At 45.2% G+C, this 72,089-nt stretch overlaps 1 protein-coding gene and 2 non-coding genes across 4 annotated transcripts; all 3 read left to right on the top strand.

The window, feature by feature from the left end:
* The first annotated feature begins 19,607 nt into the window (after positions 1-19,607).
* On the top strand, positions 19,608-34,595 carry SLC25A3 (solute carrier family 25 member 3). Of its 2 annotated transcripts, none has more exons than XM_077472019.1 (8): positions 19,608-19,768; positions 24,140-24,298; positions 26,165-26,289; positions 30,354-30,533; positions 31,791-31,972; positions 32,627-32,799; positions 33,975-34,085; positions 34,233-34,595. In XM_077472019.1, the coding sequence occupies exons 2-8, from the start codon at positions 24,148-24,150 to the stop codon at positions 34,391-34,393; spliced, it is 1,083 nt and encodes a 360-aa protein (XP_077328145.1). In that variant the 5' UTR covers positions 19,608-19,768; positions 24,140-24,147; the 3' UTR covers positions 34,394-34,595. The 2 variants fall into 2 exon arrangements, with proteins under 2 accessions (XP_077328145.1, XP_077328146.1); XM_077472020.1 differs by lacking the exon at positions 26,165-26,289 and adding an exon at positions 25,898-26,022.
* On the top strand, positions 32,090-32,335 carry LOC143965200 (small nucleolar RNA SNORA53). The gene has a single exon (XR_013271583.1). It is a non-coding gene; the product is annotated as a small nucleolar RNA SNORA53 (small nucleolar RNA).
* On the top strand, positions 33,598-33,840 carry LOC143965199 (small nucleolar RNA SNORA53). The gene has a single exon (XR_013271582.1). It is a non-coding gene; the product is annotated as a small nucleolar RNA SNORA53 (small nucleolar RNA).
* Positions 34,596-72,089: the final 37,494 nt, after the last annotated feature.

Here is a 72,089-nt window from a genome sequence, read left to right as displayed (position 1 = left end):
TACCTTGTGACTGGGAACAGGACACAGAGAGTCAAGCCTTTTAAATATTACATTTGACACGTGGTGTTTTTGTAGTTTTCATGGATTTACACCAATGATTATTTAACAATGGACATATTTAGATTGAGGGTGTTTTAGACTGTGCGTTTTATCACAGTTTCTGTTGATGTATATGTATTTACATTATTTCAGTACAGAGATTCCTTTCTATACACGTATTATGATATGGTTGTAATCGTTGCATTTTGGGCTATCTATAACATATTTATTATGTGATACTGCTGTTGATGCATATGTATTAGTATAATTTCAGCATATAGAATTTTTTATACATATCTATTAGGTATGGTTGCAATTTTTTGCTTTTTGGGTTATTTTATTGTGTGACACTGCACCACTTTCAATTTTTCATCCTTTCAATTTTTGTTTCACATGTATAGTCTCCCATATGGGAGGCACACACCCTAAGATTAATTTTTAGGACAGCGCGGTTCTTTTTTGGGTTACGTATATAAACAAATATACATGCATAAACTGTATAGGGAATAGCCCACAATGGTATTAAAATAAAAAGTCCCACACAGTGAATAGTCCAATCAAGTGATCTGTGATTCAATTGCCCAAAGTTGTGGTGATATAACAGAAAATCCCACACAATGAATAGTCCACACACAGATTACTTGATTGGACTACTCACTGTGTGGGACTTTTTATGTTAATATCATCTATTCCTTATACAGTTTATGCATGTATATAAGCATTGCTTGTTATTTACACACTTCATTATTATTTTCTTTGCAGTATTCACCATTTTATCATATCATCACTGTTTGAGTACTTTGATAAATTGTTTGCAGTAATTAGCACTACACTTTGTTTTTGCTCTTGAATTTTTGAACTTTGAGTGTGTGCTGCTTTTTTTCTGATATATTTCTTTGGGTTTTAGCACAGTTTTTTCTATTTTAGTACAACATTGCATGACCAAGCAATTACCAGTTAAAGCGGGAGTCCACCGGGACACCGCGTTTTTTTTTTTTTTTAAAAGCCAGCAGCTACAAATACTGCAGCTGCTGACTTCTAAATAGTGACACTTACCTGTCCAGCGCGCCCGCGATGTCGGCACCCGAAGCCGATCGCTCGCTCGTCTATCGGGTCCTGCCGCCGCCATCTTGGGTATGGGAATCAGGAAATGGAGCCTTTCGGCTTCATTTCCCGGTTCCCTACTGCGCATGCGCGAGCCGCGCGGCGCAATCCGGGCGGTCCCCGCTGCCTCTGGGAGCTGTGTGTTTCCCAGCAGGCAGCGGGGCACTTGCTGAAGGGGGCGGGCGCTTGCGGAAAGGGGCGTAACGTACGCCCCTTTCCGCAGAGAGCTAGCCTGGAAGTGGGTGCAGTTACCTGGATTATCCAGGTAACTGCACCCCCCTCCCCCCTGAAAGGTGCCGATTGTGGCGCCGGAGGGGGGGGATTCCGATGAGCGGAGGTCCATTTTAGGGTGGACCTCCGTTTTAAAGCAGCACAGTGCCAAACTGTAAAAAGTGCTCCGGTGACTGAGCAGCCAAATCCTACGGGGCTGAAGTGGTTAAAGTGGAACAATACTCACCTCAGCTCCAGCGATGTGGCGTCATCAAGAGGTCCCTGCCTGGCCGCTGACATCTTCAGGTGGCTTGCTTCTGGGTCTGGATCGCCAGTCACTGTCATTGGCTGGGCGGGGATAACATCACTCCCGCACATGCGTGGGAGTTCAGTCAAATTCTTGCCGAATTTGTACAGCGAGCTGCATGTACGTGGCTCACTGTACAAGGGACGACAGGCAGATAAGTAGTTTTAATGCAGAAGAGACAAATATGTCTCTTCTGCATTAAAAACCCTACCTATCCAACAATTTTAATTTGTTAGCATAAAGTTCCACTTTAACTGACGATCAAAATAAATAAAATGTATACAATTTTTTCCACACAAATAGAGCTTTCTTTTTGTGGTATTTTATCACCACTGTGTTTTTTTATTCTATAAATTGAAAAAAAAATGAAAATAAAAAAAAAAAAAAGATTTTTACTCTCTGTTATAAAACATATCAAATTTCTTTGTAACTTTAGGCCAAATGTATTCTGCTACATGTCTTTGGTAAAAAAAAAAAAAAGTGTTTTTGGGATACTATACTATTGGGGACACTAGTATAATTCCAAACGTGAGTAGGATACTAATCTAGACAGACACCCTGCTGACAAATTTGAGCTGTATCCAACTACAGCACAAGCGGCAGAGAGCAGGTGCGCCTGTAAAGCTGGGCGGTCCCGTTGGATGTGCAGGTCATCTTGGGGAAAAACAAAGCGACCAGCCAGTAGTAAATGTTAAACTACTGGTCGGTAAGTGGTTAAAGTGCAATGCAGCATGCCAATGCTTGTGTGTTTACTTGTGCTCAACGCACATATTGCAGTGTTATTGGGCCCTTAAGAATAAATGACAGCGCACTTATAGCTGTGGAAAAAAGTTTTGAGAATGACAAAAATTAAATTTTTACAAAGTCTGCTGCTTAAGTGTTTTCAGATGTTTTTGTCAGATATATACTGAATTATACTTACAAGCATTTCATAAGTGTCAAAGGCTTTTATTGACAATCACATTACATTTATGCAAAAAGTCAATATATGCAGTATTGACCACTTTTCAAGACCTCAGCAATTCGCCCTGGCATGCTGTCAATTAATTTCTGGGCCACATCCTGACTGATGGCAGCCCATTCTTGCATAATCAATGCTTGGAGATTGTCAGAATGTGTGTGTTTTTTTTTTTTGTTCACCCGCCTCTTGAGGATTTATCACACGTTCTCAATGGGATTAAGGTCTGGGGAGTTTCCTGGCCATGGACCCAAAATTTTGATGTTTTGTTCCCCAAGCCACTTAGTTACTTTTGCCTTATAGCAAGGTGCTCCATCATACTGGAATCTAGGGCTGCAACTAATGATTATTTTCATAATCGATTAGTTGGCCGATTATTGTTTTTATTAATCAATTAATAACCTTAAAAAAAAGTAATTTTGCTGCATGTTTACATATTTTTTGGCCCAATTTGGTGGGCAGATTAAAAAAAACACAAATTGCCACAAAAACGCATTATTGCATGCTTTTCTGCAGCTTCTCCATTGAAGTATATTGAACCAAAAAAACAAAATAGCACCGTTTTGCGTTAAAAAAAGTCCTTGTCTTTTCCAAATACGCAGCAGATGAAAAAATCATGGATGTGAACGTGCCCCATAGGAAACCATGTAAATGAACTATAGTGCGTTTCTGCAAAAAGCACCAAAAAACAAAGAGGTGTGACCCAGGCCTGAGATGTTTAGTACCATAATGGGGTTAAAAAAAACTAAAATTAGTGCAAAAAGAGCAAATAATCGCTACTGTAAGGGGTTAATTTTTTACTATGGGACAGTGAAAGTAATATTTACAGTAGCGATTTGCTCTTTTTGTACTATAAAGGGCTATTTTTTGTTTTTTATAACCCCATTATGTTAGTGGCCGCATAATCGATTATGAAAATAGTAATCGATTAACCACTTACAGACCGGACCATTTTGCTGGTCAAAGACCAGACCACTTTTTGCGATTCGGCACTGCGTCGTTTTAACTGACAATTGCGCGGTCGAGGGACATGGCTCCCAAACAAAATTGACGTCTTTTTTTCCCACAAATAGAGCTTTCTTTTGGTGGTATTTGATCACCCCTGCGGTTTTTATTTTTTGCGCTATAAACAAAAGTAGAGCGACAATTTTGAAAAAAACGCATTATTTTTTACTTTTTTGTTATAATAAATATCCCCCAAAAATATATAAAACAAAAAATTTTTCCCTCAGTTTAGGCCGATACGTATTCTTCTACATATTTTTGGTAAAAAAATCGCAATAAGCGATTATTGATTGGTTTGCGCAAAAGTTATAGCATTTATAAAACAGGGATAGTTTTATGGCATTTTTATTAATACTTTTTTATAATTTTTTTTTTTTACTAGTAATTAGTGATGGACGAACGTTTCGCCCGGCGGTCGTTTCGCGGCGAATTTCCGACATTCGCGGTCCGCACGTTCGAACGCCTTTTTCCGTCGTTCGCCGCGGCGGACTTACGTGTTTAATGTATACAAGAACTTTAACCTTTGGTGACACGTTTATCATGTGATACAGGACAGCCAATTGAGACATGACAGCACATGGACACTTGTACATTCCCCCTAACCTATAAATACACCCGATCCGGTGGCCATTTTACATTCTTTCTTCTGTTACGATAGGGACAGGTTCCTGTGTGGAGTAGGGAGAGATAAACCACTAGCTATTTGGTACACAAAAGTTCTTTTCAGGACTGGTATAGGTGTTAGGTGTTGATAGGTTTGCTGTGCTGCTGATTCTTGCAGCAGCCTGAGTGTCTTTTGTTAGTTTAGAGAAAGGGAAAGGACGGTGTATGCTACAGGGACAGCCAGATTAGTCTTTCATCATCATCATCATCATCATCATCATTAGCTGTTACTATCAAGGTCCACAAAAGAGCTGTTCCAGTAACCACTAATCGTTCTCTTTTTTTGCCAATTTGTATAGGGACAGGAAGGAAGCAGTGTTGTCAGGCAGTGAGGGTAATTTTAAAGACTTGCTGTTATTATTAGTTCCACAAAGGTTCTTTTCAGGACTGGTATCAGTGGTACAGTAATAGGCTTGTACATGTATAATATTCTTTCTTCCAAATATAGAAAGGATATTATACTTGACTGCTGCCCTTCTGCTGCAGTCTGCTAAACATTCACAACTCACTTGTTCCACAAAAGTTCTTATAAGGACTGGTAACTTGGTATAGGGTGCTACGGTACATAGGCTTGAGTGCGGTACAGTCTGCTGTTCTGTAAGGACCGCTATCGGTCCACAATAGATAGGGTTGACGTGCACCACTGCTGACCGCTGCCCTATACTGCAGCAGTCCTTCAGCGGTATAGGGACTGACGTACAGTCTGCTAATCACTAACACACAACCTGCTTGTTCCACAAAAGTTCTTATAAGGACTGGTAACTTGGTATAGGGTGCTACGGTACATAGGCTTGAGTGCGGTACAGTCTGCTGTTCTGTAAGGACCGCTATCGGTCCACAATAGATAGGGTTGACGTGCACCACTGCTGACCGCTGCCCTATACTGCAGCAGTCCTTCAGCGGTATAGGGACTGACGTACAGTCTGCTAAACACTAATACACAACCTTCTTGGTCCACAAAAGTTCTTATAAGGACTGGTAACTTGGTATAGGGTGCTACGGTACATAGGCTTGAGTGCGGTACAGTCTGCTGTTCTGTAAGGACCGCTATAGGTCCACAATAGATAGGGTTGACGTGCACCACTGCTGACCGCTCACCTATACTGCAGCAGTCCTTCAGCGGTATAGGGACTGACGTACAGTCTGCTAATCACTAACACACAACCTGCTTGTTCCACAAAAGTTCTTATAAGGACTGGTAACTTGGTATAGGGTGCTACGGTACATAGGCTTGAGTGCGGTACAGTCTGCTGTTCTGTAAGGACCGCTATCGGTCCACAATAGATAGGGTTGACGTGCACCACTGCTGACCGCTGCCCTATACTGCAGCAGTCCTTCAGCGGTATAGGGACTGACGTACAGTCTGCTAAACACTAATACACAACCTGCTTGGTCCACAAAAGTTCTTATAAGGACTGGTAACTTGGTATAGGGTGCTACGGTACATAGGCTTGAGTGCGGTACAGTCTGCTGTTCTGTAAGGACCGCTATCGGTCCACAATAGATAGGGTTGACGTGCACCACTGCTGACCGCTCACCTATACTGCAGCAGTCCTTCAGCGGTATAGGGACTGACGTACAGTCTGCTAATCACTAACACACAACCTGCTTGTTCCACAAAAGTTCTTATAAGGACTGGTAACTTGGTATAGGGTGCTACGGTACATAGGCTTGAGTGCGGTACAGTCTGCTGTTCTGTAAGGACCGCTATCGGTCCACAATAGATAGGGTTGACGTGCACCACTGCTGACCGCTGCCCTATACTGCAGCAGTCCTTCAGCGGTATAGGGACTGACGTACAGTCTGCTAAACACTAATACACAACCTGCTTGGTCCACAAAAGTTCTTATAAGGACTGGTAACTTGGTATAGGGTGCTACGGTACATAGGCTTGAGTGCGGTACAGTCTGCTGTTCTGTAAGGACCGCTATCGGTCCACAATAGATAGGGTTGACGTGCACCACTGCTGACCGCTGCCCTATACTGCAGCAGTCCTTCAGCGGTATAGGGACTGACGTACAGTCTGCTAAACACTAATACACAACCTGCTTGGTCCACAAAAGTTCTTATAAGGACTGGTAACTTGGTATAGGGTGCTACGGTACATAGGCTTGAGTGCGGTACAGTCTGCTGTTCTGTAAGGACCGCTATAGGTCCACAATAGATAGGGTTGACGTGCACCACTGCTGACCGCTCACCTATACTGCAGCAGTCCTTCAGCGGTATAGGGACTGACGTACAGTCTGCTAATCACTAACACACAACCTGCTTGTTCCACAAAAGTTCTTATAAGGACTGGTAACTTGGTATAGGGTGCTACGGTACATAGGCTTGAGTGCGGTACAGTCTGCTGTTCTGTAAGGACCGCTATCGGTCCACAATAGATAGGGTTGACGTGCACCACTGCTGACCGCTGCCCTATACTGCAGCAGTCCTTCAGCGGTATAGGGACTGACGTACAGTCTGCTAAACACTAATACACAACCTGCTTGGTCCACAAAAGTTCTTATAAGGACTGGTAACTTGGTATAGGGTGCTACGGTACATAGGCTTGAGTGCGGTACAGTCTGCTGTTCTGTAAGGACCGCTATCGGTCCACAATAGATAGGGTTGACGTGCACCACTGCTGACCGCTGCCCTATACTGCAGCAGTCCTTCAGCGGTATAGGGACTGACGTACAGTCTGCTAAACACTAATACACAACCTGCTTGGTCCACAAAAGTTCTTATAAGGACTGGTAACTTGGTATAGGGTGCTACGGTACATAGGCTTGAGTGCGGTACAGTCTGCTGTTCTGTAAGGACCGCTATCGGTCCACAATAGATAGGGTTGACGTGCACCACTGCTGACCGCTGCCCTATACTGCAGCAGTCCTTCAGCGGTATAGGGACTGACGTACAGTCTGCTAAACACTAATACACAACCTGCTTGGTCCACAAAAGTTCTTATAAGGACTGGTAACTTGGTATAGGGTGCTACGGTACATAGGCTTGAGTGCGGTACAGTCTGCTGTTCTGTAAGGACCGCTATCGGTCCACAATAGATAGGGTTGACGTGCACCACTGCTGACCGCTGCCCTATACTGCAGCAGTCCTTCAGCGGTATAGGGACTGACGTACAGTCTGCTAAACACTAATACACAACCTGCTTGGTCCACAAAAGTTCTTATAAGGACTGGTAACTTGGTATAGGGTGCTACGGTACATAGGCTTGAGTGCGGTACAGTCTGCTGTTCTGTAAGGACCGCTATCGGTCCACAATAGATAGGGTTGACGTGCACCACTGCTGACCGCTGCCCTATACTGCAGCAGTCCTTCATCGGTATAGGGACTAAGAGTTTTGTCACAGGGTCATTTAAAAAATGACAGGCAGAGGAAGAGGCAGGCCCTTCCGCAGGGGTGGTAGGGGTAGGGCAGGAGCAACAGGCTTGAGCCAAAGTGGGAAGTTGCAGAAGGTGCGTTCAATTACTTTAAAGGATGCACCAGACTTGGTTGAGTGGCTCGCTCAGCCTTACTCTTCTGCACCCTCCTCATCCTCTCGATCTGCACCCTCTTCTTCACTCTCTGCTATGTGCACCCCCAAAGACACTACCACCAACAACACGACCACCACCACCACCACCACATACCTTCCGCTTGAGTCACTGGAATTATTTTCCGATCCATATCAAGAGGACATTTCTGATGCGCAGCCACTCTTGGTATTGGATCAGGAAGAGGAGGTAGCAACAAGCGCTACTCAGCAGTCTGACGCCAGTACCCAGATCAGCCCAAGGAGGAGGTTGGTCCCCGGTGTTGCTGCCTACTCCGAGATCTCTACTTATAGCGGTGGGGAAGGTGACGTTGATGATGACGTGTCTAGTGATGTCACGTGGGTGCCCACAAGAGAGGAAGAGGAGGGGAGTTCAGAGGGAGATATGGACCAGCAGATAGGGAGGAGAAGCAGCAATGACTTACATTGCACAGCAGGGACAAAGCAGACTGCAAATGTATCAGGAGCGAGTCATCGACCATGTACGGTCACATCTGGCGCTCCCAGGACACCGGCACATGGCTCCGCAGTGTGGGCTTTTTTTAACGTGTCCGCTGCTGACAATAGCGTTGCCATCTGCAATCTTTGCAGTCAACGCGTTAGTCGCGGTAAGCCCAATACTCACCTAGGGACGACCGCCTTAAGAAGGCACATGAGCAGCCATCACCGAGCCCAGTGGGAGCAACGGAACACACAAAGCCACACTGCAGGCTCTCACCGTCCAGCCTCGTCTTCTACTTCTCCTTCTCCTCTCTCCTCACAATTGTCCTCCACTCCACCTTCCATCACGCCAAGCTCACATTTTTCTGCAAAAAGGCAGGCTTCCGTGGGCCTAATGTTTGAGCGTAAAAAAATGATGACGCCGGATAACCCTCTTGCCCAACGGTTGGCGGCTGGCTTGTCAGAACTCATAGCCCGCCAACTACTGCCATATAAACTGGTGGACTCGGAGGCCTTTCGCAAATTTGTGGCCATTGGAACACCACAATGGAAGGTCCCAGGAAGGAAGTATTTCTCAGAGAAGGGCATCCCAGAGCTATATGGCCATGTTCAGCGGCAAGTGAATGTATCTCTGGCACACAGTGTCGGTGCCAAGATACATCTGACCACAGACACGTGGTCTAGCAAACACGGGCAGGGAAGGTATATCAGTTTTACTGCCCACTGGGTGAACCTTCTGACGGCCGTCAAGCATGTAACCCGTGGCACCCGTGTAGATTTGGTTTTACCGCCACGGATTGCATGCAGGCCTGACTCTTCTTCTCCTCCTCCTACTCCATCCTCCTCCCTCTCCTCCTCAGCTGCCTCCTCCTTTTCCGCTGCTAGCGTCTCTTCCACTGCACCGCCCAAGCTCCCCAGAACCTATTCCACATGCCAGGTGAGACGTTGCCATGCCGTGCTGCGTCTGTTGTGCCTGGAAGCAAAGAGCCACACTGGCCCGGCACTCCTTTCAGCTTTGCGTTCACAGGCAGATGAGTGGCTAACACCGCTCAATTTGACAGTTGGTAAAGTGGTGTGTGACAACGGTGCCAATCTGCTTAGCGCATTGAAACAGGGCAAAATCACGCACGTGCCGTGCATGGCACACGTCTTAAACTTGGTCGTGCAGCGATTCCTTGTCAAATACCCTGGGGTCCAGGACATCTTGCGGCAGGCAAGGAAAATCTCGGCCCATTTCAGAAGATCTTACACGGCCATGGCTCGCCTTGCTGACATTCAGCGGCGACACCATCTGCCGGTCAGACGTCTTATTTGCGATTGCCCGACGCGATGGAACTCAACCTTCTATATGCTTGATAGGCTGCTCCAGCAGAAACGTGCAGTTAACGTCTACCTGTATGAACTCTGCGAAAGAAACGGTTCTGGGGAGCTGGGTTTTTTTTCACCGCGCCAGTGGCTGCTCATGCGCGACACATGCAGACTTCTGCGGCCATTTGAGGAGATCACCAAACTGGTCAGTCGCAGCCATGGCGCCATCAGTGACATGGTACCTTATGCCTTCTTTCTGGAGCGTGCATTGCGTCGTGTCATTGATCAGGCTGTGGAGGAGCAGGAGCGGGAAGATGAGGAAGTCGCAATGCTGGATGAATTCCCAGGGGGGGCTACTCTATCTGAGACAAGTCAACAACAGGAGTCTGATGAGGAGTCAGAGGAGGATGGTGCCGGGGCGGATGAGCAGGAGCAAGAAGAGCATGCTTTAAACCTTTCTGGGATCCCTGTTGTGCGAGGATGGGGAGAGGAGAATGAAGAGGACGACATTATCCTGGATGATGAGCAGGAGCCAGGCCACCACACCGCTTCCACTTTAGTGCAAATGGGGGCCTTCATGCTCCAGTGTTTTAATAGGGACCCCCGTATAAAAAGCATGAGGGTCAAGGACCAGTACTGGGTGGCAACGTACTTAGACCCCCGGTACAAACACAAAATGGCGGAAATGTTACCGCCGTCGCAGAGGGCTGTCAGAATGCAGCACTTCCAGGCCTTGCTTCGAGAAATGCTGCATTCTGCTTTTGCGTGCGCTGGCAGAGGAGCAATTCCCACTCCCAGAGAAGGATTTGCGGGTACCAATCCAACAGCGCCTGCAAGAAGAGGCCGGTTTGAAGATGTGTTGGTGACTTCGGATATGAGGTCATTCTTTCAGCCGACCCATCGACAGGTGTCATCCGGATCCAGCATCAGGGAACGCCTAGACCGTCAGGTGTCCGACTACATTGGGTTAACGGCCGATGTGGACGCTCTGAGGAGTGATGAACCCCTAGACTACTGGGTGGGCAGGCTTGACCTCTGGCCAGAGCTTGCCCAATTTGCAATCGAACTGTTGGCTTGCCCCTCATCCAGTGTCCTGTCCGAAAGGACGTTCAGCGCAGCAGGGGGGATTGTGACCGATAAGCGTACTCGCCTAGCTCACCACAGTGTTAACTACCTCACATTTCTAAAAATGAATGAGGCATGGATCTCGGAGGAATTCAACACATGTGACCAGTAGACCATGTATATGTCTATAAACTATTTTTTTAATCAAGCACACAGACCTTCTTAATTCATTTGGCTCACTTCCTTGACCCAAAAAAGCACACCGTACTATATGCCCCTACCCTCCTCTTTGAAGAGGTTGAGCGGTGTCATATTTCTACTGGGGCTGCTTATGATATCCCTGTGCTGTGCTGACTTCCTCCTGGGGGTTCTTATTATGAAGGGATCACACTATCCCTGTGCTGTGCTGACTTCCTCCTGGGGGTTCTTATTATGAGGGGATCACACCATCCCTGTGCTGTGCTGACTTCCTCCTGGGGCTGCTTACGGTGCTGCTGTCAGTGCTGTATGTCACGGTGCTGCTGTCAGCGCTGTATGTCACGGTGCTGCTGTCAGCGCTGTATGTCACGGTGCTGCTGTCAGCGCTGTATGTCACGGTGCTGCTGTCAGCGCTGTATGTCACGGTGCTGCTGTCAGCGCTGTATGTCACGGTGCTGCTGTCAGCGCTGTATGTCACGGTGCTGCTGTCAGCGCTGTATGTCACGGTGCTGCTGTCAGCGCTGTATGTCACGGTGCTGCTGTCAGCGCTGTATGTCACGGTGCTGCTGTCAGCGCTGTATGTCACGGTGCTGCTGTCAGTGCTCTGTATTACGGTGCTGCTGTCAGATGCCTCTATCACGGTGCATGTGTCATTCCGGTATGTCACGCTGCTGGTGATCATCTCCTGCACCCTCTTCTTTGCCTACCCTGGTCCCTGACCTTCCCTCTCCTCCATTGCCTTCATTAGCTCCATAGTCCTGAATTGTTAGAACAATTTCCCAAATAAAATAAAAATGCTTGTAGTTATCGATCCCAAATTCACCTCATACATGTATTATGTCATTGTCCAGATGGTGGGACTACGTTTTACCCCCTAATAATTACCACGTGGCCGCAAATTCGACATGAAGGTTTGCAAAGTTCGCCTCCCATTGAAGTCAATGGGGCCCGCGGCGAACGTTCGGTTTCGCGAACGTTTGGGTCCGTTCGCATTTCGCTTTCGCGAAACGTCCCGTCGGAAGTTCGTCCATCACTACTAGTAATGGCGGCGATCAGCGATTTTTATTGTGACTGCGACATTGCGGCGGACACATCGGACATTTTTGGGACCATTGTCATTTATACAGTAATCACTGCTATATAAATCAGCAGTGATTCCTGTGTAAATGACACTGGCAGTGAAGGGGTTAACCAGTGGGTGGCAGTGTAGGGGTTAAGTGTTCCTAGGGGTGTGTTACTAACTGTGGGGGGGTTGGGCTTTCATTTAGTGAACACTGATCTCTGCTCCAATCACATGGAGCAGAGATCAGCGTCACTAGTTGCTAGGCAGAATGGGGAAATGCTGTTTACACGGCATTTCCTCCATTCAGTCGTCCCGTGAGACGATCGCGGGTATGCCCGCGGTGATCGAGTCCGCGGGACCCGCGACCGGACTCACGGGGGCCCCGACCAGCACGCGAGCGGCATTGAAGATTGGACGTACCTGTACGCCAATATGCCTGCCCGTGCCATTCTGCCGATGTACATCGGCGTGCGCTGGTCGGGAACCGGTAATTTCATAATCGATTAGTTGACGATTAATCGATTAGTTGTTTCGGCCCTACTGAAATCTGCACTGTTTGTCAACAAACTGTTCCTGGATGATTGGGAAAAGTTGCTCTCTGGGGATGTTTTTGTACTCTTTATTCATGGCTATGCTCTTAGGCAAAATTGTCAGTGAGCCCTCTCCCTTTGCTGACAAGCAACAACACACATGAATGGCCTCAGGATGCTTTGCTGTTGGCATGACACAAGACTGATGGGAGCGCTCACCTTTTAAAAACCTTTCCCCGGACAAGGTTTTTTCGATGCCCCAAACCATCGGAAAGGGGATTCATCAGAGAAAATTACTTTACCCCAGTCCTCAGCAGTCCAATCCCTGTACCTTTTGCAGAATACCAGTCTGTTCCTTAAGAGAAGTGGCTTTTCTGCTGCCCTTCTTGACACCAGGCTATCTTTCAAAAGTCTTCTCTTCACTGTGCATGCAGATGTACTCACACTTGCCTGCTGCTATTCCTGAGCAAGCTCTGCACTGGTGATGCCCCGATCCCTCAGCTGAATCAACTGTAGAAGATAGTCCTGGTGCTTGCTGGGCTTTCTTGGGCGCCCTGAAGCCTTCTTCCCAAATGCAGAGGAAATGTTTTTTATGGGATTAAAGTGTTTGTTACCCCCAAAAAATAAAGATCCTGTTCCATTAAAGTGGTTGTAAACCCTTACAACACACTTTGACCTACAGGTAAGTCTAGATTAAGGCTTACCTGTAGGTCCAAGAAATATCTCCTAAACCTATACGGTTTAGGATATTTGCCCGAAGACAGGCACCGCTATCTACGGCGCATGCACCGTAGACAGCGGCGCACTGAGCGCGGCATTCTCAACGACGGAGCTGCCGCGCGTGTCGGCTCCCGTGCGCATGCGCGGGAGTGACGGCTTCGCCGAATGACAGCGGCGGAGCTGCGAGACCCCACCAAGAAGATGGATGCGCCGAACTACAGGGGACAGCGGTGACTTCGCTGGCTCCTGTGTCAGGTAAGTGACACATAATGGACTACTATGCGATGCATAGTAGTCCATTATGCTTTGCCTTTGCAGGGAATGAAAAAGGAAGTAAACTCATCAGGGTTTACTTCTTCTTTAAAGCATTACATACAGCACAGTGCCTGTGCTGTGTAATTAACCCCCCTCCCCCCGTATCACCTGAAATGTCTGGCTGATCCTGACAGTTTCTGCCCTCCCCTGTGTACTTTGACCACAATATATTAGGGCTGCTGAGCCCTGACACTGTCAGCATATGTGCTTCCGTCAGCAGCAGCCCTGCTCTGTGTAGGGCTGAAACAATTAATTGATTCATCGACAACGAATCGATTATGAAATTATTCGATTACTATTTTCATAATCGATTAATCTGCCAGTGACATAATGGGGTTAAAAAAAAACTAAAATGAGCCCTTTATAGTACAAAAAGAGCAAATAATTGCTACTGTAAATATTACTTTCACAGTTCTACAGTAAAAAAATAAACTCCTTAAAGTAGTGATTATCCGCTTTTTTTTACTATAAAGGGCTCATTTTAGTCTTTTTAACCCCATTATGTTACTAAATGTTTTACGCCTGGTTCACATCTAAATGTTTATTGGTGCTTTTTGCAGAAACGTACTGTAGTTCATTTGCATGATTTCCTATGGGACACATTCATATCTGTACTTTTTTTCAGCCACTGCGTATTTGGAAAGGGTCAGGGACTTTTAAACGCAAAACGGTGCAGCTGCAGAAATGCATGTAATGCGTTTTTGAAGCAATTTGTGTTTTTTTAAGCTGCCCAAAAAAATGCAAAACCGCTAATTGCCGTAAAATCACGTGTGAAGAAATCAAAAACGCAAAGCAAAAAGAACTGCAGAAACAGATCAAAAGTAAACTGCATAAGTGTATACCGAGCCTTATGCTGGCCACACGGCTCAATTTTTAGATGAGAATATTCAGACGAAAATACTTTGTACATTCGCTGAATGAAAGAATTTTGTTTGAAATTTTCACTTGTTTTTAACATTCTGTTTTTAAAATTAATGTCATTTCTGAATGAAAACAATATACCACTGTCTGAAAATTGTTTTGACCAAGAAGTTTTCTATTATTTCCAAATTTTCCCATCACTGTGGTTGAAAATGAACGTCAATTTGACCTACTTTTTTTTTTTAAGGTTATTAACCGATTACAATCGAAACAATAATCGGCCAACTAATCGATTATGAAAATAATCGTTAGTTGCAGCCCTATAAAAAGATTTTAGTTGCAATTTCATATGTCACTATAAATGCAAATTTTCAGGAAAATATATAATAAAATTAGGGCTGAAACGATTAATCGATAATAATCGATAATGAAAATCGTTGTCGACGATTTTCATTATCGATTAGTTGGACCGGCAGGGAGTAAGGTGCGGACCATTAGAATCCTGTGTATCCTCCTGTGTCCTACGCATGCGCCACGTCCGCAAGCACGCAGCTACGCCTGCTCGCATTCTCCACCCAGCTGACGTCCCGCCAGCAACGCGCCTGCACTGCTTTCGGCTCCTCCTCCCCCCTCTGCCCAGCAGCCTTCCGATAGACCCGCCTCAGAGCGCAGGCGTGGCAAGCCCTCGCCGGGCTGCTTTCCAGCGCTGCCGTGACTGGAGGGTGTGCTCTGCACATGCGTGCATCCATCTCCTGGCTTTGGGGTGCCCTTCTCGCCATTCGGAGGAGTCAGCCGAGTCACATGGGGCGGGTCCGGACTGAGACTCCGCCCCGAACCACCCGGCACACCGAGGAGGAGCCGCTGTCACCATGAAGGGGTGAGAGAACCCGAGACACCAGAGGGGGGGGGGAGCACTGAGAGCAGGTGGGGCAGTAATACCATGTGAGAGGGGAGGAATGTGTCATCTATACTGGGGGGGACACCTGTGCGTGTGCATATATATATATATATATATATATATATATATTACTTGTATGAATAAAGCAGGGAGTCTGACATTCACCATACTTTCTTTGCGGGTAATTCTCCCTGACCCATGTGTGTTACATGGAGGAATAGTACCCCATCATTGGTGTTTTATTCTGCAGTTTGAGTGTGACACTCAGTTTTTTCATTATTAATTTTAAATAAATGGAAAAATGGCATATTACTTTTTTTTTTAAAGATTTTATCTGATTAATCGAAAAAAATAATCGGCCAATTAATCGATTATGAAAATAATCGTTAGTTGCAGCCCTAGCTCTGTGTCTCCCTCCCTCCGCTCTCTGACTGTCAGCTCCCTGTCCGCACTGCCCCCTCCCGTCCTGCTGCTCAAATTAGGGTTAATGTTACATTATGCTCTTTTTTGATATATCTAAAGTCTCGCTGTAACTGTGCTTTATTAAAAATGAATGAATGAATGACTTGTATAGCGCTACCTATACAAACTGAATTGCCTCAGGGTGCTTTTCTTGCCACTGGTGTCCATCTGCAGCTATTTATGTGGTCCTTTAACCTGTAGAGTCCTGACACACTTACAACATTGACATACACATACACATATTATGGCCAATTTTTTTGGACAGGGTCTAATTAGCCTACCAGCATGTCTTTTGAGTGTGGGAAGAAGCCAGGGTACCTGGAGGAAGCCCACGCAGTAACAGGGAGAACATGCAAACTCCAGGCAGATGGTGCCATGGTCAGGATTTGAACCAGCAACCCTATTGCTGCGAGGTGAAAGTGCTAACCACTACACCACTGTGCTGCCCAAAAATGCAGCTATATACCTTGTTTACTGAGCGTAGATCGGCAATCACATGACATGCTGCCTTTCTCTTCCTTCGCATTACAGCTGCAGCAGGCCTCCTGAATGATGTCAGGGGGGGATGCTGGGCCCCACCTGCTGCATCTGTCGGGCCAAGAGAAGAGAGAGGCGGTATGTCATGTAAGCGCTGATCTGCAATCAGTAAAAAAAGTATATAGCTGCATTTTTATTAACCGCTTGCCGACCGCCTCACACCGATATACGTTGGCAGAAGGGCTCGAACAGGCAGAATCACTTACCTGTGTGTTGCCCTTTAAGAGTCGGCCAGCGGGTGTGCGCGTGGCAAGCTCCATGAGATGGGTTGCGGGTCCCGCGGACTCGATCGCCACGGGGATACCAGCGATCGTCTCACGGGGAGGAATAACGGGGAGATGCTAAAGTAAACAAGCATCTCCCCGTTATGCCTAGTGACAGTGTCACTGATCTCTGCTCCCTGTGATCGGAGCAGAGATCAGTGACGTGTCACACACAGCCACGCCCCCCAGTTAGAAACACGCCCCTAGGACACGCTTAACCCCCACACTGCCACCTAGTGGTTAACCCCTTCACTGCCAGTGTAATTTACAAGGAATCAGTATATTTGTATAGCACTGATTGCTGTATAAATGACAATGGTCCCAAAAATGTGTCAATAATGTCTGATGTGTCGCCATAATGTCGCAGTCACAATAAAAATAGATGATCACCACCATTTAAAAGAAAAAAATTTAAAATTATTAATAAAAATGTCATAAAACTATCCCCTATTTTGTAAACGCTATAACTTTTGCGCAAACCAATCAATAATCGCTTATTGCGATTTTTTTTAACCAAAATATGTAGAAGAATACGTATCGGCCTAAACTGAGGAAAAAAAAAGTTTTTTCTATTTTTCATTATAGAAAAAAGTAAAAAATAATGTGTTTTTTTCAAAAATGTATGCATTTTTTTGTTTATAGGGCAAAAATTAAAAACACGCAGGGGTGATCAAATACCACCAAAAGAAAGCTATATTTGTGGGGAAAAAAAGGAAGTCAATTTTGTTTGGGAGCCACGTTGCACGACCGCGCAATTGTCAGTTAAAGAGGAAGTAAACTCTCCCACTCTGATGCTTCTTTTCGTTTAGTCCATTATAATAAGTCATTATCAGACTATAGCCACTGTAATCCAGCCCAAATTGCATATTACTTACTGTTTAAAGAAACTTTAGAAAACTTGTTTCCATAGGTTAGGCCATCTTAAGTATTGTTTTTTGAGTCCACAGTGGAGTGTATTTCCGCCCTTAGATTGAGCACTTCCTGTACTGTTAACCAAGCCTCCTTCTCAATCCAACATTTCTATGGCAACCCTGTTCATAGATTACTTGTTTATTTCATAGTATTTACTTGTGCTGATGTCTGTTTCCCTTTGTCAGTCTTATCAGCTTCAGCTGATAAGAATGCAGTAATGGCTACGTTTAGACTGTATGTAATGTCACATGGTCACATGGTGTGTAGGAGGAAGCTCTGAGTGATTAGCAGAGTTCAGTGTTGTGCCGTAGAAAGTCCTGATAACAGATAGATAAGACATAGAGAGTGTGCCTTAAATCAGGGGAGATCTGGGCATGCTCAGTGACTTCATTCTACAGAACAACAAGGATTACAACTATACTAAGCAAGTAAGGAGATATCTACAAGCAGTGGTCATTGGGGTTTTTTATGCAGATTTACTTTGGACAAAGTTGTGGGGGAGGGTTTACAACCACTTTAAAGTGACGCAGTGCCATATCGCAAAAAGTGCTCTGGTCAGGAAGGGGGTAAATTCTTCTGGGGCTGAAGTGGTTAAAGCTTAGTTACAGGAGGACATTAGATGAATCAACAAAGGGGATAATGCAAAGTTAACCCTGTGGGTTAACAAACACGTTAAGTTCATTTTCATAGTAAAGAAGGGCTTTGCAGTTAAATTGCAATTCATTTGATCACTCTTCATAACATTCTGGAGTATATTATTATTCAGGATTTATATAGCGCCAACAGTTTGCGCAGCGCTTTACAATATGAGGGCAGACAGTACACTTACAATACAAATCAATACAGGAGGGATCAGAGGGCCCTGCTCGTTAGAGCTTACAATCTAGAAGAGTATATGCAAATTGTCATCATAAAAACGTAGACAGCAGACTTTGTGAGAATTGATTTGTGTCATACTCAAAACGTTTGGCCAGGGCTGTACAATAAAGACACCCTTTGTTCCCACGTACAAATGTGAACTGCGACTAAGGCAAAGTGCCTTGTCCGTCCAGTGTTATGACTAAAGCCCCATACACACGATCGGACTTTGTACAAATTTCCCTTGGACTTTTGTACAAAGGGCGTTGGCCGTAAGTTTGTATTGCATACACACGATCTGACTTTTTAGGCAACAAACACGAATGTAGTGACGTTTCAAGGTACTGACAACACTTCAAAAGAGGACTTTCAATTACTCCAGCGCCACCTTTGGTCAACTTCTGTATTATTGTCTGATCGTTTGCACTGGTTCTAAGCATGCGGGTTTGTACTTTGTACAAAAGTCCGATGGTTTTGTGTACACACGATTGGACCTTGCTCCATCGGACTTATGTTGTCAAAAAGTCTGTCTGTTCACACAGCCAACAAAAGTCCAATGACAACCGAAAGCATATGATGGAGCATACACACGGTTGGCTGTTGCTCCAAAACAGCTAATTTGCATGTTTGTTGTCAAAAAGTCTATTTGTGTGCACGAGTCTTTAGGGCTTATAAACTGAAACGCGTCAAATGACTTAATCTGCGTTTGTTCACTAAAATTAAGAAATCTTAAGAGCAACAACTGGAGTGTGGATCATTTTTTTCTATGCTTGTGCAGTGTTGCCAACCTCCCACACCATTTTTTACTGACAAAACAAAAAACTTTTTACTGGCGGAGCACATTTTTTTACTGCCAACCTGAAAAATAACATTAAAAACAATGAAAATCACTATGATAAAACAGTATAAAGACAATACGGAAACATCAACAATACCCATAGCAAGCAATTTGACTAGTTTACACTTACAGAAGTCAACACAGCATGACAAAACGATGAGCCCCCGAGATTCACAGACAGTTGTAACAGTCACTGATTTTTTACAAACTGTCTGTAAATTTACTGACGGCTGGCTGGTGTAAACGAGCTCTTAGTCTGGAAATATAAAAAGTATTGCTTTATAAGCTTTATGGAAAGCCTTCCTCAGTGAGCACTTGAAATAGATGGAATAAGGCACTCGCTATAGATAAAGGTCACCTAGCAGAGATGACCTCGCACGGTGACATTGGAGACAACCACAGCTATGTATACACTAAACACCAAGTCAGGGCGATCAGCTGACGCTCACGTAGTGTACGTAAAAGTCGTTCTGCCGTGCGTCACATGGTCAAATCCGCCCTTCTTCTGTAGCAGCCAATGAGGACACCGGACTGTTAGCGGCTCCACATACGAGAGCCAATGATGTCGACGAAGAGGTGGTGTGGGTGTTGCCTGTACGTCACAGAAGGACAAATTCATTAGGTCTGGAGGACGTTCGGTCTCTGTTAGCCGGTGAGGGCCGAGTGAGCGCCATCTTCTAGGTGAGTGAGTAGGCCGAGGAGCGGTGTGGGGGAGTCATGGCGGGAGCTGGGGGATGGGCGGGTTGTGGCACGCTTGTGGAAATAGGTTGTGTAAGGAGGTGCTCATTGTCGGGGTGTCCTTCACGTGTTTAACGGTAACAGGACGAGGCGTGTCACCAGCAGACGAGGCCTGTGTGCCTGGCGGGGGTTCTCATTAGAGCGCGGTGTCCTTGAGAGCGGGGATGGTGCGTGCGCAGGGTGACACGGGAGTTTGGGCATAGAAGGGAGCGCTGAGTGCTCCTCATCGGCTCACATTACCAGAACTGTACCGGGATATAGAGACGGCTACACGGGACACTGCAGTACTCCACCGTCTAGGCAGTGACCTCCAACCTGGAACATCTGATCGGCGCTCTAATGTACTAGATATTAGTCTATTGAAGGCTGATCTGTACCAGGATTGCCACAAGATCAGATCATCACCCCATTCACCTTCATAATTGGGAGGGTCCCGTATATCACCCCCCCCTCCCTCCCCCTTGGAGAGTGTAGAGGGATTAGATCACGTCAGGTCTCTGTTGCTGTGTGTACACCTATTAGGCCTCACTTCACATGGGCTGTCTGATCAGGTCCACCTGTCATTTTTTTAGATGGCCTTGCTCGAATGCTCCGCTCATCTATATGGGGCGCTGGATGTCAGCAGTGACCTGTCCGCTGCTATACGATCTCCACTGCCAAAACTGGACGGATGGAGGGCCTATTTTCCTTCGGTCTGGTGGATGTGATCAGATGAAAACTAACGAGCGTTCTGTTTTCATCTGATCTCCCCATAGAGGAGAGCGGGAACTATGTCCGTCTCCGCTTTGCACAGTGAGCATAGCTGGACCTGTCATCCATCTTATCAGCGGTACTTTACCCCCCCCCCCTACAGAACAGAGGTGTCTGTGTAAAGGGGCCTTAGGGAGATTGACCTTCTCCATTTATACGGTTTACCTTTATCACCCAGAGTGAAAGAGAGCATCGCAAAAGCTGGGTTGTCACCAGAACAGGAATAGAGGGCAAGTCTTCCAGTTGGGACACTAGTTCTGGTGACGGTCAGGGATTCCCTCAATCTGCAGGGATTTCTTCTCCCTTCCTGTTGTGGCTATGGGATAGAAAGTGAAGGGGTTTGTGCCCCCCCACTTCCTAATGGTACCCTGATCCCCAAAAAAGAGGGGATGGATATATATATATATCTCTCCCCCCCCCCCCCCCCCCCAACTAGGGTGCCTTAGCAAAAGGTCTAAAAAATTTATACAGGTTTGTTATTCTGCACCATTACCATCTTCCAGTATCCTAACAACCAATGACATTATTGGTTGTTATGGATATCAGGTGCTTGTACAGCATCCTTGTTTGTCCTTCTCCTGCCCTTCTCCGTAAGCACTGGGGTCACATTATCTGAGTGAAGAACAAAAACTGAGGGAAAAGAGAAACATTGGAATACAGTACCAGTATGCAAAGCTGTATTTGCTTTGGAGGAATAAATCGCCTCTAAACAGTGTCCTACATGTGTGGATGTTTCTGCCTTTATGTAAAACTATTCCTTTAGTTTGTTGCATTTTTTAGTATAAGGTGCCCCGAGATTGTGCCTAATTTTAAAGGGCACCTTGCCTGGGGAAAAAAAAGCTTTAGAAATACTGATCTAAGGAACGGTTCACAGTACAATCTCTGTTCTGGATGTGTTTTGCTGTGTGTGTGTGTGTGTGTTTTTTTTTTTTTTTTTTTTTTGTCAGCACCAGTCCTGGTGAAGAGAAAATCGATTTGCTTACATTTTGAATCGATTTGACCTCAACTCGATTCAAGATTTAAATCTTCTTCTTTTTTTTTTTTTTTTTTTTTTTTTTTGTTCCAGCCCTATGTGTTCCATACAATGGGGGAGATTTACTGAAACCAGTGCCCTCAGAATATGGTGAAGTGGTGCATGGCAGCCAATTGGCGTCTTAACTTCAGCTTATTTAATTTAAGCTTTGGCAATAAAACCTGGAAGCCGATTGGTTTCTATGCAGAGTTGCACTAGCCAGCCTTAGTAAATAACCCCCATAGTTTTACTCTTGATTGCAATGTAACACACTGCACTGGTGTAAACTAGGACCATTGGAAGCCATGTTGAACACTGTCCAGTGCATTTTTATTCTGCAGCAAAAACACATGAACTGCATTTGGTGTCAACCAGCCCTTAAAGGAGAAGTTCACCTTTCATAACATGTTGCACCCATATTTGGGGTGTAACATGTTATAAATGCACTGGTCCTCACGCCTTTTTTTTTTTTTTTTTCCTGTCGGAATGTGTCAGCTTCCTTGTATGAGCTAAGAACAAGCAGATATACTGACGGATCTGCAGGAGAACTGTGCTGGTGCAAAAAAAGTGCTTTTTTTTTGGGGGTGTCAAAAGGTGAGCTTGCCCTTTAACCCTCCCTTACTTCATCCATATGGGGGGGGCGGACTTTGTCATTAGTTCAAATTTAAAGTGTATGTAAAAGGACTTTTCTTTGGTTTGTTAAATAACCAGCACAACCCCCCCCCCCCCCCATGTCAGAGGATCAGCCGATTGTCTCTCCTCTATTCACATCTGATGGACACGAGAGGGGAAAAGCTGATCAACGATCTTCCTGTTTAAACTTTAAAGCTGCCCAAATCACTTTGACCACATAGAAAGGATTAAAGACTTCCTGCCACAATAGTAATTGAGTCCTGCTGTCTGTCAATGGATGCAGCAGCAGGACTTGGGAGCGTGCGCGTCCGGCTGCCCCCATGGAATTCTGCTTTCCGTGGGGGCACTTGCTGAAGAGGAGCCACTGCCAGGGGACCTCAGTAAAGGAGAATTGGGGTGGCTCTGTTCAAAACCCTTGCACAGAGCAGGTAAGTATGACATATATATTTGATGTTTTTTTAAAAAAAACCTTTACAATCACTCGTAGTCCACAATGACACAAAGGTTGGAGGAGGCAATGACACTGTTCTAATCGGTGCAACGCAAATTTTGTGGCGCTGCACCGATTTGCAAAAGTAGTTCCTGCACTACTTTTGCCACTCTTCAGGTGTGGCTTCAATAGACATCTGTGCATGAAGCGACACAGATGTCGATCAAGTAGCACCTGAAATCGTGCTGAACTTGCTACTTTGAAATTGCGCTTTTTCGAGTGATGTAGCGTGATTTCAAAGTGGCATCAATGTGAACCAGGGCTTAAAGCTAGCAGTAAATTTTCAATGTCAGGACCTATTTATATCGGATAAAAACGGCCTCCTATCTCTGAACACCAGATTAAACCTGCATACATAAAGAGGTACTGTAATTAAACCTGCTTCAGAAATTCTGTAGCAACTGCAAATCAACCCAAAAAACAGGGAACTGCTTTAGACCTCTACCACAAAGCACTAAGATAAGTTAATGACTTCAATACAGAGTATGCACAACTTAGACCTCATCTTAATGCGTGCAGTAAGAGCTTGCATTTTTAAGGGATGTCCAACGTATTTTACTTCACTTTGGGGGAAATAAAGAATTCCTTTATGAACAATTGGAAGTGTGTGTGTTTTGGTGAAAGTTCCTGATTGGGCAGCACAGTGGCTTATGCCTTGTACACATGATGAGAATCTTGAATGAATGACCGGCTTCGGTGTGCCAGAACACACTTTGCAGTAGCTGCCGAGGCGCAATGCATTGTGACACATGGGGGGGGGGGTGTGTATATTGAGGTGCATTGGCTGCTCATTCATAATGCAACACAGTGGGGTTGATTTATTAAAGGCAAATCCACTTTGCAATACAAGTACACGTGTAAGTGTAGCCGTTGTAGATTGGAGGGGAAGCTCTGCTGATTTAATCAATCATGTGCACGCAACAATGCCTCTTTTTTTTTTTTTTTTTTCCTTTTTTTTTTTTTCCCCCTCTCCTCCTTGCATGTTCCCAAAGTGGATTTCCCTTTAGTAATTAACCCCCCATGTTATAATACACTAACAATTTTCTACAATTTAGTTACTGTACAATACCCATTTTTGAATTCTTATGAAAATGATAAAATTGGTTTACAGTATGCTAACGCTGGTTATTTCTGACCATTTTACTGATCTGTACCTGGGAAAATACAAGTGCAGATCTAAATTTATCCTGCCTAAACTGGTTATACACAAGTCTTTTCTCATCCTTGGTGACTATTGTTTGAGAACAAAACAGTTGACAGATTAGATGCAGAATGATGCAAAAATAAGACTTATTTTGAAGTAAGAATTTTTTTTTCGTGTATTTTTTTTTGAACCTTTAATTTTGCAGCAGTTCCAAACCTGTAATTGTGTTTGCCCTTCACCTTTGTAGGGTGTTCACTTTTCTTTTTTCTTTTGTCAAACCTTCAGCTGCCGAAATGTACTCCACCGTTGCGCAGCTAGCCCGGGCGAATCCGTTCAGTGCACCACATTTCCAGGTGGGTCAGGAATGCGTGACTTTAAGGAAGAAAAACACTCCAGAGATCCAACCTGTCCGACGCCTTGCTGCTGCAGCTGCTGTTGCTGAAGGTGAGTTTTAGCAATTGGTTGGAATAGGATAAAGTGTGTGGCTGCCCTTGTTAATAGACAGCATTTAATGTTAGTAGGTGTTGCCTTCTGCTATCTGCACATCAATGTGTCTTTGTGGCAAGAACCGGTCTTGCGCTTTAGAGGATCGGCAGATTAGGTAAGTATATCGCCACTCTCTTCACCCCTAGACTGTTAACCCATGCAGTGGGGGCACAAAAAACCTTTTCTTGGAATCCTTTAAGTCTTAAATAATGGTACCTAAAGAACAGAAGTAGTTATGCTTTGATTTATTCAGGATTTATATAGCGCCAGCAATTTACGCAGCGCTTTACAATATAAAAAGGAGAGAATATAGTTACAATACAATAAAATACAAGAGGATTAAGAGTGCCCTGCTCAGAAGAGCTTACAATCTAATAAGGTGGGGCAGGTGGTACAAAAGGTTATAACTGTCAGGAATGAGTTGATGGAAGTGGTAGGAGATTAGTTTGAGACATGATAGGCTTCCCTGAATAGATGAGTTTTCAGGGATCGCCTGAAGGTAGCAAGAGTAGGGGATAGCCGGACCAGTGGAGGTAGCGAGTTCCAGAGGATTGGAGAGGCTCTGTAGAAATCCTGGAGATGAGCATGGGAGGAGGAGATGAGAGAGCTTGAGAGTAGGTCTTGAGAAGAACTGAGGGGACGATTTGGGTGATATTTGGAGACAAGATTGGTAATGTAGCTCGGGGCAGAGTTGTGAATGGCTTTGTATGTTGTGGTTAGTATTTTAAATTTGATTTTGGGTGATTGGGAGCCAGTGTAGGGATTGGAGGAGAGGTTTGGCAGACACTGAGCGGTTGGTAAGGTGGATAAGTTTGACAGCAGCATTCATGATAGACTGAAGAGGGGATAGCCTATGGAGAGGCAGGACAATGAGAAGGGAGTTGCAATAGTCAAGGCGAGATATAACAAGGGAGTGAATGAGGAGCTTGGTGGTTTCATTGGTTTAAAAAGGGGCGATTTACCATTTTAATCAGCTTCCAGCTTTTCATTCAGATGTATTAAACTTTTCAGTATGATATCTTGATGTTTTTTTGGCTCAGAATACAACAAATGGGCAGGAAAATGCATAATTCACAAAAGCAGTATTTGCATCCACATGTTTTTAGCATTTTAAGTGGCAGTGTATGGCCAAGCTTAATTATGGTTGTCGTTGTTGAGGAAAGTTCTGTATCCACACAATGGGTCATAAGTGGGTTGCCTATCTGCAGTACTTCAGTAGGAGTGCTGACAAGGGCATGTTGCCATAAAGTATTCAGTCCCTTTCCCTTTTTATTTCTTTTTTTTCCTCCCTAGATGTGGCCTTGGGAATGTTATTTGTAACTTCTATAAAGATGAAATGTGCATGTTAGCAGGGGACATGACAGGCTGGTTGTACATGATAAATCGACGTATGTACAACCAGCTAGTTCATAAAGAGAAGAGGGTGGCTTAGGTTAGGGGAAGGAGGCAAAAAGGATAAGTAAACTTTAACAGAATATAAATTGTAAAGCATGTTAAATGCAGACTGTTTCACTTATAAAGTCTGAGTAACACATTGTGTCACTTTTAATTAAACAGAGGACTATAGCTGTGCTTATGGATCTGCAAAATTCTTTGCTCTTTGTGGCTTTGGTGGAATCATAAGCTGTGGTACAACACATACTGCAGTGGTCCCATTAGATCTGGTTAAATGCAGAATTCAGGTTTGTCTACATGCACGTTATGAAGTTTGAGTGTAAACTAACTAGTGTTGACTAAATTAACTTGTTTTGGTACTAAATATATTACGCATGCGTGTTTGGATTTTTATTTTTTTTTTTAAAGCATGGTGTTTTGTTCATTTAGGCGACTACAGTTGCGAATATGGCTCAACAAAATTTTATGCTTTTTGTGGCTTTGGTGGCATCCTCAGTTGTGGTATAACTCACACTGCAGTTGTACCTTTGGATTTGGTGAAATGTCGTATTCAGGTGGGTATGCTAACAATGTTTTCATTTAATGTCTGTCAGAAGCACAATTTACTAAGCATGCTAAACATGACCAGCTTTGTTTTATATGCATTATACATGTTTGCATGCTGTTTATATTATTATTTAGTTATCGTTGCATAGTAGGTGAGGTTCAAAAAAAAGACAAGTCCATTAAGTCCAACCTATGTGTGTGGTTGTCGGTATTATCTTGTATATCCCTGTATGTTGCGGTTGTTCAGGTGCTTAACTAATAGTTTTTTGAAACTATCGATGCTCCACACTGAGACCACCACCTGTGAAATGGAGTTCCACATACTTGCCGCTCTTACAATAAAGAACCCTCTACGTAGTTTAAGGTTAAACCCAATTTCTTATTTTAATGAGTAGCCACATGTCTTGTTAAATTCCCTTCTGCTTGTGTTATCCCTTTTGTGGGGTCACCAGTACCGCATTTGTAAATTGATCCCCCCTCTCAAACGTCTCTTCTCCAAAGAGAATAAGTTCAGTGCTCACAACCTTTCCTCATAACTAATATCCTCTAGACCCTTTATTAGCTTTTTTGCCCTTCTTTGTACTCGCATTTACAGTACATCCTTCCTGAGGACTGGTGCCCAGAATTGGACAGCATACTCTAGGTGCGGCTGGACCAGAGTCTTGTAAAGCGTTAGAATTGTGGTTTTATCTCTGGAGTCAATCCCTTTTTTAATACATTCCTATATTGTTTGCTTTGTTAGCAGCAGCTTGGCATTGCACGCCATTGCTGAGCCCATCTACTAGGACCCCCAGGTCCTTTTCCATGCTTTTTTATTTAGTGAAAAGTACAGAGGGGGTAATTTGTTGAAATTGGTATGTGGGTTTCAGGATAAGGCTCAAAATGGGGGTCTAGTGGAAAATATTACTTTTTCCAATTCTAGCAGCATACAGTGCATCTGAAAAGTCTTCACAGCGCTTCACTTTTTGTACACTTTATTGTTGGCCTTATTCTGGAATGGATTAAATGTTTTCCTCAGTTGTACAAACTAGAGGTCGACCGATATGGGTTTTTCTCTGGCCGATGCCGATATTTAGTAATCATGGCGGCCGATAGCCGATATATGATGCCGATTTTTTTTTTTTTTTTTTTTCCCGATATGTTAGGTAGGCCGATTTTATATATTTATTTTTTTCTTTTTTTTCTTTTAATCCCCCTTGATCTAACACACCTTTCCCACTGCGGCGTTTTTCAGGCGCTTTTGGGCTAAAAATAGCGCCTGTAAAGTGCCTGCGAAATGGCTCCCCTGCAGTCTGTGTCAAAGACAGTGCTTTCACACTGAGGCGATGCGCTGGCAGGATCTTAAAAAAAAAAAAGTCCTGCAAGCAGCACGTTTGGAGTGGTGTATACCGCTCCTCCACCACTCCTGCCCATTGATATGAATGGGCACCACTGCCGAAGCGCATGCAATGCGATTTGGCAGCAGTGCTTCATGGGCGCATTTAACCTCTTGCTTGGCCGCTAGCTGGGTTAGATGTGCCCCACTAGCAGCCAAATAGCACTGCTAAAATGATGGTAAAGAGCCGCTAAAACTTGCGTTTTACCATCAATGCCTGCCCGCTCCAGTGTGAAAGCAGTCTTCATAAGTGATACAGAAAATTTCTTACATTTAAACATTTATTAAACAAAACAAACCTCCAATCAGTTTACTTGTATGTATGATTTAGATAAAAAAAAAAACTATATATTAAATAAAAACAGGTAGTCAAAACTTTTGGACGAAAAAAAATGGGCTAACTTTACTGTTTTTTTTATTTTTATTTTTTAAATAGTGTATTTTTTTTCCCCAAAAAATGCATTTGAAAGACCTCTGTGCAAATGCCGTATGACATAAAATATTGCAACAACCGCTATTTTATTCCCTAGGATCTCTGCTAAAAAATATATATAATTTTTGGGGGGTCTAAGTGATTTTCTGGCAGAAAATACAGGATTTTTACTTGTAAGCAACAAGTGTCAGAAAAGATTTAGTCTTTAAAGAGGAAGTAAACCCTGATGGGTTTACTTCCTCTTTTTTCCCTGCAAAGGTAAAGCATAATGGACTACTATGCATCGCATAGTAGCTCATTATGTGTCACTTACCTGACACAGGAGCCAGCGAAGTCGCCGCTGATCCCTGTAGTCCGCCGCATCCATGTTGCTGGTGGCGTCTCGCAGCTCCGCCGCTGCCACTCGGCGAAGCTGCGATGACGTCACTCCCGCGCATGCGCACGGGAGTCGACAAATTTGGCAAATCCATTCATGGATTTGCCGCATTTAGTGCGCCTGCGCGCCGCTGTCTACGGCGCATGCGCCGTAGACAGCGGTGCCCATTTTCGGGCAAATATCTCCTAAACCATATAGGTTTAGGAGATATTGCTTGGACCTACAGGTAAGCCTTAATCTAGGCTTACCTGTAGGTCCAAGTTGTTTGGAAGGGTTTACTTCCTCTTTAAATGGTTAAACTGAGAACTTCTACACACAGAGATGATTTCATTCATTCAAGTGTAAACATTGTATCTTTCTGTTCTTTTCTTGGCAGCCTGCCAAGAGAGGAGGAAGACGTTACTATGGCAACTTACACTGACTTCTATTACAGAAGTCATTTCAAAGTCCCGCTGCAGTTCTATATCGGCTTTTTACCAGCACAATCGGCCGATGCCGATTAATTAAAAAACGGCAAATATCGGCCGATATATCAGTCGACCTCTAGTACAAACCATACTAGAAGTGATTCAGTTCGCATTGTGCGCTATACAAGTATTTAATTCATTCATTCATTCTTCACAGTGACAATGTGAAAAGTTTGTTTTGAAGTCTTCATAAATGTATTAAATGAAGGAAAAATCACATGTACATAAGTAGTCACAGCCTTTGCCATGACACTCAGAATTGAGCTCAGGTCCATCCTGTTTCCACTGATCATCCTTTGAGATGTTTCTACAACTCGACTGGAGTCCACCTGTGGTAAAATCAGTTGATTGTACATGATTTGGAAAGGCGCGCGCGCGCACACACCTATCTATATAATGCCCCACAGTTAACAGTGCATGTCAGATCACAAACCAAGCCATGAAGTCTTTGCCAAAAGACATCTGAATGACTCTGACCACGAGAAACCAAGTTCTCTGGTCTGATGACAGATTGAACTCTTTAGCCTGAATTACAAGCTTCATTTCTGGAGGAAACCAGGCACCCGCTCATCACCTAGCCAATACCATGCCACAGTGAAGCAAGGTTGGTGACAGCTTTATGCTGTGGGGATTTTTTTTATATATATATATATATTTTTTTTTTTTTTTTTAAGGTACGGTCAAACAAAACCTCCTGCACTTGAAAGTATTCAAAACGTCAAGATTGCCATTTTTGAATACTTTTATTTTTGTAAACTGGTGCTTAGGATGACCGTAATCCGGGAGTGATGTCATGACATTGCTTCTGGGTTACTGGATCCAATCTGCTTTGGTTATTACAAGAAAGCCGACCAGCTACTCTAAAGAGCTACTGGGCTGATGTCTGCAGCTGCATGCATTACCCTGGTACAACCCCTTGAAGTAACATTGGTAAGCTTGTTACTGATGCTTCAAAAAAAAGTGGATATCGGCCGACCCCCTAATTACAAGGTGTTTACACTTGTCCTGTTATGAATAACTATAATGAAGTAATAAACTATTTCATGACCATGCCTTTATATTTTTGGTATGTGACACTGCGTTACTTTAACTGACAATTGCATGGTCCTGGAATGTTGTACCCAAATAAAGAGAAAAAAAACAACTTTTTTTTTTTTTTGTGTGTGTGCTAGAAAACAAAGCGTCAATTTGGGGGGGGGGGACCCTATGTTTTACTTTTCTGCTATAAAACTTATCCAATAAAATTTCAAAAATCGAATTTCTTTATAAAGAAAGCTAAGGCAATCTGTATTCCTCTACATATTTTTTTTTTTTTTATTTTTTTTTTAAATCCCTTTAATCGTATATTGATTGTAGACACTATAATTTTATGTACAAACCAAACTATGGTGTAATGTATACAATTTATTTTTCTCTCCTAGGTGGATCCCCAAAAGTACAAGAGCATTTTCAATGGGTTTTCTGTAACTCTTAAGGAAGATGGTGTCCGTGGACTTGCCAAGGGATGGGCCCCAACATTTATTGGGTATTCCATGCAAGGATTGTGTAAATTTGGATTTTATGAAGTCTTCAAGGTCTTGTATTCTAACCTTATAGGAGAGGTAAGCGTTTTTTGTAAGTTTCTGATCTTAAAAGATGTATGGAATTTACTTGGGTGATTGTAAAGTGTTTATGTAAAAAAAAAATATATATATTTATATATTATGCCTTTCTATATGCAGTGGTTTTGCACAGGGCAGCCTGGATCTTTCTCTTTGCTGCTCCTGGCTCCTCCCTTCTGTCTAGTGCCCCCACAGCAAGCAGCTTGCTATGGGGACACTTGTTTCCATTCAAACATGGCGCTGCTGTTGAGTTCCATTCACATCTGGACAATTTGAATCGCAGGCAGAAGCACAGTGAATCTGCCCACGTACTCAAAATAGCGGCAGGACACGTTTGCGGTGCCATTAATGGAATCCCAATGGTAGTGTCATTTTTGCAGCACAATAAATCACAATTGTGGGAAAAAGGTAATGTTGTCCAAAAGAGACTTCTTTTTCGAGCGACACGTTTCTTGATTTGCAATTTTACCACAATTGCAGTGTGATTTATCGTGCCAAAATCGCACCATGATTGGGGTGCCATGAAGATGTAATGGCATCGCACGCAGGTCCTGTGTTTTTCCCCCCCATTTGCTGCAATTCTAACCCCCTGATTCAAATTGCCTAGGTGTGAATGGAGCTTTGAAGGAGCCACCACCCGCTGCTGGTGGGGTCGGCTGCCAACAGGAGATGGAGGAACATCCATTTCCACATCTGAAGTAGCTGGAACCAACAAGAATTTCATCACTTCCGTTTCTGTGCTGTTTCCCTGCCAGTAACAGCCAGGGAAGTAGCTGATCAAACAGATCTCTTAAGTTAAATGAGAAAAATGTAAACTTGTGCACATGGCTCTGTAATGAATATGTAAACCGTGATTACACCACACATTTGAGGTATCGCTGCAAATGTCAGCACAATTTTAGTGCCGGAGCTAATGCTTAAAGTGGAAGTAAACCCATCGATTTAAACAGTTAAAAAAAAAAAGGCATGCCGGGAATGCTAACTGCATATTGGCTGTGCGCTCAGCCAAACTATCAAACCATCCAATGGCTGGTGTCATAACGAATCACATGTGCAGCTCCATAGCAGTTGAAGATTAAACAGAGGCAAAGATGGCAGCTTCCTTGGCTGAAAACAATAGGGGAGTTTACTTCCACCTTTAAAGGATAAGTTAACTTTTCCAAAAAAATGCCCATTGACTTTTCTGGGAACTATACATAATGCATCTGTTCTTAAATACGAGGGTTTTTTATTTTATTTTTTTCTTCTACATCTTAGGAAAATTCCTATTTGTGGCGCACTTCTCTGTACCTGGCTGCATCTGCTAGTGCTGAGTTCTTTGCAGATATTGCACTGGCTCCAATGGAAGCTGCAAAAGTACGTATTCAAACACAGCCGGGATATGCAAATACTTTGCGACAAGCGGCACCCAAGATGTTTGCTGAAGAAGGAATCTGGGCGTAAGTGCTTTTTGTTTGGGTGTTTTTTTTTTGTTTTTTTTTTCCTTTCTGCCTTACATTTTCGTTTTTAAAATGAATCTCAAACTGATCTTAATGTATTTTTGGCTTCCTAAATGTAACATGCTCCCTTAGATCCACCTTTGTGGGTGTTTTAACTTGTTCTGAGTTCAGCTGGATCAATCTAGCAGTTCCAGTTCAGTGTTGCCCAGCAACTTTTTTGGTTGTACAGTCAAAGGTGCTTGAGTCATTGGCATGTAAGAATAATATACCTGCATGTTGGTTATTGATGTTCTGTTGACAGCGGTTGCAACATTAATGCTGTGCTGCTTTTCACCAATGGGACTTGGCTAATATGCGGACAGATAATTGGAGCATAAAGAGACCCTATGCTTAGTATAATACCATCAAGCTTATTTCAGAAGGAAAAGAGCAGCCCATCACCACCAGTAATTGTGTGTGTGTGTGTGTGTGTGTGTGTGTGTGTGTGTTTACTGTTTTAGATATACATTTGCCTGTTCATGTCTTTTTGTTCTTTAAAATTGCTAACTATTGTGCAGATGTATAGCGATAGTGTAACAGGGGGAGGGTCATTCTTTTACTTTTGTATTCTCAAGCTGTACTTTTAGGCATATGTTAAATGTGCTGTATTTGTAGGTTCTACAAAGGAGTTGCTCCTCTCTGGATGAGGCAAATTCCCTACACCATGATGAAGTTTGCTTGCTTTGAACGTACAGTTGAAGCACTGTACAAGCATGTTGTACCCAAGCCACGAAGTGAATGTTCAAAGTCCGAACAGTTGGTTGTGACTTTTGTTGCTGGCTATATTGGTAAGTTCACCAGGTTTACTACTTCAACACTTCTGCATGAAATTTTACTGTTTAGGTGACTCCAGTTTGTTCAGAAAATTCATGAATTTAAGGCGATGTGTATCCACTACATAAAAATAAAAATAATTGGACAAAAAGCTGTTGACCCGTATCGGGTGCAGTCCAGGATTGTGGTCTAAGATATTTTAACATTTTCCAGATTTAAAAAAAAAAATTTGGTTTGCCAACATATTTAGCTTTAGAAAAGGGGATAGTAGGCAAAGTTCTTCAGTTTATCATTTAAGTATAAACTTGCTTCTGAATGAATCTTATTTTAAAGGAAGTTTAGCCTGAGCTCGTTTGACTGGGTTTCTATGGGTCACAGGAATGCAATTCGTTTTTCACTTCTGTGATCCATTTTCAGCAGAGAATGGTATGAAGTCCACTCTGGTGACTTGAGATCAGTCCAGGCATCTGACTATGGGAGTCTGGTTCCACCAGGTACCTGGACTGATGGCCTCTCGGCGAGCTGCTGAGATGGCCACTCTCCGCTCCTCCACAGCTCAGTGCTCCAGTGAGCATGTAGAAGCAGAGCTGCTGATTAACAGGCAGCAGCTCTGTTTAGGGAGCAGTGAAAACCGAGCCATTGGCCACGTTCACTCACTCAGTCACTCAGTTCTCAGTGAAGTGCTGGGATCCGATGCTGCCTCCACCTGGGTAAGTATTAATCTGCAAAATGGATTCCCATACTTCTCCAAGTGTGTTTTTTTTTTTTTTTTTTTCTTTTTTTTTTTTTTTTGTTCTTTGCTTCCTAAATGTAACATGCTCCCTTAGATCCACCTTTGTGGGTGTTTTAACTTGTTCTGAGTTCAGCTGGATCAATCTAGCAGTTCCAGTTCAGTGTCACCCATCAACTTGTTTGGTTGTACAGTCAAAGGTGCTTGAGTCATTGGCATGTAAGAATAATATACCTTCATCCTGGTCATTATGTTCTGTTGGCAGTGGTTTCAGCGTTTGCTGTACCACTTCTCACCAACAGGACTTGGCTAGTATGCGGACAGGTCGTCTTGGACCCATAAAGACTGTATACTCCTATGCTCTTCAGCCTATTCAATAAAGCAAATGGATGTAGTAGCAAAGGTTTGTGAAAATTGATGTGTTTATTACAATTTTTTATTTTTAATTTTTTCCTATAGCTGGTGTGTTCTGTGCCATCGTCTCCCATCCTGCTGATTCAGTGGTTTCCGTGTTGAACAAAGAAAAGGGAAGCACTGCTATGGAAGTCCTTAAACGACTTGGGCCAAAAGGTGTGTTTTTAAAAAAAAAAAGTGTGTGTGTGTTTTTTTTTTTTTTTTTTTTTTTTTTTTTTTTTTTTTTTTTCTCTGAATACATTTTACTTATACATTTTTACTTATACATTAGACTCAAAATATTTTTTATTTGTCTATGCACAGGAGTCTGGAAGGGGCTGACAGCCCGTATCATCATGATTGGTACCTTGACTGCTCTGCAGTGGTTCATCTATGACTCTGTGAAGGTCTACTTTAGACTTCCTCGTCCTCCTCCCCCTGAGATGCCAGAGTCTCTGAAGAAGAAGCTTGGCTTGACCGAGTAAACACATGAACTTAAATAATGAAAGTTCCAATGACACTTTAAACTGAGAAGTTTTTATAAATGCTATCGTGTAGGACTTGCCATTTTCTCAGATGTAATTATTGGTTGCATTCACTCTGCTTGGTACCCCACAACTGTAATTTGGTTTTACCACTGTACCTGTCTGTCTAAATAAACAGAAGACCCGGCGGATGAAATATTGAGGATTTTGTCACATTTTCTAGACCGATATGTAAGCTTTCCTCTGCCTTGCAGTTTTGTGTTTTTGAAGAAAAGGAGTGAAGGATTAGAGAATAATGAAGTCTTTACTAACTGAAATATTGATGCAAAACTGAGATCAGATATTTGGGACTGTCTTGGTGGTTGTTCTATAGAGTGCAAGATTGGGGTTGTCATTCTTATCCTGGCTTCACAGTTTAATGATTCACTGCCCTAAAACAAATGTGGGTGAAGAACTCCCTTCCTATGTGCATGTCCCAAGTCACACTTTTTGAAGCAAAGCTGACATCCATGAAGCCTTGCATCTTTAAAAAGATCTTGAAAGTAGCCAAAATTGCTATTGCATGTTACTTTTAGTGTTCTTTATCACTTTAAGTTTCTGCATGTGTACATTTCTACTAGAGTTAGTTTTAGAGATTGATATCTATCATTTTAATATTAGATTTTTCTATACAGTGGCAAAGTATTGGGACCCATCGGGATTGGTTTTCTGCTGTGATTTGCCATAAATTGTCCTGCTGAAAAAAAAGTTCAGGTCAACTTTTATTTTTTTGGGGATAAATACCAGGGAATGAACCTAAATGAGACGTTTCATGATGTCATACAATCGATGAGGACCAGAAATGGATCAAAGCAGTGCAATGGAAAGATGAATAGATCTAATGGCTGAGTTTTAAACTGTCAATGGCTGGCCTAGTTAAACCCCATAGGCTAATTACTTAAATAAAAAAAAAGCTAATTGGAGTCTGTAGTTTGCACACCTGGAGTCCAATTAATGCAATGAATTTGCAGGTATAGATCAGAGCTACTTTTGATAAGACACTCAAACATTTTAAGATTGCTGCTCATATGCATTATCAGTTGATGTGAACCATGCCGCTGAAGACTATGATCAAGTGTAGTTGATCTGCATATAGCTGGAAAGGGATAGAAATCAATCTCAAAGTTTTTAGGTATCCATTGGCTGACAAATTGAGGTTAATTTATTGAAATTGGAGAGAGTAAAAATCCGGTGCTGCTCTGCATAGAAACTGATCGGCTTCCATCTTTTATTGCAAAGGATTGCTTGAACAAGCAGAAGTTAGAAGCTGATTGGCTACCATGCACAGCTGCACCAGATTTTGCACACTAGGTTTAGTAAAACGACCCCACTATATCTATGGAGACTGTGTAATACTGTGGATAATCTTAGAAGTGGGCTCCCAAGACACATGGCAGAATCTTCAATGAGGTAAAGAACCTATGAGCACAGCTTAACCACTTCAGCCCCGGACCAATTGTCAGCCTAAGGACAAGAGGTCTTTTTACAATTTTTTGCACTGCTTTAACTGGTAATTGCGCGGTCATGCAATGTTGTACCCAAACAAAATTTGCATCCTTTTCTTCCCACAAATAGAGCTTTCTTTTGATGGTATTTGATTGCCTCTGCGATTTTAATTTTTTGCGATATAAATGGAAAAAGACCGAAAATTTGGAGAAAAAAAAGATAAGAAAAATCGAATAAACTCAATTTTAGTCATACAGTTAGGGCAAAATTTATTTAGCCACATGTCTTTAGTAAAAAAAAAAAAAAAAAAAATGTAAATGGATTTACTGAAAGCGTGTAATTGGTTTGTGCAAAAGTTATAGCGTCTACAAACTAGAGTACATTTTCGGGAATTTACACAGCTTTTGAGGTGCTAAAATGGCAGGGCAGTACACCCCCCCCCCCCCCCCCCCATGACCCCATTTTGGAAAGTAGACACCCCAAGGAAATTGCTGAGGGGCATGTTGAGCCCATTGAATATTTATTTTTTTTCAAAAACCACCTGAACATTATGCAGATCTGATCCAGAGCTACTGAAAGCACTTGTCTTTGCTGTCAAAGGAGGGTTGACCAGCCATTAACTCCAGGGATTTGCTTGCAGTTTCCTCCAGCACTGTGAATGTTTAATAGGTGTGGTCAATAAAGACATGAGAATTGAAAGTGTTTGTGTCGTCAGCTTAGACCCCATACACACTATACAACTTTTGTCTGATTTTTATTTTTTTATTTTTTTTTTTTTTCCCTTTTTAGATTTACTGAAAGCGTGTAGTGCAAGGGCCTGCCTGATTGCAAAAAGATTGAAACTCTTAAAGAGGAAGTAAACCCTTCCAAACAACTTGGACCTATAGGTAAGCCTAGATTAAGGCTTACCTGTAGGTCCAAGCAATATCTCCTAAACCTATATGGTTTAGGAGATATTTGCCCGAAAATGGGCACCGCTGTCTACGGCGCATGCGCCGTAGACAGCGGCGCGCAGGCGCACTAAATGCGGCAAATCCAAGAATGGATTTGCCAAATTTGTCGACTCCCGTGCGCATGCGCGGGAGTGACGTCATCGCGGCTTCGCCGTATGACAGCGGCGGAGCTGCGAGGCGCGACTCCCGTGCGCATGCGCAGCAGTGACGTCATCACGGTTGCGCCGCTGTGATTCGTCGGAGCTGCGAGACGCCACAAGCAACATGGATGCGGCGGACTACAGGGGACAGCGGCGACTTCGCTGGCTCCTGTGTCAGGTAAGTGACACATAATGAGCTACTATGCGATGCATAGTAGTCCATTATGCTTTACCTTTGCAGGGAAAAAAAGAGGAAGTAAACCCATCAGGGTTTACTTCCTCTTTAAGGTTTGACCTCGTATATGGTTTTGGAAAATCTACAGAAAATTGTATAGTGTGTATCCAGCTTTAGTCACATTGTGTTTGTCAATTGTGACCTATATGTGGATCTGATCACGATTTAGCCCTAGTTCACACTGACAGTGGGAATAACATTGTGTGAGTTCAGCTGGACACTATTTCATTCCTGAATGTCAGTCCTGACTTCAGGGGTGGTTTCCGAGACAGACATCTGTAGGTTTCTGTACATATGTCTGTTGAAATCGCACCCTGAATCGATGCAGCATCGCATTGATTCAGGCTTTGCCATTGCTGGCAATAGCTGCCGATTTGGTGTGCAATTTGACGTGTCAAATCGCTGTAATGTGAACTAGAGCTTATAGCTAAAAAAAATTGGTAATTCCAAGGGGTTCACATACCTTGGAACTTCTGACACCAGGGGGTACTGGCGGCACTGTAAGGCACATATAGATATCTATCTCTTGTCTTGCCCCATGTTGATTGCATTTGTATGAAAATTCTCAGAGAGGGTTGTGTCCCATAACATTTCACTTCACAATTGGAAGTGACGTATTGTGTCCTCTTTTAGCCTCTCCTTACAGCGATGTTCGTTTGAAGTATCAAAGTACAAATGCTCACAGATACATGTAATAGGTGCCGCTGATCACCGTGAAAATAACATATAGACCAAATGCAAATTTTGTTCTCCTGGGACCGCGATGCCGAACCTTTTTGAGCCCGAGTGCCTAAAAAGCGACACAAAACCAGCTTATTTATTTCAAAGTGCCAACATGAAGTTAAACCTGCCAGCGGCTCTGTACTGAGGATAGGGCTGATCATCCCTCTGAATGAGCCCTAAGGGACCAAAAACGTAGGATTCTGCCCAGAAGAAACCTTTTGTGCTTTTTTTTTTTTTTTCCCTTCCAAAGGAGTCTGTTATGGTCAGAATACAGGGATCAGAAGTAATGTGAAGGCCAGTAGAGGACACTGCTATGGGGGTGGCCCTTCCCAAAGCAATGTCCTCTGCCCCTTCACATCTCCTCCCCCACACATCATAGTATCCCCCCTTTTCCCCACACTCAATGTCCCCCCTAGCACTGTCCTACCTGTATATGTACAGCACAGCTGCTCTCCTATTGGCACTCTCAAAGTCCAGTAATGAAGGAGACACCCCCAGCAGCAGACACTCTATGTCCCTCCTGCTGGGCTGCCCCCCCCCAGTGCATCCATGGACACTTGCTCATATCCACCGGCCACGCTGCCGATCGCACTGATGTGAGCAAAGGAGCTGGCTTCTCTGCACTGCCAGTGCAAGTGACTGCCTGGCTGGGCCCCCCCCATCCTGGCAGTACACTGCATGCCATAGGTTCACCCATCACTGTCTTAGGATGTGTATTCCATTAACAAATTTGGGAGGGTAGCTACAGGTGGTTGGTCCAGTGTGATAAATATTTAGGTGCACATTCCTTGTTCAACTTCCCCAATTGCTACAGGTGGTTTGAGGCGATGCTTTCCTTTCCATCTTTCCTTTCTATTCCCCCCCCAAACATCAGGTGTAGTCAAGTCTCAGTAATGACAGAAGACTTTAAGGCTGGAGAACGCAGCGGCTCACAGCAGGAATCCAGGGCTTCTCCAGTCACCTTTTCAGTCCGATTTCAGCCTGCATTTTGAGCGGAAATGGACCAAAGGACGCACAGGGCTTCTATGCAATTCACACTGGAGCAGTTGCGGAGATGTGTGAATCTGCTCCATAGAGAGAGAAACTCGCATCCAGTTCGCAATAGTGTGAACCCAGCCTTAAATAACACTTGCTTAGTTAATATAGTCCCCAAGGCAATCTGCATAATGGCAAAAAAAATTCTAATTATAATAATTACAATAAAAAAATACTCATAGTAACTATAATACAATTTTTTTTTTATTTTATTTTTTTTTTTTTACTCGATATATTTAACTATGAATCATAATCCTTTTTTTGTAGTCGGAGATAATCTGTATATTGGTAAATTCTATTCAATTATTACTATCGGGCTAGGTTCACATCACATTCCTGTGCACATCACATGCGATGTCTGTGCAGTGCGATTTCAGCCATACATTTTCTATGGTTGAAATTGCATCCACACCACCAACCCGATGCCGTTTTTTTTTTTCTTTCTTTTATTTTTTAGCTGGCAATTTTATTTTTATTTTTATTTTTTTTACATTCAGCTGCCTGCTGACAGCTGATGAAAGGATGTGGTGGCTGGTCCCCCAGACTGCTCCTTAGAAATCGGCTATATACAGTTTTTTTGACCACTAAAACAACGCATCACAAATGCAACACTTGTGTTTCTGGTGCGACGTCATTGAAGTCTATTAAACACAACATGGGAAAAAAAGGTCTCTGACCCCCAAAAAATGCACCAGCTGCAAAAGCATACATGTGAATGCATACCATAGGAAACCATAGTAAATGGACTATAGTGCGTTTCTGCAAAATGCACTAAAAAACACATAGGTGTGAACTTAGGGGAACTGTCTGCCTGTACGGGGAGGTGCAAGCAGACAACTTTACTGAGAGTCTGCTGGAGCTTGACATTGCACCCATGATCTGCTAATCGAGTGTAATGCTGTGCAGGCTCATAAGAGAGGAAAAATAATGCACATTTTTTTTTACCTGCAAGAAAAGTGCATTTATTTTTCATATACAGCTAGGTCCATAAATATTGGGACATCAACACAATTCTAATTTCTCTTATATTCACCGCCCGACACAGCTCCTCTGTAACAAATGGGTTGTTAGCCTTATCACTAGGAGAATACTAGGCATAGTTGTAACATAACACTCAGAACTCTTAGTTTTGCCCAGGGGGGCGGTCCCTTGGGCTACAACCCTCCACCCTGCCAAGCAGCATCAGTTTTATTTTGCCTAGTAAAGGAGAAGGACCTAGGAACCCTGCAGGCCTTTCGATCCGTGCTTTTTTTACTTGGGTTTTTGCACAAGATGAATGATCCTGTGATCTACTATCAACAGCCGGCTGGGTGACAGGCTGGATACCCTTATCCTTGTCTCCCCAGTCCAGCCATCGAGCGTGTGCAGGTCGCAGCTACGGCTCGGCAAGCCATGACAAAACCTCAGCTCCAGAGGTGGTCGGTGAGCTTTTATGTTCCAGGGGATACATAGGACTGGGCTACTGATGTCTGCATCACGGTATGCTGAGGCCAGTAGCTACCCTGTACTGATCAGGAGTAGATCTACAGTGGAATGTCTCCCAGCTCTTCAGGACTGGTAAGTACAGCTCTCCCTGCCTGGCGGGGCTGAGCAGCTGGGCATTCACTGGGAGGTCGATTCGGGGGTTCCTCACCTCCCCCTCTTCTCTCCCCTGTCCCTATCATCCCTCCCCTCCCCCTCAACGGGGGGAATGCCGCATGTAGTGTTGAGTGGTGTGTGTGTAAGATCCCTGAGGGCTCTCGTCTGGAATAAGGGACTGACTGGCTGGCTGGTGGTGTCCTGGATCCTGTGTGTTAAGCTCCAGGAAGGTGCCTGTGAGGGTCTGGCTGTTTTTTCGGTGCAGCGCTGTGTCTCTCACATTCTGTCTCTGTCCCTCATGGATGCTGGCCGGTGTCCATTTTAGGCATGGGCAGCATGTCTTTCTGTGCTTCAAGCGGCCATTTTCTCAGTGCTCTCCTATTCAGGACACTGGCGGCCATTTTCTAGAAGCCTGAGCATGTTTTCAGTGTTCTCCAGCAGCAGCTTGCATGTGTTCTCACAGCCATTTTCCCTGTGTTTCCTGTCCATTTTATTGAAGCCTGAGCACATTTTTCAGTTAGTTTAGCGCTCATTCTGACAACTGTCAGGGACACAGTTTTTGTTTCCTCTGCACCTGGGAGCACTCGGGGTCTACAGGCACTTCTTGTGAACAGCGCAGAATTCCTCAGGGTAGAGAGTCATGCGGGTTAGAGCCCCTCAGTCAGCGGCAGCAAGGAGGGGTCAGGACTGTCACTGTCCTAAGTCCCCTTCGGGTGGCAGACAGGGTAGGGTTGGCATGGCTTCAGTAACTGGTGTTTCTTCCCCCCGAAATCCAGGCAGTTGCAACCGGGTCACCTGCGGACTGCACAGTACCCATGGACATCCTGACGGCGGTCCTCAATTCATTCTTTGCCAAGATGGAAGTGGTGTGTGGGAAGAAAGGTGCTAAAAAGGGGCACTGCCCCCCCCCCATCCTCTGGGGAGAGCTCTGACGCAGACTCTGGTCCTGCTGAGGCTGGTGACCCCTGCTCTCTTGACCAGGACCATTCGGACAGTGAGGATGAGTCCCCGCCCGGGTCTGGGTGCGACAAAACGCTTGTTGGAGCACTTTCCCACAGCTGTGCGTGATACCCTGAAGATTCAGGAGCCAGCAGATCCCTCTGCTGATGTACCGGTCCCTTTTGGGTCCCGCAAGCCAGCACGCTCACCTAAGGTGTTCCCGTATCTGACTTATTTTGATAAGTTAATTTACAAGGAATGGTGTCGCCCGCAATGGACCTTTTCGGTCCCCAAATACATGGCGGTGCGTTACTCCTTTGAGGAAAGCCTTCTCAAGAAATGGTCGGCTCCCCCTTCCGGGGGAGGAGTCTGTAATGGTGCGTGTCTGCACCTAGTGGGAGCTCCATGGCCCCCATCGCACGGACAACGCCGCCGTTAGCGGCTGTCTGCTGATCTCCCCCTTCCGACCCGTCCCCCTGGCTGCTTCCCGCCGCAAGGAGTATCCCCTCTACCTTCCCCCTTTGTTCCTTCCCCTTGGTCCGGGACGCAGGACAACGGGCCGTGCGGCTCCCTCGGTGGTGGACTGGATCCCCCTGTGAGGCCTCGGAGATCCCATCGCTTGAGCGCTCGTATACCGGCGAGGCCGGTCCATTGGCACTGCGGGCAGTGCAGGGCTGCGCTCGGTAATCTTCGGTAAGCCTCGGAAATGATTGCATAGAGCTCCGGACGCCATCTACTGGACAAAGTAAGACACTGCCTATAGAACATATAATGAATGTAATGTGCTTAGGAAAAAAAAAAAAAAGCCTGAATCTGCTGAATCTTGAATGAACCTAATAGGAAGATAAAGCCATACTCCAAAAAAACTACGGGGTAAGTGGACACACAAGTATAAAGTGTTATAAATACTCCGTATCGTATTTTCATATAATACGATACGGTATGTTATAATTAACATATAATTAGGAACACACATTTTCTGTGGCGTAAATGTATTGGCAAGTAATTGAAGCGGTAAAGTAAAATTACGTGATTTACCTCAATAAAAGGAAAATTTTTTTCATGCGATCTCGCTAGATCATTAAAAAAAAAAAAAAAAAAAACTGTGTGGAAAAATAAATATGCAGAGGCAGAAATAAGGATTTATTGGGGCCATACTGAAGGTAATACAAAAACACAGTGATAATATTGCAGTGGCTAACGAAGATCGCTTACATCCGTGGATATCAAATAACATATAAAAAAAAAAAAAAAAAAAAAAAAGAGTAAGAAGGGGGAAGAGGCACATTTAACAAAAGCAATAGAGGCGATTAACCAATACCGTGCTAGATGAAGGGAAAAACAGCTAAAGCAGGGGCTACCCTGAAATCCCCACGCCGGAGCTTAGTCGCCAGCCCAGGTGCTATGAATAAATATGTTACACAGACGGCGGTCACAGAGAAACAGCAGGCAGAAAAACCTCAATCTCAACACATAAAAACCCAACAGACAGAAAGTACCGAAAAAAGGGAAAGAGAAAAGAACAGAAAAGAGAAAAGAAAACTTCAAACACAAAATATTTCCGCACAAGATATGGAAGTATTACTTGATGTTCCACCAGAGGAAGGAACAGGCTTAATAACTGAACCTGATCATACTGTCGAATTTTTAACATCTCAACAGACACAAGAAGAAAACCTTCAAGTATTGCCCACTAAAAACGAGATAATCTCTATGTTTGCAGCCTTGGAAAATACCATGAAAACGGAAATGGAAAGATTACACCAGAACCTAGGACATATACTTGAAAGGGTGGTAGAGGTGGAAAAAAAAGTGGAAAAAGACACGAACACAATAAAGAACTTGGAAGCAGAAATACAAAGGTTAAAAATGACACAGCAAGATCAAGCATTTAAGATCGAAAATCAAGAAAATAGACACAGAAGAAAAAACCTAAGAATACGTGGTGTCCCAGACGCACAACAACGAGAGGACCTAACGGATATAATTAGGAAGATTTGTAATCCTTTAATGAATAAAGAAAGTACCAATGAGATAAAAATAGAAAGGGTGCATAGAATAAGGAAACCTAAAGGTCTCCCACAAGAAACGCCACGAGATATTATAGTGCGATTCCAAAACGAAGAAGAAAAATACCAAATATGGAAGAATATAAGATCAAAAGCACCACTAAGATATGAAGGAAATGGTATTCAGATATTCCAAGATATCTCTCAGGAAACTCTGAAGAGGAGAAGAGCCCTAAAACCGTTACTGACAGTTCTGGTTGAGAACGAAGTGCAATATAACTGGGGTTTTCCGGCAAGTTTAATAGGGAGAAAGGACGGTCGCATAGCAAGACTAAGATTTCTTGAAGAAACCGCAGAATTTTGTGGCAAATTGGGGATCCCGGTTCCAGGGGGAGGGGTGGAGGGGAGAGTAGGAAACAGAGACGAAAATTAGTCCCGCCCCTTCTCGGGAGGAGATAGGGCGGAGGCGAGAAAGATAGAGACATAAACGAGAGAGAGGGGGGAGTTCCACTCCAAGGAGGGTGGGACGTTTTTCTATCTGGTCGATGAGGGGGAGGGAGGGAGCGGTGGGGGTTGGGGCGCCCTTTGTATGTGGATTAACCACCCCGCCAAAGAAAGACGGGATGGGTGATCGCACCTTTGAGCAGAATTCCACCCTAGGGCCAAGGGATAACTGGAACGAGGACGTTCCAGATAATAGGTCCCGGACCAGTTGGTCAAATATACATCTAATGGGGGGACGGGGAGGGGGGTGGGACGGGAGGGTAAAGGGGGAGTGGGAGGGGGGCAGAGGGTGGGGGGGGAGGGTTAAATCTGTTGACAAGAAACCATTGCTCCTACTAAAAAAGGATAGAAAAAATCTTAGATACGTATAATGCCAGAAATTAAAATAGCAACATATAACGTCAGAGGTATGAATTCTCCAAAAAAAAGATATAATATACTAAGGGAGCTGGAGGGTTATACAGTAGACATCGTGTTTTTACAAGAAACACATTTGCCTCTAGACTTAAGTATTAGATTAAACACACGGAATTTTCCAACGTGGTATTATGCAGACACCCCAACTAGGGGCTCTAGAGGAGTGGCAATCGGGATCTCTAAAAAACTCAATTGGAAAGTAGAAGAAATAAAAACGGACCCACAGGGGAGGTTCCTATTCGTAAAAGGACTAATAGAAAGAGTTAGATATACATTGGTAAATATATATTGTCCCAATAAAGGCCCAAAGAAATATTTTAACAAAATGCTGAACATTTTAGAAACATGCAAACAGGGCCATATAATCTTGGGAGGGGATCTAAATTTCGCCATAGATCCGTATATAGATAGCACTTCAGCGGGCATGGTACACGAAATTAAACAACATAGAACCCTGAAAAAGAAGATGCTGCAACATCAATTAATGGACACCTGGCGAATACTTAATTTAAGGAAAAAGGATTACACATATTATTCCACAGTACACGACATGTATGCTAGATTGGACTATATATTTGTAGATCACGAATTACTAGAAAATATATTGGAAGCTAAAATAGGATCTATAACCCTCTCGGATCACGCTCCCGTAATAATAAAATTAAAAGATCTAGGAAGAGAATATAGTAAAGGGTCATGGAGGCTAAATGAGTCCCTTCTGGAAAATGTGGAAACAGAAAACACTATTAAGCATGAAATTGAACAATATTTCTTAGCCAATGACGTAGAGGAGATCCCAAGGGCTACACTCTGGGAGGCCCACAAAGCCCTAATTAGGGGGAAATTAATATCCATAGGATCCTGGGTAAAAAAAGAGAGTGAAAAGAAGCTAAACGATTTAAAAAATGAACTTTACTTATTAGAGCAAAAACATAAGGGTCAATTCGATAAAAACATATATAAAGAAATAATACATAAACGTACGCAACTAAACAATAGATTGGAGCAAGAAGCAAGAAAAACTTATAAACACGTAGCTAAAGAAAGATACATGTGGGGTAATAAACCGGGGAAACAATTGGCTAGAATAGTAAGGGACAAAAAAGCTATTCATTATATAGAAAAAATCAAAAACGCGAATGGTGAAATAAAATACAGAACATCAGAAATAGCAAACGCGTTCAAAACATATTATAGCGCCCTATACTCAATTAGGAACAACGAGACTGAAAATCAGAAGGAGATCAGGAAAATCAAAATACAAGAATACCTGAGGGAGGCAGACCTACCAAAGATAACCCCCGAAATGTCTAATAGCTTAGAGGCGCCAATTACTCCAGAGGAAATTGAGTATGCAATAAAGGATACGCCCAACGGGAAAAGCCCAGGACCAGATGGTTTTACCATCAGGTATTATAAAAAATTCAAACAGCTGTTGGTCCCACAGTTATGTAAACTCTGGAATAAACTGGCAGAGGAGGAGCTCCCGAGGAAAGAATCACTCCTAGCTAATATCATATTAATTCCAAAACCGGGTAAAGATCCTTCGAGTTGCTCTAATTACCGTCCAATTGCACTTTTGAATACAGATGTTAAACTGTACGCAAAAGTGTTGGCAACAAGGATAAAAAATCTACTTCCAGAATTGATCAATGAAGATCAAGCAGGATTTGTACCAGGGAGGGAGGGCCGTGATAACAGTCTGCGAACACTGTTATTAATGGGGAAGGATAAGGAAACCAACCCTCCAATGATTCTGGTCTCGATCGACGCAGAAAAAGCTTTTGACCGAGTCGATTGGAGCTTTATAATGGAAACATTACAGTCAATGGGACTTGGCCCCAAAATGCTAAAATGGGTAAACAATCTATATACATATCCATCAGCCAGGGTGGGGGTAAATGGGAGTATGTCGTCCGCGTTTGATATGCAGAATGGTACGAGACAGGGGTGTCCCCTCTCGCCATAGCTATACGTGTTAGCTCTGGAACCCTTATTAGCAAAAATTCGCAACAACCCAGTCATAGAAGGAATAAGACTGGGGGGGGGAGAGCATAAAGTGGCGGCATACGCGGACGACATACTCCTATATTTGATCAACCCCCAAACATCTCTATCAGGTATGATGAAGGAGATCAGAGACTACGGGGCCCTTTCTAATTTCAAAATAAACCCAATTAAAACAGTTATCCTGAATATAGGACTAGACCTGCATGAGGAAGAAAAAATATGGCATAAATTCCCTTTCACATGGGAAAAAAAAGAAATAACTTATCTAGGGATTAAATTGACAAAAACAATTCGGGGGTTATATCAAGCTAATTTTATCCCGTTGATAAACGAAGTCAAAGCGGAATTAATGAAGATGAATAAAGGAACAATATCTTGGATGGGAAGAATTAATGTGCTGAAGATGGTGGTACTGCCAAAAATTATATACAAATTGCAAATGCTTCCGATAAAAATCCCAATATGTTTTTTTAATATAATAAGAACATTATTTTCCAAATTTATTTGGCAAAATAAAAAACCTAGGATAAAATTTAGTTTATTAACTAGGAAAAAAAATAGGGGAGGAATGGCACTACCGGATATTCACAGATATTATTTAGCAATTATTTTTACAAGATTGGTTGAATGGACAAATCAAAATACGAAAAAGAAGTGGGCAAAAATGGAGGAAATACTGAGCGGGTCACAATTAAAAAAAAATATATGGATTCCACCAAAATTTAGAGCAATTAGTAGCAGGACACACGATATCACTTTAACGGCACTAAAAAAATGGGACACAATACAGCGCAAAAATAAATGGCAATATAATTCACCACTAATCCCCCTGGAGGGAACGAGTTTTTTTACACCAGGACACGACACATCACTAGGGAATCGAATGAGGGATTTACAATTAAAAGACATCTTAAGGGAGGGGAAGTTAATGTCAAAACAAGATTTAATGACGAAGCATAATTGGCAAATATTGAAGGATTGGGAATACCTCCAGATTCAGCACTTCGTTAATTCCATCCCAAAACCAATAAGAAATGAAAAAAGCTTAACAGCAATGGAAAAATTATGTATAAAGAAAATAGCAGTTAAACATTGTGTCTCGCAGCTATATGACTGCTTATCGGAAATAGAGGGCCAAGGACATATCCCATTTACAGCTAAATGGGAGAGGGACTTGGGCTACGAAGTCGACGAGACCCAAATGATTAACTCAGTATATCAGTCTGTATTTGACATAAGATCAATAGAAGTAAATTATAAATGCCTAATGAGATGGCACTTAACACCAGATAAATTGCATAGAATGGCACCATCCAACTCCAAGTTATGCTGGAGAGAATGTGGGTTACCGGGAACGATATTCCACTTTTGGTGGGAATGCCCAGTAATAAACCAATATTGGAGTAAAATAATAGAATATATAGAGAAAATAACAGGGCAAATAATACCTTTAACCCCAGGGGAATGTTTGTTTTTGGGGGTTGATGCAAAAACGAGTAAGTCTTTCAAAAGAAGCAGACAAAATTCATTAATACCCGTTTTACTCAACGCCACAAAAGCTCTAATACCAAAAAATTGGTTACAGGTGAAGCAACCCTTGATTAGAGATTGGATCCAAAGAATAGAATATATCAACAATATGGAATACCTAAGAAAAATGGAGGAAAATAAAATGATAAAATACCGCAGAACGTGGGAAAAGTGGAGAATATTTAAAAGGACGAAGCATTATACTCAAGCATTAACGGAATAAAGAGTAGTGGGTATGGGGTATGTCAACAGATGGGAGAGAAGATGGAAGGGTGGGTGGGGGAAAATTTAACCAAATAATGGCGTCAAATAAATAGATAAGGTAGTAAGAATATGTTGACAACGATAACCAAGTTGATATCAAGTTTATTGTGGGGTTTTTTTTTTTTTCCTTTTCTCTAAATATGTATGTGTTTTCTCTTTTTAATGGAAAATATTCAATTGAATTAAGCTTATTATGGGAAAAAAAAAAAAAAAGAGATTGGGAAAAGATAATGAAATTTTTGCCACAATGATGTTAAGAATACAGGATAAGACTCAGACAGCTAATCTGATTATAATCCATAAATAACAAATCTTACTGAGTGGTAAAAAAAAAAAAAAAAAAAAAAAAAAGAAATGGTCGGCTCCTCCGGTCGTGGACCCCCCAGTATCCAGGTTAAATAAAGTAACCACGATCCCAGTTGAGGCGACCTGCACTGGCATCCGCACTTGTGTCGCAGACACTAACTGAGTGGGCAAAACTTTTGCAGCGCAAATTGGGAGAGCAACAGGCTTCCCCTGTCTGCGTGGAACTAGCAGACCAACTAGTGCAAGGCCTTAAGTACGTCTGTGACACGGCCCTGGATACTCTCCCTCTGTTATCCAGGGCCTCAGTGTCAGCTGTGGTGCTGAGGCGCCTAATTTGGCTGAAATGCTGGTCTGCTGACCAGGCATCCAAAAAAGCCCTGACGGATCTTCCCTTCCTTGGCGACCGGCTCTTTGGAGCCTCATTAGGTGACATTATTAAAAATGCCACCGGTGGTAAGAGTACCCTTCTCCCATAGGCCAGGAAGGCTAAGGAGCCACGCCGTAGGCAAGGGCCCTTTTTTTCCCCGCTTACAAACGGCTTTTTTTTATCCGCCCGGAGCTTCGACAAAACGTCCCCAGCCCGACAGGATGCCCACAGACGGTCAAAAACGTCCCTGGAACCGCAAGCCTGCGAATAAAAGTGCTACCGCATGAAGGTTTGCCCCCACCCATGTCTGGGGGATCGCCTTCGGGAGTTTGCAGCCCGGTGGTCCTCCAGGTTATCTGACCAATGGGTCTGCGATCTGATTTCCACAGGCTACAAGATAGTTTCTCTCTTGGCCACCAGATTCTTCCCCTCCAGCATACCCGTATCCCCAGTTCACCGGGAGGCCCTGTTGGGGGCAGTAAGGGATTTGCTGAATCGTGGGGTGATTGTACCGGTTCCGGAGTCAGAACGCTTCCAGGGATTCTACTCAAATCTGTTTGTGGTTCCCAAGAAGGAAGCGATATGTCCAATCTTGGACCTAAAAGCCCTCAATCACTTTGTAAAAGTGCAGAGGTTCAGAATGGAATCAGTTCGCTCAGTAGTCGCTGCACTCCATCAAGGGGACTCCCTGGCGTCCTTAGACATCCAGGATGCATACATGCACATACCCATATGCCTTCGGCATCAAAAGTTTCTGCGCTTTGCAGTCGGGGAAGCCCACTACCAGTTTGTGGCTCTTCCTTTTGGTCTGGCATCAGCCCCCCCCCCCCCCCCGAGTCTTTACCAAGTTATTGGCTCCAGTTTTGGCATTGCTGTGACAACGTGGGATCGCGATCGTGGGATACCTAGACGATCTCCTCCTGAGGATGTGGCGATCACCATGCAGACCCTGCAAGAATTTGGGTGGCTGTTGAACCTCAAAAAGTCGGTGATTGTGCCGACCCAGCGTCTGGAGTACCTAGGCTTGCTGCTGGACTCCAGGAAAGTGAGAGTTTTTCTCCCTTCAGACAAATTGCAGACTCTCAGATCCGCAGTAAAACTGCTTATGAACCGCAAGTGGTCATCGCTCCACTTTTGCATGAGAGTACTGGGGCTCATGGTAGCCTCCTTCGAGGTAATGCCTTATGCCCAGTTCCACACCAGAGTCCTGCAGAAGGAGATTTTGACAAAATGGGATAAATCTCAGTTGTCCCTGGATCGACAGATCCAGATGAGCCAGTCAGTCAGAGACTCACTGATCTGGTGGTTGAGGTCCCCGGTGATTCAGTCCGGGAAATCGTTCCTTCCTCTGAGTCTATCCGGCTGGGGTGGAGTGATGGGGGTTCAGTTGGCTCAGGGCCTCTGGTCGACGGAAGAATCCAAGTTGCAGATCAATCTGCTGGAATTGAGAGCGATCAGGCTGTGCCTCTACACATGGTCGATGAGACTGCAAGGGTGTCCGATCAGGATCCAGTCAGACAACGCCACGGCTGTGGCATACGTCAATCACCAAGGGGGAACAAGAAGCTCAGCCGCTGCACGGGAGGTCGCTCACATACTTCGGTGGGCAGAGCAACACGTACCGGTCCTGTCAGCCATTTACATCACGGGAGTGGAGAACTGGCAGGCGTACTATTTGAGTCGACGGATGCTGGACCCAGGGGAGTGGGCGTTGCATCCGTAGACGTTCAGGTTACCGTGCCTGAGGTAAGGCACACCAGACGTGGATCTGCTGGTCTCCCGTATCAATCGGAGGGTGCCAAGATTTGTGTCCAGGACAAGAGATCCGTGGGCCGATTCGTCAGAAGTGCTGGTGGCTCCTTGGGATCATTACCAGCTGATCTATGCCTTTCCTCCACTGAAACTGTTACCACGTCTGCTTCGCAGAGTGGAAGCCGAGGGGATCCCAGTGATACTGGTTGCCCCAGATTGGCCTCAGCGTCCCTTGTATGCAGACCTGGTGCGTCTGGTGGCAGACGTTCCCTGGCAACTGCCGTTGTGAGAGGACCTTCTGTCTCAAGGTCCGATTTTCCATCCTGCTTTACCATCGCTGGCTTTAATGGCATGGCTATTGAGAGCCAGGTGTTGAGGAACCGGGGTCTGTCGGACTCAGGGATTCTGACTATGTTGAGAGCATGGAAATCTTCTTCTCGGAAGATATACCTTCATACCTGGAAGGCCTACATCTCCATGTGTGAGGAGAAAGGATGGCATCCGCGCTCCTTTTCCATATCCAGGACCCTGCTGTTCCTCCAACAGGGAGTTGACCAGAGATTGTCATTAAGCACAATCAAAAGGCAAATTTCAGCCTTAGCTGTCTTTTTTCCACGACCCCTGGCGTCGCACTCCTTAGTGAGTACCTTCGTTCAAGGGGTACGACTAGTAGTCCCTCCGGTGCGTCCATCGTTACCCCCATGGGAATTGAACCTGGTGTTGTTGGTGCTTCAAAAACTGCTGTTTGAAAATATCAGGGAGATTCCCCTGTTGACTCTTTCCCAGAAAGTGGTCTTTTTTAGTGGCCATCACATCGGCCAGGAGGGTTTCGGAACTGGCGGCCTTGTCCTGCAAGTTGCCCTATCTGGTTATTCACAAGGATAAGGTGGTGTTGCGTCTGCAACCGTCTTTTCTGCCTAAAGTGGTCTCGGCTTTTCATATCAATGAGGACATTGTATTACCAGCTCTGTGTCCTATGCCGAAGCACCCGAAGGAGGTGGCCCTTCACGCTCTTGACGTGGTTAGGGCTCTGATGGTGTATTTGTCTGCCACGGCTCCCTTTCAGAAGTCATACTCACTGTTTGTTTCGGTGATTGGTCCAAAGAAGGGCATGGCGGTCTCGTCGGCCACCATTTCCAGGTGGATCAGACAGATTGTAGTACAAGCCTACACCTTGAAGGGGCAGGTGCCCCCCTTTCCGGTCACGGCCCACTCAACAAGGGCAATCGCTTGGTGTCGGAAGGCCCGAGACATTCCGTCGGTCGCTCGGGTGTGTAAGGTGGCGACCTGGTCGTCTGTCCATACGTTTACCAAGTTCTACAAGGTAGACATCAGCTAATGCCTGTTTTGGCCGCAAAGTTTTGCAGGCGACCATGTAGTTGCAATTGAATATGCAATATATATTTTTTCCTGGTTTTTCGATAAAAATGCAGTACTGTTATGTTAATGCACTGTTGCATTACTTCCGCAGTTTGGTGCGGTCTTGGGTGATCACTCCTGTTGAGGATACCCTGTTTTTTTGTGGTGGTTTTCCATGCACTGCTGTTTTTTTGTGGGTATAGTTTCCCTAGTTCCCACTTGCCATGGTGGATGAAGTTTCTATGCTGTTTTTCCCACCCCTTGTTTTGGCACTGCTTGGGGACGTCCCATTTGTTACAGAGAGGAGCTTTATCGGTCGGTGAATATAAGAGAAAATAGGATTTTTTGTACTCACCGTAAAATCGGTTTCTCTGTAATTCACTGACCGACACAGCACCCGCCCCTCCTTTTATCTTTACGTTTACTGATGCTGCTTGGCAGGGTGGAGGGTTGTAGCCCAAGTGTTTTGCTACAACTATGCCTAGTATTCTCCTAGTGATAAGGCTAACAACCCATTTGTTACAGAGAGGAGCTGTGTCGGTCGGTGAATTACAGAGAAAAGGATTTTACGGTGAGTACAAAAAATCCTATTTTTTTGCTCTATACACCACCACAATGGATTTGAAATTAAACGAACAAGATGTGCTTTAACTGCAGGGCGGCGCAGTGGTGTAGTGGTTAGCACTCTCGCCTAGCACTAAAAGGTCGCTGGTTCAAATCCCAACCACAGCACTACCTGCCTTGAGTTTGTATGTTCTCCCTGTGCCTGTGTGGGTTTCCTCTCACACTCCTAAGACATGCAGGTAGGTTAATTGGCTTCTGTCCAAAATTGGCCCTAGTATATGAATGGGGACCTTGGATTGTGGGCTCCTTGAGGGTAGGTGCCAATGTGAATGTGCAATGTACAGGGATAGGGACAATTGTGGACACTCACTCAGGATGGACTGGTGTCTTTATTCAGCCTTACTATGTAACTGCAGACTTTCATCTTTAATTTGAGGGTATTTACATCCAAATCAGATGAACGGTGTAGGAATTACAACAGTAAGGCCAGATTAGAGTTTGCCAAACAACACCTAAAAAAGCCTTCACAGCTCTGGAACAACATCCTATGGACAGATGAGACCAAGATCAACTTGTACCAGAGTGATGGGAAGAGAAGACTATGGAGAAGGAAAGGAACTGCTCATGATCCAAAGAATACCACCTCAGTGAAGCATGGTGTGGGCATGTATGGCTGCCAATGGAACTGGTTCTCTTGTATTTATTGATGATGTGACTGCTGACAAAAAAAGCAGCAGGATGAATTCTGAAGTCTTTTGGTTCAATATTATCTGCTCATATTCATCAAAATGCTTCTGAACTCGGACAGTGCTTCATAGTGCAGATGTACAATGACCCGAAAGCAAAGAGTTTTTTTTAAGGGAAAGAAGTGGAATCTTTAACTTTCAAAATATTTTATTTTATATTAAAGGCACTTACATACGTAATACAGTACACAAACTAGCAGTAGCAGGGAGGGCCTGCTGTCACAATGTAAGTAAAAAAAAAAAAAACATGAGACATTAGTGAAAAACAGATACTATCAAGAGTGTACAGTCGGCAAGCCCTTCCTTATCGAGGGGCTACATCAATAAGAGGTAAACGGAGGGTGTCCCCCCCGTGAGAGCCCACTAGGTAGAACTATTAGGGTAACTCCCAGGAGCCCCCTTCCCGACACCCCTAATAGGGAACTTGCTGTGCCAGGATGAGGGAGTGTCCTCCCAGGCCCCTCCCTCGCAGAGGGGAAAAACAGTCGGAGGATCGTCTGCCGTGGGTACCGCAACATTAAATTGGACTGTATGGTGAACCTGTCAATTACAGCTCTGTTGAGCAAACCAAAATCTTAGAACGACTAGAAGGACAGAGAAGAAAAGAAAAGAGGAGAAGAGGAGAACAGAGGGGTCGGGGGAGGTAAGCTATGTCCTGAAAGGGTGGAAGGATAAAGCGAGGGAATGTTTCACAATCAGTGTAAGAATGGGTGCTTTATGGGTGAGGTCTGGTTCCTAGGGGAGGGCCTGGGGGTACCCCCGGCAGCAGAGAGATTCCCATGTAACGGGCCCAAGGGTCCCACACCTTTCGGAATTTAGGTGTGGTGTCTGACAGAATACCTGATAGTTTTTCTTGGGACATTATCCACGATATCTTCCTCTTAACTGCGAGGAAGGAGGGTTTGGGTTGCTTCCATGCGGAGGCAATCGCAATTTTGGCTCCTAATAGAATAAAATATATTAGTTTCTGAATGTTACCAGACATCAAAGGAATCGGGGTATTGAGTAACGCAACCTCTGGAGTTCTCGAAACCCGGCAGCCTGTGACTAAGTAAATCAAGTTGAATATTTTAGTCCAGAACGAACGGAGTCTAGGGCATTCCCACCAGATGTGGATCATGGAGCCACGAAGTTGGCACCCCCTGAAACATAAGGGATTAGCCGTGGGATATATTCTGGCTAGCCTTACTGGAGTGAGGTACCACCTGGTTATCAATTTAATGCTAGCCTCCATTAGTGAGGTGTTCTGGATCCCACGAAAGGATCTGGCTAAGGCCAGCTGCCAGGATTCGAGACTCCCAGAGGTCTGGAGATCAGATTCCCAAGCCGTCATATAGGGGGATTTACCCGTTGGGGAAGTGAGAGCCGTGTAGATCACTGAAATACCTCCCCTCTGCTCCCCGACCCCACCACACCAGGCTTCATATTCAGTAAAGGGAGGAGGAAGGGGTTTGTTTTTCCAAAGTGAGTTCAAGTAGTGAGATATTTGGTGGAAGCGGAACCTCTCTGTGTTTGGTAGCTCTAAGTGTTCGATACAATAAGCTAGGGAAATCGGACCCCTGGAATTAAAAAAGTGACCTATCCGGTATAGTCCCTTGTCCAACCACCATCTGAAGGCCTCAATGTTCAGACCGGGGGGGAAGTCATGATTACGGAAAATGTGAGCAAGGGGTCTTATAGTGGAGACTAGGGAAGGCTCTTTGCGAAGGCAGTCCCATAGGGCACAGGAGTGAGAAAGGGATGGGGACATAATGGGCGGCCTGGCTTTGGGCGGGCACCATAATAAAAAATCTAGTGTATAGGAGGGTACCGCACAGCGTTCTATGGACTGCCAGTCCGGTTTCTCATATTTGGAGTAGATCGAGGAGAGTTGGGCTAGGCGAGCTGCAAGGTAGTATTTGTGGAGGTTAGGCAGACCCAGCCCCCCTCTGCGTCTATGCAGGAAGAGCGTGTTTTGCGGTAGACGGTATCCCTTATTACCCCAAATATATTTCAGTATTTTGCTTTGCAGAGAGCAAAGGTGGTCCTTCCGAACTGGTATTGGCAGGGCTCGAAAGTAGTAAAGGATTTTGGGGAGAAGGGTCATTTTTATGGAGTTAATCCGGCCAAGCCAGGATAATTCATGTTTAGACCATGAGGAGAGGTCGGTTTCCAGCTGTCTGTATAATTTGGGGTAATTGTGGGCATATAGCATCTCTATTTTAGGTGTGAGGGAGATACCCAAGTATTGGATGGCAGTGTCACTCCATTGGAACGGAAAGGATTGTTTGAGTGAGAGGACTTGGTGAGTGGGGAGAGAAACATTTAACGCCACAGATTTGGAGTAATTAACCCTCAAGCCTGAGACCTTGGCAAAGTCGTCCAATACCCGGGATAAGTTGGGTAGGGTTGTGAGGGGGGAAGTGAGGAACAACAGTATGTCGTCCGCGAAGAGTCCACATTTGTGCGTTTGACTACCGCATTGGACACCTCTAATGTCCATATTGTGGCGGACTGCGATCGCCAGTGTTTCAATGGCTATTGCAAATATGAGGGGGGATAGGGGGCACCCCTGTCTGGTCCCCCTGGTGATGGGAATTGGCTCAGAAAGGTATCCCTGCATTCGAATTTGGGCCCTCGGCTGGGAGTATAAGGCCTGTAATAGGCCAAGGAAGCGAGCCCCAAATCCCCACCTGTCAAAGAGCTGGAAGATGTACTGCCATGAGACCGAGTCGAAAGCCTTTTGAATATCTAAGGAAAGGAGGAAGCCAGATTGTCCGGATCCCCCTTCCCAATTAGACTGCAAAATGGAGATAATGTCGATCGCCCTCCGAATTTGATCAGGTCCCTGTCTGCCGGGAATAAAACCAACTTGATCCTTGTGGACATAGCGTCCAATAAAGGAGGCTAACCTATTGGCCATAACTTTCGTAAGAATTTTGAGATCATTATTAATAAGGGAAATCGGTCTGTAGTTGCTGACATCTTCCAAGTTCTTGCCAGGTTTGGGGATGACCGTGATATACGCCGTGTTAAGGTGGGGATCCAGGGGGTCTCCATTAGCTTTATGGTTACCGAGATTGGCCAGGTGGGGAGCTAGTGTGTTGGCAAAAGCTTTATAGTAAGGGATCGAAAGGCCGTCGGGACCAGGGGCGGAGCTCTTTTTAAGAGTCTTAATAACTTCCAGTATCTCCTCTGTCTGGAAGGGGGCTTCCATAACTTGTTTGTGAACGTCCGATAAGGCCGGGATGGGCAGACCCTCCAAAAACTTTGGGAGGAGGTTATCTTTGGGGGGTGGGGAGCTACTGTAGAGAGAGGTGTAGAATTTCTGAAAGGCATTCAGAACTGTGACCGGATTAGACGTGGGCGGGAGTCCCGCGCTTCTGATCCGAGGGAGGGTGCTCAGCTTGGTTCTAGGGGAGAGTCTATTGGCCAGGAGAGTGCCTATTTTATCCGCCTGTGAGTAAAATTTGTGGCCAGCCCACCTAACTGATTTTTCAGCTTTCGTGGTGAGGGCGAGATTTAGTTCTAAGCGAGTCCTGTCTAGTATGGCCGTGGGGGTACGGAGGGGGTCCTTTTTGTGGAGAGCTCTGAGTTTAGAGTATTCCTCTTCTAGCTTCAGGATGGTTGATTGCCTTTCCCGTTTTATTTGAGAACCCAATTGCATGAATTTTCCCCTAATGTAAGCTTTGTGCGCCGCCCACAGGGTCTCGGGGGAGACATCAGGAGTCGCATTAATAGAAAAATATTCCTTCAATGCTTTGTCGAGATCTATAACTCGTGATGGCTCCGAAAGGAGGGATTCATTTAGCCTCCAATGCCTAGGATGTCTCCCACTCGAGCCCCCCAGGGCCGTCACAATTACAAGAGAGTGATCTGAGATCACTGTGTCAGTGATGGAGGCTTTGAGCATCCTGGGAAGGAGCGAGGAGGGGACAAGTATGTGGTCTATGCGTGCATATGATTGGTGAGGCGCTGAGAAGTGAGTGTAGTCTCTCTTTGTGGGGTTTAATTCCCGCCAGACATCGGATAGCCCATGAGCGTGTAGCAATTTGGCAATCCGTAAGCTTGCCTTTGTGGGCCTGGTTAAGCGGGGACGTGAGGGGGAGGATTTATCAAGTCCTTGATCAAAGGCGACGTTAGAGTCTCCTCCGACAATAACCGTCCCCTCTAAAAGAGGTGCTAAGATACGTAGCATGGATTCAAAAAATTTGGCCTGACCCGTGTTCGGGGCATAGTAGGAGACCAAGGAGTAAAGTTGGTCCCCCACAGTGCCCTTTACAAGTAAAAATCTGCCCTCCGGATCCGCTTTTTCAAAACACTTAATGAATTTGCATGTTTTGGCCATCAAAATGGCCACCCCCTTGGTCTTGGATTCCGCGTTGGCTAAGAAGAACTGAGGGAAGTGGGCATGTAGGTACTTGGGACTATACCGGATAGGAAAGTGGGTTTCCTGAAGCAGAATTATATCTAGTTTCAGGGATTTGTAGTAATCGAGGGCTTTTCTCCGTTTGATGGGGGAATTAAGACCCTGAATGTTGTGGGAGGCTATCTTAAGCCTAGCAGCCTGTGGATCAGCCATGGAGCAGAGGGGGAGCCCAGCATCTGAAAACGACCTCACTTACCCAATCTATAGCTGGGTTCTTGGTAAGGGCATTGAGATCGGTGGCCCGAGGATGTCTCCCAGGATACCATGTCGACTGGGTTGGCTCAGCCCAACCTGAGGAGAAAAAAAATAGTGTCATGCAAACATTCAACGGGGGAAGCTTACCATCAAGGGGGAAGAGAAGGGGAGAAAGGGCAAGGAAAGAAAGGGTTCCTGAGAAGAGAAGGGGGAGATCAGGGCAGGAGACACCCCCCGAAATCCCAAGCAAACACAATGTAGACAACCGACCCATAAGGTCAGGAGTCCCGACCCTCAGACGCCTGGGAAAGGCCGAGGGAGGGAGAGTTACACATGTGGTCCCTCGCGGAACTGGGGACCCCTAGTCGGGTAACTACCCGAACTGTGAAATCAACTTTAAATAGCAATAACATAAAAGCTGCAATATACATAAAAAGGAACTTTTCTTTTGAGGCACGGCTAAACATAATGCCTAAAAGACACTGGGGCTAAGAAATGAACGCTGTTCTTAAGGCATAAGGAAGGCTGGTACGTTCAGGGGGGGTGCTGAGGAATGCAGCCCCCTGGGGAATCCTCAACGCAACCTTAGGGCCCATTTCGAGGGTATGTAAACAAAAAAAATATATGCGGGGTTATGGGCAGTCCAGTAGATGGACAAAGTACTGCATAGCGTCCCGGATTATTGGAGGCAATGGGGATAAGGGTAGAACAAGGGTAGCACAAGTCCTAGGCAAGGGGAGGGCAAAAAGGGTTGGAGGGCCAAACTTTCCAAGTTTGGGGAGCAGTCCTCCGGCCCTCTCCAGGACCTCAGACGGTCAGTCACAAAATGGAGAGACTGATAATGGGATTGGAAGTTGCTCAGGTGGGTGCATTATCCTTGACCTTCTTGGCTCTTCCGGAGGTCCACAACGGGGATTGTGGGCTGTTAGGAGTGGGTCGTTTGTTAGATCCCTGGCTAGGGTTAGAAGTGTCCATGTCAGCTTCTTGAGAGATGATTTTCAGCTTGGTGAGGAGCTTTTCCCCCTCGGGAAAAGTGGAGAAGGCAAAAGACTTCCCTTTGTCCGTGAACCTGACCGCAAAAGGGAATACCCATTTGTATTTTATGTCTTTGTGGGACATTGCAAGCAAGAGGGGTTTTAGAGCTCTTCGTCTCTGTATCGTGGAGGGGGAGAGGTCCGCAAAGATCTGAACCTGGTGACCCTGGTAATTGACGTGTTGCAGGGATCTGGCTCTCTTCATGAATTCTTCTTTCACCGAGAAGTGATGTGGCTTGGCCAGAACATCTCGCGGGGTGCCATCCTTCCTAGGGGGGCCGAGGGTTCTATGGACCCGGTCAAGTTCAAGCTTAGTAGCTGGGATGTCAGGGATTAGCTGTTGAATGAGGTCTTGCACCGCCCTGGACACATCAGTTATTGATTCTGGAAGCCCGCGAATTCTGACGTTATATCTGCGTGACCTATTTTCGAGGTCATCTATACGGGCCATGGCTATGTCCAATTGCTCCTGTACTGAGTAGATGTGTCTGGAGTTTTGGATGGATCTGGCTATGGTATCCTCCATTTTATGTTCGATCGTTTCGATCCGGGAGCCCAGGTTAATAAAATCAGCTTTCAATTCCCCCGTGATTTGCAAGGCAGTTTGGGAGAGGCCCCTCTCTAATAATTCAGCGAATTTGCCAAACAGGGCATCCATGTGGGAGACTGGGTCTGTATGAGCAGCCTCGTGGGGGGCCATGGCGGTCTGGGTAACTCTGTAGGTCCCCGCTGGGGAGGGAGAGAACTCCTGGATGGTGCGTTCCAGCAGAGAGACCGTGGAGGCCGGGGACGGTGTGGCTTCCTTGGGGAGACCCCTGGGGTTGCCTGGGGTGGCGTGGAGGGGAGGAAAGTCTGTATCTGACCTGAAATCCACTGTGCCTGCGGATCTGTGATCCTGAGACAGGAGCTGTGCTGCGGTGGCCATCTTGGATTTCTCCCTCACGTCCAATGAAGCGAACAGCGGGCCGAGATTGCGTTTAGCTAGTCCACCGGTCATTCAGAAATGTGCCCCAACACTTCGGGATTCCGCCCCTATAGCTCGGGAAGCGGAAGGGTAGCCGTGCCGTGCGGTAGGGGTTCCGTTGTTCCGCGAGGCAGCGGAGCTTTAGATGATCGCGGCCATCTTGGAAGCCTCGCGCATGCGCACCCAAGAAGTGGAATCTTATGCAATGGACAAGTCAATCACCTGACATAAATCTGATTGAGCATGCATTCACTTGCTGAAGATAAAACTAAAGGGAAAATGCCCCAAGAACATGCAAGAACTGAAGACAGTTGCAGTAGAAGCATAGCAGAGCATTACCAGGGATGAAACCCAGCGTCTGCTGATGTCTATGCATTCCAGACCGCAGGCTGCAGTGGACTGCAGTGGATTTGCAACCCAGTATTAAAAAGTGAAAGTTTGATGGATAATTGTTAATCTGTCCCATTACTTTTGGTCCCTTAAAAAATAGGAGGCACATATACAAACTGTTGTAATTCCTACACTGTTCACCTGATTTGGATGTAAATACCCCCAAATTAAAGCTGAAAGTCTGCAGTTAAAGCACATCTTGTTCGTTTCATTTCAAATCCATTGTGGTGGTGTATAGAGCCAAAAAGATTAGAATTGTTTCGATGTCCCAATATTTATGGACCTGACTGTGGTGTGTGTGTGTGTATATATATATATATATATATATATATATATAATTTTATAAAGTAAACTTTAACCGAAAATCACTAGTTCTGGTAGCAAAAGAGAACATTTTTCCAACATGTCCCTTTAGAAATTTCCATTTGGACCTTCCACATCGGCTCTCAAAAGCAGTTCTAACAAACATAAAATGGAAATAGCTGTTCCGAGCACCGATATTTTCAACAGATTTTTTTGTAATGTGTACTATGCTTTAAGGGACTTGAGCCACTCTCTCTCCCTTCCCCTCAGCCATTCACAAAACTCCTTGTTTTCTCTTTCCAAAATATAACCTGTTCTGTGAACAAGGGAAGGACAGATGACTGGCAAGCTCTCCCATGCCCAGTCGCAGAAGTGGAGAGGTGCATGCACTTCATTTGCAATCACTGTTGTAGGTTGGACTCTGGCATCATGGCGGTCTGGATTATTACAGTACCTAGAAACCAACATAACATGGGATATGTATCATTTGATGTACATTATTATACTGGTGCTGTATACCCACAAAATGTATAAAACTTCAGCTTGGGGGGCTTCCCTCCCCCCCAGAACTTTTTTTTCAATTTCAAGTGAATTTTCAATACAATTCCCCTTAGCAGTGCTGTGATGGGGTTGGTTCATGATGCAACATGCTGAGCTGAAAAAAACACTGCTTCAGTATTCATTTTTAGCTGAGAACACACCACAGCAAATCTGCGGTGTTAACTGACAGCATGAGAAACATTTTGCCTTATCCATGGGGGCTGTGCTGGAAATGTCTGTTGGCGACTGAGCCCTAAATGAACATTTCTCTAAACTACAGTCCACCTTACAGTGAAATGGTATTGTATAACATTGAAAGTATCAAGTGGCAGGCTGTAGCGTCAGGTGGTGCTTTTACTAGTTGCTATGGCGTGGCTGTCTGCCAAAACACATGGTAGTAATTTTGTACCCATGCTGCTTTGCTGTAGCAAAAATAAATAAATTAAGCCAGTGAATGCAACTATGCATTTTTTAAATATAAAATATTATTATACAGGACTTCTATATCGCCAACAGTTTGTGCAGCGCTTTACAATATAACGGTAGACAATACAATTCAATACAAGAGGGTTATATACTGCTAAGTTTACCTTTTAACCACTTCAGACCCGGAAGGTTTTAACCCCTTCATGACAGGCCATTTTTTGCAATACTACATTGCCTTACTTTAACTGACAGTTGCACGGTCATGCAAACGTATTACCCAAATAAAATCAATGTCCTTTTTTCCCCACAAATAGATCGCCAAATAGATCACCTCTGCGGGGTTTTTTTTTTTGCACTATAAACCTAAAAGGCTGACAATATTGAAAAAAAATAAAACCGTATTTTTAACATTCTTCTATAAAACACATCCAATAAAAAAAATGTAAAAAGATCAAATTTCTTCATTAATTTAGGCCAATTTTTTTTTTTGGTGTTCAGGAAAGCAACTCCACCTGAACACCAACATGGTACAAACAGGGCGCTAGAGCGTAAGATTGCCCAGGAAGTGGAATCTAAGAGCCAGCAGGTTTTCACCACTAGTGATGGACGAACTTCCGACGGGACGTTTCGCGAACGCGAAACGCGAACGGACACAAACGTTCGCGAAAACGACCGTTCGCCGCGGGCTCCATTGACTTCAATGGGAGGCGAATTTCGCAAACCTTTAGGTCGAATTTGCGGCCACGGGGTAATTATTAGGGGGTAGCACGTAGTCCCACCACCTGGACAATAGCATAATACATGTATGAGGTGAATTTGGGATCGATAACTACAAGCATTTTTTTTTTATTTGGGAAATTGTTCTGACAATTCAGGACTATGGAGCTAATGAAGGCAATGGAGGAGAGGGAAGGTCAGGGACCAGGGTAGGCAAACAAGAGGGTGCAGGAGATACAGAGCACTGACAGCAGCACCGTAATACAGAGCACTGACATCAGCACCGTGACATACAGCGCTGACAGCAGCTCCGTGACATACAGCGCTGACAGCAGCTCCGTGACATACAGCGCTGACAGCAGCTCCGTGACATACAGCGCTGACAGCAGCTCCGTGACATACAGCGCTGACAGCAGCTCCGTGACATACAGCGCTGACAGCAGCACCGTGACATACAGCGCTGACAGCAGCTCCGTGACATACAGCGCTGACAGCAGCTCCGTGACATACAGCGCTGACAGCAGCTCCGTGACATACAGCACTGACAGCAGCTCCGTGACATACAGCGCTGACAGCAGCTCCGTGACATACAGCGCTGACAGCAGCACCGTGACATACAGCGCTGACAGCAGCTCCGTGACATACAGCGCTGACAGCAGCTCCGTGACATACAGCGCTGACAGCAGCTCCGTGACATACAGCGCTGACAGCAGCTCCGTGACATACAGCGCTGACAGCAGCTCCGTGACATACAGCGCTGACAGCAGCTCCGTGACATACAGCGCTGACAGCAGCTCCGTGACATACAGCGCTGACAGCAGCTCCGTGACATACAGCGCTGACAGCAGCTCCGTGACATACAGCGCTGACAGCAGCTCCGTGACATACAGCGCTGACAGCAGCACCGTAAGCAGCCCCAGGAGGAAGTCAGCACAGCACAGGGATGGTGTGATCCCCTCATAATAAGAACCCCCAGGAGGAAGTCAGCACAGCACAGGGATGGTGGGAGCCCCTCATAATAAGAACACCCAGGAGGAAGTCAGCACAGCACAGGGATGGTGGGAACCCCTCATAATAAGCAGCCCCAGTAGAAATATGACACCGCTCAACCTCTTCAAAGAGGAGGGTAGGGGCATATAGTACGGTGTGCTTTTTTGGGTCAGGGAAGTGAGCCAAATGAATTAAGAAGGTCTGTGTGCTTGATTCCAAAAATTGTTTATAGACATATACATGGTCTACTGATCACATGTGTTGAATTCCTCCGAGATCCATGCCTCATTCATTTTTAGAAATGTGAGGTAGTTAACACTGTGGTGAGCTAGGCGAGTACGCTTATCGGTCACAATCCCCCCTGCTGCGCTGAACGTCCTTTCGGACAGGACACTGGATGAGGGGCAAGCCAACAGTTCGATTGCAAATTGGGCAAGCTCTGGCCAGAGGTCAAGCCTGCCCACCCAGTAGTCTAGGGGTTCATCACTCCTCAGAGCGTCCACATCGGCCGTTAACCCAATGTAGTCGGACACCTGACGGTCTAGGCGTTCCCTGATGCTGGATCCGGATGACACCTGTCGATGGGTCGGCTGAAAGAATGACCTCATATCCGAAGTCACCAACACATCTTCAAACCGGCCTCTTCTTGCAGGCGCTGTTGGATTGGTACCCGCAAATCCTTCTCTGGGAGTGGGAATTGCTCCTCTGCCAGCGCACGCAAAAGCAGAATGCAGCATTTCTCGAAGCAAGGCCTGGAAGTGCTGCATTCTGACAGCCCTCTGCGACGGCGGTAACATTTCCGCCATTTTGTGTTTGTACCGGGGGTCTAAGTACGTTGCCACCCAGTACTGGTCCTTGACCCTCATGCTTTTTATACGGGGGTCCCTATTAAAACACTGGAGCATGAAGGCCCCCATTTGCACTAAAGTGGAAGCGGTGTGGTGGCCTGGCTCCTGCTCATCATCCAGGATAATGTCGTCCTCTTCATTCTCCTCTCCCCATCCTCGCACAACAGGGATCCCAGAAAGGTTTAAAGCATGCTCTTCTTGCTCCTGCTCATCCGCCCCGGCACCATCCTCCTCTGACTCCTCATCAGACTCCTGTTGTTGACTTGTCTCAGATAGAGTAGCCCCCCCTGGGAATTCATCCAGCATTGCGACTTCCTCATCTTCCCGCTCCTGCTCCTCCACAGCCTGATCAATGACACGACGCAATGCACGCTCCAGAAAGAAGGCATAAGGTACCATGTCACTGATGGCGCCATGGCTGCGACTGACCAGTTTGGTGATCTCCTCAAATGGCCGCAGAAGTCTGCATGTGTCGCGCATGAGCAGCCACTGGCGCGGTGAAAAAAAACCCAGCTCCCCAGAACCGTTTCTTTCGCAGAGTTCATACAGGTAGACGTTAACTGCACGTTTCTGCTGGAGCAGCCTATCAAGCATATAGAAGGTTGAGTTCCATCGCGTCGGGCAATCGCAAATAAGACGTCTGACCGGCAGATGGTGTCGCCGCTGAATGTCAGCAAGGCGAGCCATGGCCGTGTAAGATCTTCTGAAATGGGCCGAGATTTTCCTTGCCTGCCGCAAGATGTCCTGGACCCCAGGGTATTTGACAAGGAATCGCTGCACGACCAAGTTTAAGACGTGTGCCATGCACGGCACGTGCGTGATTTTGCCCTGTTTCAATGCGCTAAGCAGATTGGCACCGTTGTCACACACCACTTTACCAACTGTCAAATTGAGCGGTGTTAGCCACTCATCTGCCTGTGAACGCAAAGCTGAAAGGAGTGCCGGGCCAGTGTGGCTCTTTGCTTCCAGGCACAACAGACGCAGCACGGCATGGCAACGTCTCACCTGGCATGTGGAATAGGTTCTGGGGAGCTTGGGCGGTGCAGTGGAAGAGACGCTAGCAGCGGAAAAGGAGGAGGCAGCTGAGGAGGAGAGGGAGGAGGATGGAGTAGGAGGAGGAGAAGAAGAGTCAGGCCTGCATGCAATCCGTGGCGGTAAAACCAAATCTACACGGGTGCCACGGGTTACATGCTTGACGGCCGTCAGAAGGTTCACCCAGTGGGCAGTAAAACTGATATACCTTCCCTGCCCGTGTTTGCTAGACCACGTGTCTGTGGTCAGATGTATCTTGGCACCGACACTGTGTGCCAGAGATACATTCACTTGCCGCTGAACATGGCCATATAGCTCTGGGATGCCCTTCTCTGAGAAATACTTCCTTCCTGGGACCTTCCATTGTGGTGTTCCAATGGCCACAAATTTGCGAAAGGCCTCCGAGTCCACCAGTTTATATGGCAGTAGTTGGCGGGCTATGAGTTCTGACAAGCCAGCCGCCAACCGTTGGGCAAGAGGGTTATCCGGCGTCATCATTTTTTTACGCTCAAACATTAGGCCCACGGAAGCCTGCCTTTTTGCAGAAAAATGTGAGCTTGGCGTGATGGAAGGTGGAGTGGAGGACAATTGTGAGGAGAGAGGAGAAGGAGAAGTAGAAGACGAGGCTGGACGGTGAGAGCCTGCAGTGTGGCTTTGTGTGTTCCGTTGCTCCCACTGGGCTCGGTGATGGCTGCTCATGTGCCTTCTTAAGGCGGTCGTCCCTAGGTGAGTATTGGGCTTACCGCGACTAACGCGTTGACTGCAAAGATTGCAGATGGCAACGCTATTGTCAGCAGCGGACACGTTAAAAAAAGCCCACACTGCGGAGCCATGTGCCGGTGTCCTGGGAGCGCCAGATGTGACCGTACATGGTCGATGACTCGCTCCTGATACATTTGCAGTCTGCTTTGTCCCTGCTGTGCAATGTAAGTCATTGCTGCTTCTCCTCCCTATCTGCTGGTCCATATCTCCCTCTGAACTCCCCTCCTCTTCCTCTCTTGTGGGCACCCACGTGACATCACTAGACACGTCATCATCAACGTCACCTTCCCCACCGCTATAAGTAGAGTAGGCAGCAACACCGGGGACCAACCTCCTCCTTGGGCTGATCTGGGTACTGGCGTCAGACTGCTGAGTAGCGCTTGTTGCTACCTCCTCTTCCTGATCCAATACCAAGAGTGGCTGCGCATCAGAAATGTCCTCTTGATATGGATCGGAAAATAATTCCAGTGACTCAAGCGGAAGGTATGTGGTGGTGGTGGTGGTGGTCGTGTTGTTGGTGGTAGTGTCTTTGGGGGTGCACATAGCAGAGAGTGAAGAAGAGGGTGCAGATCGAGAGGATGAGGAGGGTGCAGAAGAGTAAGGCTGAGCGAGCCACTCAACCAAGTCTGGTGCATCCTTTAAAGTAATTGAACGCACCTTCTGCAACTTCCCACTTTGGCTCAAGCCTGTTGCTCCTGCCCTACCCCTACCACCCCTGCGGAAGGGCCTGCCTCTTCCTCTGCATGTCATTTTTTAAATGACCCTGTGACAAAACTCTTAGTCCCTATACCGCTGAAGGACTGCTGCAGTATAGGTGAGCGGTCAGCAGTGGTGCACGTCAACCCTATCTATTGTGGACCTATAGCGGTCCTTACAGAACAGCAGACTGTACCGCACTCAAGCCTATGTACCGTAGCACCCTATACCAAGTTACCAGTCCTTATAAGAACTTTTGTGGACCAAGCAGGTTGTGTATTAGTGTTTAGCAGACTGTACGTCAGTCCCTATACCGCTGAAGGACTGCTGCAGTATAGGGCAGCGGTCAGCAGTAGTGCACGGCAACCCTATGTATTGTGGACCGATAGCGGTCCTTACAGAACAGCAGACTGTAACGCACTCAGGCCTATGTACCGTAGCACCCTATACCAAGTTACCAGTCCTTATAAGAACTTTTGTGGACCAAGCAGGTTGTGTGTTAGTGATTAGCAGACTGTACGTCAGTCCCTATACCAATGAAGGACTGCTGCAGTATAGGGCAGCGGTCAGCAGTAGTGCACGGCAACCCTATGTATTGTGGACCGATAGCGGTCCTTACAGAACAGCAGACTGTAACGCACTCAGGCCTATGTACCGTAGCACCCTATACCAAGTTACCAGTCCTTATAAGAACTTTTGTGGACCAAGCAGGTTGTGTGTTAGTGATTAGCAGACTGTACGTCAGTCCCTATACCAATGAAGGACTGCTGCAGTATAGGGCAGCGGTCAGCAGTAGTGCACGGCAACCCTATGTATTGTGGACCGATAGCGGTCCTTACAGAACAGCAGACTGTAACGCACTCAGGCCTATGTACCGTAGCACCCTATACCAAGTTACCAGTCCTTATAAGAACTTTTGTGGAACAAGCAGGTTGTGTGTTAGTGATTAGCAGACTGTACGTCAGTCCCTATACCGCTGAAGGACTGCTGCAGTATAGGTGAGCGGTCAGCAGTGGTGCACGTCAACCCTATCTATTGTGGACCGATAGATCCTTACAGAACAGCAGACTGTACCGCACTCAAGCCTATGTACCGTAGCACCCTATACCAAGTTACCAGTCCTTATAAGAACTTTTGTGGACCAAGCAGGTTGTGTATTAGTGTTTAGCAGACTGTACGTCAGTCCCTATACCGCTGAAGGACTGCTGCAGTATAGGGCAGCGGTCAGCAGTAGTGCACGGCAACCCTATGTATTGTGGACCGATAGCGGTCCTTACAGAACAGCAGACTGTAACGCACTCAGGCCTATGTACCGTAGCACCCTATACCAAGTTACCAGTCCTTATAAGAACTTTTGTGGACCAAGCAGGTTGTGTGTTAGTGATTAGCAGACTGTACGTCAGTCCCTATACCAATGAAGGACTGCTGCAGTATAGGGCAGCGGTCAGCAGTAGTGCACGGCAACCCTATGTATTGTGGACCGATAGCGGTCCTTACAGAACAGCAGACTGTACTGCACTCAGGCCTATGTACCGTAGCACCCTATACCAAGTTACCAGTCCTTATAAAAACTTTTGTGGACCAAGCAGGTTGTGTGTTAGTGTTTAGCAGACTGTGCGTCAGTCCCTATACCGCTGAAGGACTGCTGCAGTATAGGGCAGCGGTCAGCAGTAGTGCACGGCAACCCTATGTATTGTGGACCGATAGCGGTCCTTACAGAACAGCAGACTGTAACGCACTCAGGCCTATGTACCGTAGCACCCTATACCAAGTTACCAGTCCTTATAAGAACTTTTGTGGACCAAGCAGGTTGTGTGTTAGTGATTAGCAGACTGTACGTCAGTCCCTATACCAATGAAGGACTGCTGCAGTATAGGGCAGCGGTCAGCAGTAGTGCACGGCAACCCTATGTATTGTGGACCGATAGCGGTCCTTACAGAACAGCAGACTGTAACGCACTCAGGCCTATGTACCGTAGCACCCTATACCAAGTTACCAGTCCTTATAAGAACTTTTGTGGAACAAGCAGGTTGTGTGTTAGTGATTAGCAGACTGTACGTCAGTCCCTATACCGCTGAAGGACTGCTGCAGTATAGGTGAGCGGTCAGCAGTGGTGCACGTCAACCCTATCTATTGTGGACCGATAGCGGTCCTTACAGAACAGCAGACTGTACCGCACTCAAGCCTATGTACCGTAGCACCCTATACCAAGTTACCAGTCCTTATAAGAACTTTTGTGGACCAAGCAGGTTGTGTATTAGTGTTTAGCAGACTGTACGTCAGTCCCTATACCGCTGAAGGACTGCTGCAGTATAGGGCAGCGGTCAGCAGTAGTGCACGGCAACCCTATGTATTGTGGACCGATAGCGGTCCTTACAGAACAGCAGACTGTAACGCACTCAGGCCTATGTACCGTAGCACCCTATACCAAGTTACCAGTCCTTATAAGAACTTTTGTGGACCAAGCAGGTTGTGTGTTAGTGATTAGCAGACTGTACGTCAGTCCCTATACCAATGAAGGACTGCTGCAGTATAGGGCAGCGGTCAGCAGTAGTGCACGGCAACCCTATGTATTGTGGACCGATAGCGGTCCTTACAGAACAGCAGACTGTAACGCACTCAGGCCTATGTACCGTAGCACCCTATACCAAGTTACCAGTCCTTATAAGAACTTTTGTGGAACAAGCAGGTTGTGTGTTAGTGATTAGCAGACTGTACGTCAGTCCCTATACCGCTGAAGGACTGCTGCAGTATAGGTGAGCGGTCAGCAGTGGTGCACGTCAACCCTATCTATTGTGGACCGATAGCGGTCCTTACAGAACAGCAGACTGTACCGCACTCAAGCCTATGTACCGTAGCACCCTATACCAAGTTACCAGTCCTTATAAGAACTTTTGTGGACCAAGCAGGTTGTGTATTAGTGTTTAGCAGACTGTACGTCAGTCCCTATACCGCTGAAGGACTGCTGCAGTATAGGGCAGCGGTCAGCAGTAGTGCACGGCAACCCTATGTATTGTGGACCGATAGCGGTCCTTACAGAACAGCAGACTGTAACGCACTCAGGCCTATGTACCGTAGCACCCTATACCAAGTTACCAGTCCTTATAAGAACTTTTGTGGACCAAGCAGGTTGTGTGTTAGTGATTAGCAGACTGTACGTCAGTCCCTATACCAATGAAGGACTGCTGCAGTATAGGGCAGCGGTCAGCAGTAGTGCACGGCAACCCTATGTATTGTGGACCGATAGCGGTCCTTACAGAACAGCAGACTGTACTGCACTCAGGCCTATGTACCGTAGCACCCTATACCAAGTTACCAGTCCTTATAAGAACTTTTGTGGACCAAGCAGGTTGTGTGTTAGTGATTAGCAGACTGTACGTCAGTCCCTATACCAATGAAGGACTGCTGCAGTATAGGGCAGCGGTCAGCAGTAGTGCACGGCAACCCTATGTATTGTGGACCGATAGCGGTCCTTACAGAACAGCAGACTGTACTGCACTCAGGCCTATGTACCGTAGCACCCTATACCAAGTTACCAGTCCTTATAAGAACTTTTGTGGACCAAGCAGGTTGTGTATTAGTGTTTAGCAGACTGTGCGTCAGTCCCTATACCGCTGAAGGACTGCTGCAGTATAGGGCAGCGGTCAGCAGTAGTGCACGGCAACCCTATGTATTGTGGACCGATAGCGGTCCTTACAGAACAGCAGACTGTACCGCACCCAAGCCTATGTACCGTAGCACCCTAGACAGACCAAGTTACCAGTCCTGATAAAGAGCTTTGTGGAACAAGTGAGTTGTGAATGATTAGCAGACTGCAGCAGAAGGGCAGCAGTCAAGTATAATATTCTTTCTATATTTGGAAGAAAGAATATTATACGTGTACAAGCCTATTACCGTACCACTGATACCAGTCCTGAAAAGAACCTTTGTGGAACTAATAGTAACAGCAAGTCTTTAAAATTATCCTCACTGCCTGACACACTGCTTCCTGCCTGTCCCTATACAAATTGGCAAAAAAGAGTAGGCTGGAACGATTAGCTGGAACAGCTCTTTTGTGGACCTGATAGTAACAGCTAATGATGATGATGATGATGATGATGAAGAAAGACTAATCTGGCTGAGCTGTCCCTAAAATAGCAGCATACAGCGCTCTGTCCCTTTATCTAAACTGACAAAAGAAACTCAGGCTGCTGACCTAACACCTATACCAGTCCTGAAAAGAACTTTTGTGTACCAAATAGCTAGCGTTTTCTCTGTCCCTACTCCACACAGGATCCTTTCCCTACAGTGACAGAAGAAAGAATGTAAAATGGCCACCGGATCGGGTGTATTTATAGGTTAGGGGGAATGTCCAAGTGTCCATGAGCTGTCATGTCTCAATTGGTTGTCCTGTAACACATGATAAACGTGTCACGAAAGGTTAAAGTTCTTGTATACATTAAACACGTAAGTCCGCCGGGGCGAACGACGGAAAAAGGCGTTCGAACCCGCGGACGGCGAAAGTCGGAAATTCGCCGCGAAACGACCGCCGGGCGAACCGTTCGGCCATCACTATTCACCACCTCTAGAACCTCTAGTGGTGAGGATGGATTTGGCTGCAGCTGACTTCAGGTCATGGCCCCTGGGGTGCCTCAGCTCATGCTCATGGACTGAGTCTGGTGGACAGAGCCGAAGCAGCCGTACAGGGTTAAACACAGGATAGTCAGGAAAACAAGCCATGGTCGAGGCAACTAGCAGACAGGGATGGTCAGAAGAACACGCCAAGGTCGGTACACGAAAGTCAGAGATAACATACAGCAGGCTGCCTCACAGAAGCCTAAACACAACTGTTGCAATGCGCAGGGTTAAATAGCGTTTCCTATTAGAGGCTGGGGTGGAGCCATACTGAGAGAAGATTACTTAACCACTTCAGCCCCAGAGGATTTTACTCCCTTCCTAACCAGAGCACTTTTTGCAATTCGGCACTGCGTCATTTTAACTGACAATTGCATGGTCATGCTACATTGTACCCAAACAAAATTGACATCCTTTTTTTCCCACATATAGCTTTCTTTTGGTGGTATTTGATTGCCTCTGCGGTTTTTATATTTTGCGCTATAAACTAAAAAGAGCGGCAATTTTTTAAAAAACACAATATTTTTAACTTTTTGCTATAATAAATATCCCCCAAAAATATATATATAAAAAAACGATTTTTTTCCTCAGTTTAGGCCGATATGTATTCTACATATGCTTGGTAAAAAAAATCGCAATAAGCGTATATTGATTGGTCTTCACAAAATTTATAGTGTCTACAAAATAGGGGATAGTTTTATGGCATTTTTATTTAAAATTTTTATTTTTAATAGTAATAGCAGCGGTCTGCAATTTTTATCGGGACTGCAACATTATGGCGGACACATCGGACATTTTTGACACTATTTTGGGACCATTGTCATTTATACAGTGATCAATGCTATAAAAATGCATTGATTA

This window comes from Lithobates pipiens, unplaced genomic scaffold (genome assembly GCF_037356315.1).
Source record: "Lithobates pipiens isolate NorthernLeopardFrog02 unplaced genomic scaffold, aLitPip1_a1.2 Scaffold_8, whole genome shotgun sequence".
NCBI classification, from domain to species: Eukaryota; Metazoa; Chordata; class Amphibia; order Anura; family Ranidae; genus Lithobates; species Lithobates pipiens.
The sequence above is the reverse complement of the archived record's forward strand: the minus strand, read 5'-3'. Positions and strand labels throughout refer to the sequence as shown.

What these genes read in the sequence shown, in the direction of transcription:
- SLC25A3 (XM_077472019.1), top strand. Translation starts at nt 24,148, where the DNA reads ATGTACTCCACCGTTGCGCAGCTAGCCCGGGCGAATCCGTTCAGTGCA. An exon ending in TGGTGAAATGTCGTATTCAG is followed by an intron (nt 26,290 to 30,353) that starts GTGGGTATGCTA and finishes TTTCTCTCCTAG; the next exon opens with GTGGATCCCCAAAAGTACAA. An exon ending in GCTGAAGAAGGAATCTGGGC is followed by an intron (nt 31,973 to 32,626) that starts GTAAGTGCTTTT and finishes CTGTATTTGTAG; the next exon opens with GTTCTACAAAGGAGTTGCTC.